At 39.9% G+C, this 72089-nt stretch overlaps 1 pseudogene; it reads left to right on the plus strand.

The window, feature by feature from the left end:
- The first annotated feature begins 24591 nt into the window (after window positions 1–24591).
- LOC105857485 (elongation factor 1-alpha 1-like) lies at window positions 24592–30227 on the plus strand (annotated as a pseudogene).
- Window positions 30228–72089: the final 41862 nt, after the last annotated feature.

Genomic DNA, 72089 nt, shown 5'->3' on the forward strand with positions numbered 1-72089 from the left:
ACCTCTCTCTAATGATTGTTCCTTCATAAACTATGTAATTTTTCTTTGTGAGTTAATTTTCGGTGAGACTTTAGTATGGGAACATTTTGTGACTTAGTCTGAGGATATGTCCTGATTGATAGATTTGTGCTTGCATCTTCCCATAAACAGACTATTAAAATCAAATGATAAAAATGCAACAATTGTGGTAAAGGACTGAGGAAGCCCAGCAGAAAGAAACTAATCAGGTGTGGGGGAGTCAGTGACTTCCTACAATGGCAGGTAGATTTCTAAAAGCCCTTTATTTTATTTGGGCAGCCCTTGGAAGGCTTTTCCTCTGTAGGTGTATATCAATCTTGCATCCATCTATCCCCAACCTTTCAGGCCTAATGTTTCATTCTTTGTCTGCTTACATGCATAAAAGTCAAGACCTTTGTTAATCCTAGGGTCTTTTTATGTTTACTGAGGAGGTTCACAGGATTTGTTTTTGTTTTTTGGTTCCTGAGGATTTTCCTCTCTTGTCGATTCAGCTATGCTTTGAAGGGATGTTTGTTGTGTTTTATGGAGCTGTCTAATGTAGCATACTTATAGCAATACACAGTGAACTGTTTGGCCTTCCATAATCTGTTACCAATTTATCTTCCTGGTTTTATATTACCCATTTAGTTATTTTTACTAGCTTTAAGACTTAGCCAAATTGACAAATTTTTACTTTGATTCTGCTGTTTTCTTCTCTTGGAATTTTTTCCCTTGCTGATTTCTTAAGTCCATATATGACCTATACATTAAGGCCCAGCTTAAAAGGCACTCCTTTTAGGAAGCCTTCTTTTGTCTGCCAGTGGGCAGTGATGCTGTCTCCTGTGGTGTCCATCTGCATCTCTTCTTTAGTGTCTGTGCACTTCCACATCTACTGTGCTTATTTTCAGGCTCTTACTTCTCCCACTCCACCTTCACCCTAGCGTTAGACTGGGAACTTATGGCCCCAGACAAGATCTGTGGTTGATTCATTTCTTTCCCAAGTATAGCCCTATGTCTTTCAGAGTCTGAGAGCTTATTAAATAAAATTGGATTTAAGCAGAGTTTCAAATAGAAGCTGTAATATAAACATACTATGAATGTGATTGGTATATCCAATGAATGCTTAGATTAGATTTCTGTAAACCTATCCCAATTTTAAGACCTAATAAAAATAATAATAGTCTAAATGCTTGAACCTGTTATGTTTCAGACACTTTTCTGGGTGCTTTACTTGTATGATGTCTGATTCTCCCGACAATTCAGAAAAACAGAGGAGGTTCACACAGTTGCTCAAGATCAGAGGTAGTAAAAGGGAGAGGTGAGATTTGGATTTAGATTTATCCAGCTTCCAAAGACAACAAAAGGCAAATGTACACACATAACAAAATAGAAAAGCAATATGCTGTCGTGAAGAGAAAGTATTGTTTATTCCATGTGGATGATCAGGAATGGTAGACCAAAGTAGATGGGGTTGGAATGATGCCACTCCCCGGTTAAGGCACAGTTCCAGTGTCACCTCCTCCAGGAATCACTGACACCCCCACCCCGCAGCCCTGCCTGGATAGTTTCTTCCTGCTGGGTTTCCTCAGTCCTCTCTGTATTTACCACAATTGTTGCATTTGTTCACTGGATTTTAATAGTCTGTTTATGGGGTTGTCTCTCCACTAGACGATGGCCGACTTGAGGATAGGAACTTTGCTTATTGCTTTACTGTTTTGCCATTTTATTCCCATAAAATAGTAATGTGTTTCCATCAACATTTTTATATACCATAGCCTAGTCTTGGAGATTTATAATCCAAATTAATAGATAAAAGTTCTAAGAAGTCTTGCAGAAAAGAGATCTGTTTAGCCTTAGCTAAAGTAGCATTGTCCAGTCCTACCTGACTATATAACTCTTTTTTTTTTTTTCAGAACAGGTATTAATATCTTGTGTGCCCAATGTTCCAGAAAATAAGCCTTGAAAAATAGTCTTCTTACATGGCATTCTAAAATATTTCTTTCCTTCTCATTTTAGTGGTGTTAGGTGAGTAGTGGAGTCCACTAATTTTATAACATAAAAGGAATTTTCCTCATATCCATTGCTAAAAGGAAATATGCTTTACATAATAGCAAGAGGTACATAGAGTTTATTAAAGACAACTGCTCTCTTGGCAAGAAAAGGTACTTGGGATTTCTGTCATTGAGGTAAACACACTTGTTACAGGTGTTGTGGGGGGTGGTGGTGTTGGTAGTGGTAGTGGTGAGGGGGGAGGAATCCCTGAATACAAACTTGCTCTTCACTTTAATTTCTCCATTAGACCGTGCTTTTGTTCCTTCGTAAGCGTGGCCTTCTTTGTCTGCTGCTCCTGTGGAAGCACATAAATCCAAGTGGCAGCTGTAATATTTAGAAGCACAAAATGCAGGGGAAGGTGTTCAACAGTTTTCTCAGCGCTGATGGCAGCCAAGGGCTGGGCCTCGTGTGTCATAAATGGGAAGGCTGTCCAAAGGAAAAATCCTTTGTAGGCAGTTTTATCCCTTTTTAAATTTTTTGGTTTTAAAGAGTGGAATCTTTCAGTAGCAGAAGCAGTTGCAATCAAACCCCACCTGTTTTTTATATCTCACAGCTCCTCCGGGAGCAAAGCAAATGAAGATGACCCAGGGAAGAAGAGGAGGCGCGATGCCAAGTTCTCCGCAGAGCTACTCTCCAGAAGATGGACTGTGCAGGGGTGCATTTCTTTTTATAACCATTTTGGTGTCTCTTACCCCATGAAATGACTCTTGAAAAGTCCCCTTTTTCTGCAGCCATAAATGCCTCTACTGTGATCCTCAGGAAAACACTCGTAAAACACGCTCATGTGAGGAACTCAATGTTATTTGTCTCATGAGTCCCCAGAATACTACATCTATAGGCACAGACCTATATTTAATACCAAGGCATTTGGAGGTAGTGCACCCCAAGATTCTCAGTGCTTGGTATAATTATAAAACGCCTTGCTGAAGAAGATTGACAAAGAAGTTTTTATTTTTTAAGGTTGTTATTTTTGTTTTCTTTACTCTACTTGTTAAATAGATAGATTCCTAAATCAAAAACAAAAGTTAATGCAGGGGTCCTCAAACTTTTTAAACAGGGGGCCAGTTCACTGTCCCTCAGACCGTTCGAGGGCCGGACCATAGTTTAAAAAAAACTATGAACAAATTCCTATGCACACTGCACATATCTTATTTTGCAGTAAAAAACAAATGGGCAAAAACACCCGCATGTGGCCCGCAGGCCGTAGTTTGAGGACACCTGAGTTAATGTAAAAATTTTGCTGGTAACATTTTGATAAGGAAAAAGGACCATTACTAAGGACATACCGTGGGATCAGCATCATTCATTTTACTCTACTAAATTCTCACCATACCCTTATAAGGTAATTTTTATTCCCATTTTACAGATGAGGAAAATAGATCTCAGAGGCTAAGAGGTCACAGAACTATGAAATGCTGGAGTCAACATTTGCAGCCAGATCTGCGACATCTGCAAGGGTATAATAGGAATGCTGGAGGCTGGGGCAATTTTTGGTCAAGTTACCTATGAAATAGCATCTGCATAAAGACGTGAAGGACATGGGCCCAGGGTCAGTGTGGGGAGGCATTACCAAAGGATGTCAGAACAGGGAGGCATGAACGAAATCACACCTGGCAAAACGGTCCATTAATGCAATCTGTCTACCATGCTGGGGCATAGGAAATGAGAGGTAGATGGCACAGAAAGAGATTGGGGGAAGAGGCAGGGTCTAGACAACACAGAGCCTCTTGGGACGTGCTATAGGGGATTAGTTTCATTTTAAGGCCAAGAAGGAAGCCCTGATGGAGACTTGGACTATGTGATCCCAGTGGAAGTGGAGCCCAGGGGACACATGTGAGATATATTGTTCTTGCGGGATGGATAGAGTTAGGTGATGCTTTAAGTGTGGAGCTGAGGGGGAGGCATCACTCGAGGAGGATGGCCTGGTCTCTCTCAAGATGGGGCCATTCTCTGAGATAGAGAAGAATGGGGAATAACAGGGGTTTTGGGGCCAGGAATCAGGAGTTCTGTTTGGGGCATTGAATTAGCTAATGTCCAGTTAAAAAAAAATAGAGACACTACTAGATATTTCTACCAAGGGGAATTTGTAGGAATTTTTATAACTTTCATAGCCCTAGGCATTTTTGCTTTCTTGGGCCCCTTCCTTCATAAAATTTTAAATATTTTATGACCATGTGAGTATAATGACACATATAATTTAAGCTAGATTCATTGTTATATATTCATTGTTTTCCTCTGACTAAAGAAAAATTAAAATGTGTATAGGGCCCATAAAACTATTGTGAGCCCAAGGAACTACACCTGTTGTGCCTGATGGATCAGGGGCCCCCATAAAGGTGTTGAAAGGAGGGGAAAGTGAAAAGGGAATGGGCATTGCACTGAGACCAGGGAGCTGCTGCAAGCCAGGGGCTGGAGCACATGAGCGATACCTGAGGATGGTGCTAGAACCTCCAACTGCTGCCGCTCAGCCCAAGCCTCCACCACTGCCTCGACTGCTGTTGCAGCTTTTATGACTGATGCTGCCTAAAGTGCCCTCGCAGAAACTGCTGGCATCATGGCAGCTGCCACTGAGCAGAGAGCGTCAGGATTGCCATTGCCAGGGGTGCTGCCACACTGCTGAATGGTTTTTAATGTCTTCTCCTTTCTCACCTCCATGCAATACATTTTATTGGCAGGACCTGGCCGGAAGTCAACAGGCTTGGAGGTCTGGGGGGCTGTCATTTGCAGGCTTCCAGTCCTATCAGTTCAGGAGAATGTGAGAAGGCAAATGCAGGGTTGATAATTAACCAACACATATCTGGCACACACATGGTATGTTTGAGGTGTCTGTGAAGCATGTTAATGGAAATGTCAAGTGAGATCACTTTGAAGGGAGTGTAAAGAAAGAAGAGTTGGGCAACGAAGATTGAGAACTAAGATCACCAACATTTCCATCACATAAGAGAAACTGGCAGACAAGAGTGAGACAAAGTCAAAGAGGAAAAGTAGCCAACTGTGGAAGCTAGAAAGTTCTGGCAGCAGAAAGTTTCTGGGAAGGGCAAGTGATCAGCTGTGTTAAGTCTTGCTGAAAGGCTAAAGAAGATGAAAATGTAAAGATGTCATTGGCTTTCATGTCATGGCCATTGCCGGTGACCTTGACAAGGGTAATTTCAATCAAGTGCTATACATGGGAGCCAACAGGGTTTCATGTTTTCTCATTTGCTTTATGAAAACTCCTGTGATATGTGGAACATTACCTCACACAGCCACTGAATGGTGGAATAAAATTCCAAACTCAGATTTCTGACAAGTCCAGTCCCCTTTTTACTATTTCAAAAATTTATAAAATAATCACTGGCCTTCCTTTATAAGCAATAACATTGAAAAATATAAGGTTCCAATCCTTTCTTGCAGAAATTCTGGTCATGTGCAACTCGGACCATATGAAATCTCAAATTAAAACTATTCTTAGGTACAAAATTCCAAGGCCTCTAGCATTTCTCATTGAGAGGCGCTTTGAGTGTGTACAGATGGAAACCAGGAGCAGGTATGGTCTTCCCATTACCACCTCCACCAGCACTTATTTTATCATCCTTCCATTAAAGAGCAGGGAAGATTTGGTGTTCTGATCCCTTTATTTTAAGGCAACAGCAGGGACCTTTAGATCACATCTGTCAGCTAAAAAATCCAGAGGAGCTGTTGCATGCTAGTCAGACTGCAGAAGATGAAAGGTCAAGTAACAACTGGTGAGGTGAGAGGAGCTGCAAACGAGGAAAATGAAAATCTATTGAAAAATGAGGAGTTACCATGGAAGGCAAAGTAGCCATGAAGGGCCCCAGGAGAATGCCCCCAGCTGATTCTAAAAAGTCCGTGGAATTACTAGTGGCACCAGTAGGAAAATTAAGATAGAGAAAGAAATAATTATCTGGGAAAACCAGGTACATTCCTTCTTCCAATTGCTAAGTTTGTCTTCTGCCTAAATCACTGTAATGGCTTCCTCACTGGTGTTCATTCCTTTGGAATAGCCCCCATTATGACTCCATGCACTTAATGACAATATTCCAAAAAGTTTAACCACCTTGTTTAAACTCTGCAGTGCTTCCCATCACTCTCCAGATATAGTGCAAATTCCTTAACATAGCTTTCCTCCCTTACCTTCTCCACCCCTCTCCCAACACACACACACACACACACACACACACACTATAGGCACCCCTAATACTCCCACAATAATAACTACTCCCCCGTATCCTGGATAATGTCTCTCCATCCTGTTCATCTCAGCTTAAATACCACCTCCTGCAGAAAATCTTTCCTGATCTCCAAGACTGAGTTAAGTGCCTTCACTATGTCCTCTACCCCTGTCTTAACATATTTCTCTGTGTAGATTATTTATTTGCATGACTTTCCCACTGGATTATAAACTCTTGAGAGTTGGGACTATGTCTTATTCACTATTAAAACTCCAATGCCTAGCACAATGCATGGTCCATTACATCATAAGAACGCATTGAATGAATAAATGAAAGAGGAAAGAAATATTCAGGATAGGACAGTGCTAGAGGCTGAGTGGAGCTTGCATATGCATCACTCAAGAGATCCCAAGGCAGTGTAGCCAGAAAGGAATCCTTGTTGAAAGACCCAAGGTCAAAATCAGGAAGAGCAGACCATATGTAAGGTCAAAAGAGAAGATATAAACCTAAGAGTGCATTGTCAAATAAATAGCCCATTGAATTTATGGAAATATGGGACAAGGTACAAGGAATGGCTGAAGGAGGGGGAGTTTAGGAGAAAGGTGGGTGTCTTGGTCCATTTAGGCTGCTATAATGAAATACCTTAGATGGGCTGGCTTATAAACAACAGACATTTATTACTTACAATTCTGAACACTGAGAAGTCCAAGATCAAAGCACTGGCAGATTCACTGTCTGGTGAGGACTCACTGTCTGGTTCATAGACGGTGCCTTCTCACTGCGTCCTCACATGGTGAAAAAGGGGCAACTGTCTAGGCCTCTTTTATAAGGACAGTAATCCCATTCATGAGGACTCCACCCTCATGACCTAAACACCTCCCAAAGCCTGACCTCTTAATACTTTGGGGATTAGATTGCAACATATAAATGGGGTGGGGGTGCAGGCACAAATATTCAGACCATAGCGGTGGAGAATCATCAATTTGGGGCCCTTTTATGTGTAATGATCAGACCTTGTGGAAGTGAGAAGAGTTTCAAGGGGCTACTCTAAGCTGACCTACACGTGTACAAGGCAGCAGAGATAGCACAGGCTTCTGGAAGCAGATGGCTTGTGTTTATATCCTGGCTCCACCTCCTACCAGCTGTGTGACTTTGAAGAAGTTACTAATCCTTCCATGTGTCAGTTTTTCTCACTTGAAAACACTGACATTTTCAGTGCCAGCCTCTTAAATTCATTGTGATTTTTAAATGAGCTAATTTGTGTAATGCCTCTAGGACCTGGTACATAATAAGCTCTCAATAAATGTGAGCAATCGGTAAAGGTTAACGATGCCTGGATGGCCAATGATACCATCTGTGTCCAACCTCTCTGTGTTGATGGTCCTTATTAAGAATTTTGGGAAGTTGTCCTTTTCACACTGTGCTTTTCACCATACCTAACAGAGTTACTTCCACATGCAACATGCACTTGGACAGAATCTATTCAGATGTTTAAGATAAGATATTACTTAACAGCATTTTGTAACAGTTGCATGAGATTGCCAAGGTCCCATCCCTTCTCCTCTCAGCCTACAACTATGGTTGGGGACAGGGAGCATTGTTTCCTCCTTGCTCAGTCTTCTGCAGAGTCCCTCTGTGAAGGTGCCGAGGCAGACCCAGCAGGATTTCCGACTCAGTGGCAAAGGCTGTGCTTGGCTGGTATTGGACCCCAACCTGAATGATGCAGTTTCATTTCCTAGAGAAGTTGAATTATGAATTTCACGATACAGGTAAGGATATAGAGGTTTTGTGGGGTTTTTAAAATAAAATTTTCATTATTTAACACTTGGGAGTTTTTATTGTTACAACAACAAAAAGAAAGTGGAGACAGGACCTGTCCCTTCAGGATGCTGGACTAGTGGGGATTGTCCCAGGGAGCCACAGCCCCACACTCTCCACTGGGTGCTGAGTCGCCGTGGCCTGCAGCAAAGGAGCCAGCGGGCGGAGGTGGACAGTGCGGGTGGCCCTGAGAGATGGACAGGGAGCTGGCCCCCTCCTGCTTACAGCACAGCTTGAAGATGTCCAACTCGAAGATGACTAATTGCAGGCAACAGTGAGGGGCATCTTTAGGCTTCCCTGCCCCAGGAGATTGTGGGGCTCACAGAAGCACACCCCACACTCACACCCAGATTCTGCCAACTCTGGCAGACAGATGCAGCCCGAGTGCCAGAACCTCCTCCCAGGGACTTCTCACACCTGCAGGAAAGCGGGTCTCTCTCACCTGGGGAGTGATCTACTTCTGAGAGAGCCAAGGAAGGGACACGGAAGACTTGGCCAAGGGGTCTGTTCCCACAGGGCTGACGGGCAGGTGGACACTCAGCTTCCAATGCAACAGCCCTGGGCACCCCACCTGGCCTGACTTCAAGCAAAGGGACACCCAGTGGCCTGCCTGCAGCGTCTTTTGCAAAGAAATCTCTGCAGGGGGCATCAACGGGCAAACCCAGTGCAATCCAGGGCACTGGCGCCTGTCCTGCTGCTGGGCCCTGGCTCCCTGGGCTGCTGGTTTGGGTTGGGCCAGGGGCCAGTGGCTGTTTCATTCCCCCAGATCATTTGGCCATCCATCTGCTGACACAGCTGGAAGGCATGAGGGACCCAGGAGTGCATCCTGCAGAAAAACTCCAAAGAAGGGGGCACTTGGGGGTCAGACTCTCCAGGAGTAGAGAGAGTATCTTGGGTGGTCCCTGCACCCCAACCTGACAGGGTGGGGTCTCCAGGGAGCAGCCAGGGAGGCGTGGCAGCACACCCCATTGGGAATGGGCATCTGGTGGAGAGAGCCCGGCTGTGCTGAGAGGGGCAGGGCGGGGCTCCCCGGCGGGCCTGGGGTGCAGGTGGGCATGGGCTTCACAGTGTGGTGGTCACAACTTCAGGAGGTGAATCCCAAGGCAGCGGTGCTGGCAACAGAGTGTAGGCCTGCCAGCTGACCTGGCTGGCAGCTCAAGCTGCCTCCTGCTCACCCTCCTGGTGGCCTGGGGACCAGGACAAGTGTGACAGGCTGGGCCTCCTCCCTCTGGCAGCTCCTGCTGAGCCTGCAAGAACTGGGCTCAGGGCAAGGAGCAGGGCCGCTCACACTGCAGTGGTCCACTGGCCACTACGGGGGCACATGCTGCCCCAACAGTTGATGCCACCCTGGCAGAGTGGAGGGCTGACCGTGACCTTGCCCCTCTTTGCCTCCAGGGGTAGATGAGCTCTAAGGAGAACAGCTGGCCACACAGGGAGACCCAGGGAGTGTTTGGGGCGACAGCACAGCTGGGGGGGGCTGGGTGCACAGCATCGGCAGTAGAGATGTAGGGCAGCAGGGCCGTCGGGCCACCAGCCACAGGATGCGCTGGACAGAGAAGGGCATGAGGGGTGTGCAGCTGACCCACAGGTGGATGTGCGAGAGGAAGGAGCCGCGCAGCACCTGTTCCTGCCATGGTTCCTCCTGAGCCCCCCGGGCGCCCCTCAGCCCCTGCAGCAGATGCTGTGCTCAGGGTTCTCCGCCACGCGGTAATACATCTGCCTCTTATTTTCCTTCTTACAATGATTATTTCTTTCTCTTTTGTAATTGCCTTGAGTAATAATATTAGCTTTAAAAATGCAAGCTATAGGCAAAGTGTCTGAGAAATTCAATTGATTTTTTCCTGGGGATTGGGACAGAGCTTTAGTGTAGGCAGCTCCTGCTCTTACCTCTTCCCTGTGCTTTGGCCTCAATCACCTTGCCTTTCTTCTAAGGCTCCTGCTAATTCACACTATTTTATATAAGGCTATCATGGGTATCTTAATTGAGAGTGCCTTTTGATACTTCTAGGGAAATTCATCTAAATTATTTTTTAAGCTTCTCAATCATTTCTTTATATGAAAAGTAACTCCATTTCAGAATAGGAAAACAATTTTCTCATTCATCATAGTGATAGTTGTGATTGATAGCTATTGTGTTTTATCATCAGTCTGAGATTCCTAAACTTTCTCAAGTTCATGGCACTTAGTATCTCAGTAATTTTTTCATGGCATGCCTAGGCTTAAAGAAGTACCAAATATTCTGTTTATTGAGCCATTAAGTTGAAACAACTTAGTAAGTATTTAAATCCTAACAACTTAGTAGACATTTGAAAACACAATGCACACAAACTGAAAACAAATTATATTCTTATATAGTGACACTATATTTGTTTGCTATGGCTGCGTATTAATCAGGGTTCTTCAGAGAAACAGGACCAATTGTGTGTGTGTGTGTGTGTGTGTGTGTATATATATATATATAATATTGTGGACGCTAACAAGACTTGAGATCTGCAGTCAGCCAGCTACAGAGCCAGGAGAGCCAATCATGGAGTTCTAATCCAAATTCAAGAATCAGGAGGGATAATGATATAAATTCTAGTCCAAGTCTGAGTCCGAAGGCAGGAGGAAACCAATATCCCAGCTCCAACGGTCAGGCTGTGAGAGCAATTCTTCTTGCTCAGATCTTGTTCTATTGGGGACTTCAGCTGGTTGGATGAGGCTCACCAACACTGGGAATGCCGATCTGCTTTCCTCAGTCTACCAATTCAGCTGTCACTCTCACCAGAAATACGTCACGGACACACCCTTCTAGAATAATATTTAACCAAATATCTGGGCGCCTGTGACCCAGTCAAGTGGACACATCAATTAACCATCACAAGTTGTGATGTTAATAAAATACCACAGGCAGCAAAAAGTTGTTTTCTCAGAGGTGTGGAGGCTGGAAATCCAAGATCAAGGTGCTGACAGGTTTGATTTCTTCTGAGGCCTCTCTCCCTGGCTTGCAGATGGCCACCTCCTCACGGTGTTCCCATGTGGCCTTTCCTCTGCGCACGAACATCGCTGGTGTCTCTTTGTGTGTCCAAATTTTCTCTTATAAGGACAATAGTCATATTGGATTAGGACCCACCCTAAGGGCCTCATTTTAACTTAATCACCTCCTTAAGGGCCTTATCTCCAAGTACAGTCATATTATGAGGTCCTGGGGGTTACAGTTTCAACAAATGACTGCAGAGATGGGGACACAAATCAATAACACTTACTAATGGGGTCTGTGTGCCTATTTGACATCGTATTATACTTCCTCTCAAACCTTGGGATCATATTTGACACTTACACCCTCACACTGAATCTTGTACAATACAATCTTGACATCAGAGTAACTGCTAAAAACTTTTCAAAAAGAAAAAACAACATCAAAAGGAATGCAGCAAGATCCAATGTTGAGACTAATCTAATGTGAACTACCACAAGCTTACACTTGGCATGGAATCCAATAAATGTCAAGTATCGCTATATTTTTCTTGAAAATTTAAGATCTTCTGAGGTGCCCCTGTGACTTTGCTATGGTGCCCCAGGGCACCTTACCACGTGGTTTGAGAACCATATTTATCATATTTGGTCTTCCCAACGACTCTCAGTTAAGTACTGTCCAGCCTACTATTTATGAGAGAAAGAAACTGAGGCTAGGATGGGGTGGGTAATTTCACTAAGGTAGCACAGTTAGTAAGCAGTAGAATCAGGTCTATCTGCCTCTGAAGCTCAGTTTCCCACTGCATGACTGGGGTGGACAAAGTTGACCAGTGTCCTACATCTAGTCCCACCTCCTCTCAGTGTACCATGCCTTCCTCTTCTGCTAAAGCTATAAGGTGAAAAACCACTTATGCCAGACTAGTTTGCAGTGGGGGTTCAGGAGGCAAATTAGGATTTTTGAATTACATGTACTCATGTGATATTTTAAGGTGGGAGTGCGGTGGAGGTTATTGTCATGCTTGAGACATGGGCATTTTGTTTTGCTGTGGCATCGCAGCACTCAATCCCAGTGTCTCTAGGCTTGAGTGTCAAAATACTTACATCACTGAGCAGATTCACTGTTCATTGCCCGGTCACCAGTTGTGTGGAGGTCAAGAGCAGTTGTGATGACAGCAGTGGAGTCCTGCTAATCTGGCTTGCTGATTCTTGGGCTGCAGCCACTGAGGGATGCTCTTGAACTTAAGAGTTCCAGTAGCCATCCCATAATTCCCCCACATTTTTGACTGTGGCAGATATAACAGCTCTTCAGGATATGTGTGCGGGGACCATGCTTGTGATGTTCTGGGACATCCCTGAAGTCCCAGCTATTTTCTACATGTCAAATCCTTTTAATACTTTAGGAAGCCCTGAATTCTCTGTTCAAAGATCCTTAAAATACCTTGAGTGATACACTGTTTGTACACATAGGTTTGAATGGTATAATTATATTGCATACATATTAATAACTTGTGAGAGGTACAAATAACATTACATTTGTAGTAGAGAAATAGGAAGCGTAATAGAGCACTTTAGCCATGATGATCTGTATGTTTGGAAGGCTCAGATATTAATGGGCTACTTCTCATTTCTGCTTTTAGGCATCATTAAACAGTTTAGGTGGATGGTTTCAAAAAATAGACTTTTCCATATTCTCTCCACTATCTTTATTTCTTGGGCTATATTTCTTGGGAAATACATGCATACACATACATACCCTTAGATGATGTACTGTATATTTGAAACTTTCATCAAGAACATGAAGAAAGAAATAAACTCTATTTTAACACAAATATAAATAGATCAATAAATCAAACTTGGCTGAGTATCAAAAAAGCAAATTACTTTTGATAATCCTAAACTTAGAGAACTCCCTCCAAGCTTCTCTATGGTCCTGAATATGGGAATTTATTTTTCCTAAAGGACTAATCCCAACTAAAAGAACTGGGTTGTGCCTTGGTAACTATTCCCATCAAAGCATGGGACAGCCTCTGTTTAATATCCAGTCTGAATGTCATTGAGACCTAACTCACCTTGTAAACCAGAGAAAGGAAACAGAGATGTTGTCTGCCCTGGGGTTGGTGGAATCAGACCACAGCTTGGCAGGAAAAAAAAAGGCGTACTCCAAGGGATAACTGAAAAGTGTTTAATCAAAGGCCCATTTACAGTTAAGGTCAGGGTTAAGGGAAGAAATATGGATGGAGAAAGACTCAGGTACTAGTGATGGGGGAAGATATTACTGCCTCTAGTGCTGAATGGGGCAGGGGAAGCAGTAACAGGAACATGGTAAGAGCTGTGTTCGGGGGAGAAGGTACACCTAGCAGGAGCTGTAGCCACAGGTGGAGAGAGGCAGCTACTGCTAAATTGGCAGGGCAGCCTATCTGGCAAAGATAAGTAAGAACAAATATTCCCAAAGCCTATTCTGTATGGGTAAAGTGTCAAATTTTGTAGTCAATAAAACCTAGATTCAATATGACATACTAATGGAGTGTTCTTAGGCATATTACTTGAGTGTTCTAAGATTGTCTTCTCAGGTTTTAAATAGGAATAATGGCCAAGGAAGCCATAGGAATCAAAAGAAATAATATATCTAAGAGTGATTTTAAAACTAACAAATACAATGAAGTTCCACTTTTGATTGTTATTGTATTATTTTATCATCATTTTTATCATGTTATTAATATCACCTTTGGAGACACTCGTTGATTTAAAGAAATATTTGAACAGGCCATCTTATGACCAAGATATGATTTTTTTTTTTTTTTTTTTTACATTTCAGAATATTTCATAGCATGGCCACTGCTGGCTACTTATATTTAAATAGCAGGCATACAGGGAATTAAGTACAGTGAAGAAGATTTCAAAGAGTAAATAGAATACTATAGCTTTAAAGGAATTAAAGAAATCACAAGTGACAAGGCTTCTTAGATTTTGTTTTCAGTAACTCCATGTGAAAACTTGGAGAGATGGTCATTCAATTGGTCAATAAGCCAAAGGTATTAGGATGGCAAACTTACTTACACCTCAGGCACCCACCCCCTGCACTCATGGCAAACATTGGAGAGACTAGAAATAATATCAGAAGCCAGATACATTGGAACCCAGAGATAACATTAGAATCTTCCTCAACATAGTATTCCAGGCAGCCACTAGTAATTGATTAATCCTATTTATCATCACTGCACATTTAACTGATAGGCAGTGTATTGAAATTGATTGAACCCCTGGGTATTAGTTTGGGCCTCACAATTTTTTAAAAGAAGTCCAACAAATTAGAGCAAGCCCAGAAAAGAGTTATCAGCTTATTTAAAAGACCTGTTGATATTTAACAGGAAAATGGGAAGACTTAGGAAAGGATAAGAGTAAACTCCTCAAGTATCTGCAAGGCTGTGTGCTACAGAGGGAAGCTGCATTCATTGTGATCTCAGAGGAAAGAGCTAGAGACAATGGATAGAAATGCCAGGGAGGCCTTTATCAGCTGTTTAGCATTCAGAGTTAGCCAATAATGAAAGTGTAACCTTCCAAAATACTAAGTTCGATTGAACCTGGGTGAACCTCTATCACGGGTGTTTTCAAATATTATAAAATGATTCCTGATTTAGGAGGGTAGGTAAGTTAGATGACGACTAATATCCATTCCAGGTGTGCATTTCCATAGTTTTAGGTCTCCGAGTGTTCAGTGCTACACACCAGTTCTCGGAGGGCAGCTGTAAAGGAAAGCCATACTGGTTCACTTGGGAATCTTCAGATGGGTATAGAATTGGCAAAGTCCCATATAATCCATTTTCCAGCTTTATTTTACAAGGTGTGAGCCAGAACTCCCCTGGCCGATATTTTTTGCCCCAGAAAGGAAAGCTCACGATGCAGTAAATTACTAATGATGCTGCCAAAAAGGAATTTCACTCTCGGATCAGATTTGGATTAAATGTAGTAAATCCGGGGCATTAGTTTTTAATAATCAAAAAGTTCTGTCAATGTGCTTTCAAAGAACAAAATTCCCCCCTTTCTAAGGTCTGTTTGATGTAACACTTGAAAGTTGAGATGCAATCAATCATTAACAATCTTTAATATTCTCTACCTTCTAGAAATACAATACAGTCAAGGTGCTGAGGTGTGAAAACTGGCCAAGGCTCAATTCTCATATAAGATGAAACCACTTTTGAAGTATCATTTTCTTACCCACATTCAATTTAGTCATTTCTTCAGTATATCACCTTTATCCATCACTACTTATTTGAATTAAAAGACTTTACCTGATACTTGGGTCTCTAGGTGCATGTAGGGGGAAAGAGAATAGGGTGTCATATCCACAAGAAAAGCAAAGATTAGATTTCCCAACTTCTGTAATAAAATGACAATCAAATAGGACTTAGATATCTCCATATGAAATTACTAAATGTTTATTTAAATCTAACCAAATAGATCTCTGCAATGCTGCTACTCTTTTGGGACAACCTGAGGACGTGGATTCTATCTTATTTATCTCTGTTTTCTCAGCTCTTAGCACAGTGCTCAAAACATAATAGGGATCAATAAGTATAAGGGAAATTGATTAAAACACAAACCATGAAGTCCTCCCTCCTCAGAGTATTCAACATATGAAATTATCCTGTTTTTTGTTGTTGTTGTTTTCTTATATGTCTGTGTCCCACACTAGCCTGTGAGCTCCTGGATCGACCCAAAGAATGATACCTTCCATTTCTGATACCCAGTGTCTAATTCAGTGCCTGGTAGGCATTCATTTAATGCTTCTTGAATGAATGCTTTAGTGCTCTCCTTAGTGAGATCACACCATGCACTCACACAGGCTTTACCTAAGAGCAGCGCTGGTAAATAAGAACAATGGCTTTCAGAGTGGCTGGAGCCCTACTTGAGAGTCCTCAATCAGCCCTTTACTAACTGCACACCCTGTGGGAAGATATTTATCATCTATGATTTTCAATGTCCTCATTTGTATAATAGGAAGAATAGCAGTTTAAATATAGGATGTTCCTTATTTATAAAGCACTTTCCTACATATAGTAATTATATTTAGTGTGAATCTGCCCAGTTATATGCAGAGGTGCTCTGGGCAAAACAGTCACCTAACAATTAAGAGCAAAGGCTTTGGAGCCAGGTGTCCTGGCTTTGTCAGATTTCAGTCTGAAAATGTCAGTTCTTGGTGCGCTCATGGCAGAAGAATGACCAGACATGCCAAAGTTAGGCGAGCATGGAAATGAGGCTTAGACTAAAACCCAACAGTTTGAAACTCAGATTCACGTTCACCAGATACATTTCCTTGGGAATCTCATTCACCATCTCTATGCGAGTTCCTCTTTTATAAAATAGGAATGCTAAAAGTACCTACTTCATAGATTGTTGTGGGAGTCAAACGATGTGTTGCATATAAAATGCATAGAATAGTGTCTGGTACACAGTGCACAGAAAATGCAGTGATAATTATTATTATTGTTTCTGTATTTCTTCTTTTATGTTGCACATAGATATTTTCATGTATTATCTAGGCCAAGATGTAGCAGTTCCACACCAGAAATCTCCTTATTCTATTCTAACTACATTTTCTTAATTACATGGCATTGGCCATTTCATCTTCTTTATTAACTTGCTGAGCTCCACAACTAAGTTTCCAAATCCTCTAGTACTACAGCACTTTTCAAAATCACTGAGTCCCAAAGCTGGTCCTGAAACCTAACCTCTCTTTGGTGAGATCCATCTCAGCTCATGTTGCCTCCACCTTTCCAGTCATTGATTAAATATTTCAAAATCTTCTCTACCTCTTCCTTCTCCCTAACCACTTTTTATCTCAGAATAAAAATAAAAGAATAAAGAATAAGAAAGTCTTTCTCCACCATATTTTCCAAATCCATCCCTTCTGCTCTACTTCTATTATTGGTGCCCCAGTTCGGATTCACGCCATTTTCGTCTGGGCTATTGCGTCAGCTTCCTAAGTGATCTCTCAGCTTGTGGTCCCTGCTTTTCCTTCTTCACACCACAGCCAGGCCAGCCTTTCCAAAGCACCGCTCAAATGTTATGGCTCCTCTCTTCCCCAGCACCGTCCGGGAGAGCTCCAGATTACTACCCGTGCTTGTATCCATAGCTCCCTTCCTCTGTACCCCTTTATCTCTCTAGGATTGGCCTCCAATAATGCATGCAGGGAAAAGTACTAATGTTTATTTTAGAGCCTATTTAAGCTAGGGATGATGTTGCACACTCTTACATTTAAAATGTCATTTAACCCTTTCTGCTCCATTCCAATTCCCATATATCCACCCAGCACACTGCTTCCTATAAATGTGGGAAGTGCTGTGAACCACTTCCCTTTCAGCACAGAAATGACGCCAGACTTCACTCCTCATTACCCTTTTGGGATCTCCTTTCTACTGGTTGCCGTTTTGACCTGTCCTATCTGCCTTCAGACCCTGCCCCCCCTTCCTTACCATGAACCATTGGATCATTGATGGAATTCCAGACTACTAAGAAGGGGCTATCATCTGACATTCCCTTAATTTGTTCCTTCTGTGAACTGCTTCTGGACTCCAAACATAAAAATTACTGGCAAGAGGTGCCTCTTTAAAGCTTCTGCGATGCTGCTAAAGCCAGATATACATTCAGATTTGTAGAAAAGCAGTGTGGGATGGGCATTATTACCCCATTTCTTCCAATGAAGAAACTGAGGTTTGTTCAAGGACACACAGCTAGTAAGAGGCAGGTCCAGAATTAGAACCCAAGTGCTTTGAGATCAAATCCTCTGTTATTTTCTAGGTGCATGCTTCTTGCTCATGTAGCGTACTAGGTTACTCTGTTCTATGCACTTACTATTTTATTACTAAAAACCAAAATATCTCATTAGGTGTGGTGGTGAAACGTATTTTCTGTACCACTCTCTCCATTCCTAAATCCTCCAGATTGCTATGAACTCTCAGACCTCTCAGAATGCAGAAAAATTGTCTTCCTGCACTGTGAAGGCAGCATGACATATAGAAAGTGAAAGGGCTTATGAACCAGACCAGACAAATCACAGTGCTCTAGCTGGATGGCCTTGAGCAAGTTATTAACTCCCTGGAGGCATTTTTTTCTTATGTAGAAAATGAGACTGATGTCTTACTTCACTGGGTGGTAGGGAATGAAAAACATATTTTAGACACCTAGGCAAATCAACAATGTTAACTCACCATCTCTTCCAGTCCCAAATGACTATCTCCTTCTGCTGCCAATAATGAGTATATTTTTAAGAAAGAACTTACTTTGCCCATATAATTCTAAATCTTTCAATTATAGTCTTCCAAAAAAAGACTAGTCCTGCTTTGTTTGGGAGTTAACGCCTTCATATAAAATGACATCTGTTGGGAAGAGTTGTGATCACATCAAAGACCCATCTAATTCCTTTTTGTAGGTTCATTATTCAGGGAAGGGAAGAGCTAACTAGCTGCCAAAACTTTGAGTAGAAGCATAATTCCAAAAGCTAAACTGTCTCACCACATAAAGAGCAATACAATCCTAAACTCAGAGTTATTCAACCTCAGATGAAGAGAAATGAAATAGAAATGTGAATTATATAAGTGAAGAGCCCCAAGCCAGTTCTCAATATTTTCCAGGAATTTCTTTATAGCAGTCATGGAAAAAATATTGAGCTGCTCTTTTGACCTTCACAGTGTGTGTGGCAGAGCACCTCACAAAGTATTTTGATTGGTCTTTATTGTTATTTTATTGTAAAATCTGGGTTTTATCAATTTTTCATAGTCAATTAGATCCAGAAGGGCCCTTAGACATGATGTCAGGCAATGGCACCCTGACGCGGGCATCTCATCCTCAGTTTCCAAGGGCTAAATATCTGCCCTGTGCTTGAGGAAAAGGAAAGAGTGGGAAAAGAGAAAGAAAATGACGAGAGGTACCTATGAAACAGTCCACTACTCAGGCCTATCACTACCATGTTTCCCTGAAAATAAGACCTACCTGTAAAATAAGCCCTAGCAGGATTTCTAAGCATTTGCGCAATATAAGCCCTATCCCCAAAATAAGATCTAGTGATGGGCGTGGCTACGCAGTGCATCTGCACAACCCATGATTTCGTGGAGGAGCAGTAAACAAGATGAGCAGCCCTTCTCATCTGCCCCACGAGAGCTCTATTGCTCGACATGAGACATTGGGGCCAATGGTTCTAAAAGAAATAGAGTCGCAAGAAATTCAGGATGGAATTCGGGGTTTGGTGAGTTATGATGATGTTCCAGAAGAAGACGACTTAACTATATCTGAATAGATGTAGATTGTTTTACTGTACTTAAAAAAGATAACACATCCTCTGAAAATAAGCCCTAGGGTGTCTTCTTGAGGAAGAATAAATATAAGACCATGTCTTATTTTCGGGGAAACACAGTAATGGCAAGTGAGTTTACAATATTCTGTATGCATCTGGGTGTTAGTCTCTTTGAGAAAAATCCATATTGAATTTAGTTCTAACCACAGTTTTACAGGTTACACTCTTTTCTGGGTTCTTTCTTTCTCTGCCTTTCTCTAGGATTTCATCCTGCACTTTATCCTCTGATTCTTCTTAAAAGCTCTCCATATTTACTCTACCAGCTCCCCGTGAGTGATTCTTAAGCCTCTGCCTCCAGTTCAGAACTCTCTCGAGTGCCAGAAGCAATAGAGCCAACTGATTTCTGAACATCTCCACCTGACATTAAACAGAGCTTCAAGCATGAGTCCAACACTGAACTCATCAGATTTACCCCAAAGCTCCTTCTCCTCTTGACAATTAGTCAAATAAAAATATGAATATAAACCAAAAATGTTTATTTATAGATTTTTTTTTAATACACCTAAGTTCTGGAGTCAAACTGGAAATCTAACTCATAATGAAAGAGAATAACAATTCTCAGAAAGTATGTGTCACTACCAAAACAACTGTTAACAGAATCTGATTAATTTTTAACAAACATCATTCTCCATTTTTAAAACATAAACTTTACCAAAGTATAATTTATGTACACATGGCTTCCTTTTCCAGGACATCAGGGAAAAACAGGGAACATATTTATTCTCCTCCATTAAATAGCTTGAAATCCAGAAACAAATATGAAAAAATGACTTTTAGACATTGAACAATAAGCAGCACAAGACTGAGAGAAGGGAAACAAACAAGGTGATTTCTACAATTGCCAAGCTTACTATCTGGAGTTGTAGAGAAGGTAGGAAAAACTCAAATAGATCAAACTTTGGGAAATAAAAGTAGCTATAATTTGAGGCACACAGTACCAGAGTGAAGGGATGTAGAGAGAGAGAGAGAATACCCCAGAAATCTACAGAGGGGTCTTCCAAATGTTTGGCTGAGTATTAAACTATGTATACATGAAAAGAAATAACCAAAATTCAAGAAAGAGCCATTGGAAATTAGTAAACAAAAAAATCTCCAGAGCCTGCAGAGGGCTGAAATTGTGTGGCAACTAGAGTGGAAAGACATTGTAATAGATAGAATCAGGTCAAGTTCTCAGAAAAGTATCAGCATTTTAGTGGGGCTAAACTTGTTCTAGACTTAAAGCTACTCTGCGCATGCATTAACAAAGCTTAAAAGCAAACATTAAAAGTATTTAATAGATTCCAAGTAACTTCATGCTACAACAAAATTTAACACTATATAAAAGAATATAATGAAACCCAGTACCTAACAATGTAAAATCACAATGCCTGACATCCAATATAAAATTAACAGTTATTCAGAGGAGCAGGGTAATACAGACCATAATCAGGAGAAAAATTAATCAATAGAAACAGACCCTGATGTGACAAAGATGATGAAGATATTGAATAAGAATATTAAAACATAGGTTTTATATATTAAAGAAGGTAGTAAAAACATAAACTGCATGTTTAAGAAAAAATACAAGATATAAAAATAAGACTCAAATGAAATTTATAGATATAAAACTGCAATACCTAAAATAGAAAATAGATTAGATCCTGAAGAAAAATTAACTTGAAAACAATGGAAATTTCCCAAAATGAAACACAGAGATGGAAAAAAAAAAATGAATAGAGCATCAGGACAGAATAAAGAAAATATTCTTCAAATGAAAGGATATGGCTTAAAAAATTAGACCAACAAAGAAGTATGGAATTTATTTCCATCATATCTGGACTATAAAATATACTAAAGAAAATTCTTTTGGCAAAAGAAAATTATATATATGTGTGTGTATATATATATATATATCCTACTTTCTCAATTTTTGAATTCTGAGGAATCCAGGATAACCAAAGGATGACAAAATTATCACTATTTTGAGATGATGAATGTCTATCTAGAAAACCAAAAAGATAAAACCATAGCAACAGGAAAGGCAACAATAGTGATGATGACAATAACATCAAATTCTAATAATAAGATTCAGCACATTGCCTTATGATAAAAATAAATACACAAAAATTAATGGCTTTTCTACAGATCTACACAAAGGAATAACCCCCAGAAATAGTAAATATAGAACATTTTTCTCCTTGTTAATCTCTTTAGACCAATTAATTTTATGAGACAAAAATAATATTGAATTATGGAATTTAGAACATAAGAAGAAATAAAATATATGACAATGCTGGAACAAAGTATAAGGGAGGAAATTGAAGTACATTATTTTAAAGTTCTTACACAATACATGAAGTGAAATAATACAACTTGAAGGTGGTGGTAAGTTTAAAAAGTAAATTGTAAGCCCTAAAGCAACCACAAAAAATGTAAAGCAAAGAGATACAGTTATTGAGCCAGTAGTGGAGAAGAATAAAATATTAACAAATACTCAACCTGAAAGGAAGCAGAAAAGAAGATAAAAAGAAATAAATAATAGGAAGTTCAAATAGAAAATAAATAGTAAGATGACCATTTATGCATATATGTTGATAATTACATTAAATTTAAATGGTCTAAATACTCTAATTAAAAGGGGGTGATTTTCAGACTGGGTTAAAAAAGCAAGACCTAACTATGGCTTGCCTACAAGAAACCCACTTGCAATATAAATACACATATAACGTCACATCAGAATGACTAAGAGTGTTTATGCTGCAAGTATCTCAAAAAGAAAGTCAGAGGATCTTTGGGGAAGAAAGACACTGAGTGCAGCTGTTGCAATTGTAGTGTGGGGCCAGATATGATGGAAGGCACTAGAGGATCTTGGGTACAAGGGGTGGACTGTATTAGCCATCTCTTACAGACTACTTCAGATCCCCTGAGCCTTACCTATTTCATATTTCAGCAAACACTATGCTATGTACTCTCAGATTGATTTACTGCTGCTATAATTTTTCAGAGCCTTATTGCAGACCTGCACCGTGTGCTTCTCCTTCCCTGGAACTTACTTCTCAACCTTGAAGCATGGAAAGTTTGGGGACCACACTCAGTATACACATATGCAAAACTCAGAAGTGAGGCACAGTTAACACTGCTTGGAGTAAAACTTTGACAAATGGCAGATGAAAGAAGGCAGATAGATTCTTTTCCTGCTCTCTCCTTATCATAGACAATCCAGAGATGGACTCAGACATCTGGTCACCTCTACCTGTGACCCACTCAATAATACATCCTTTGATTTTCTTTCTCTGCTTTGCTCCCCAGGGTACAAGGACTATTACATGGGGTTGTACTTCCTGCCAAATTACTCATATGTAAACCACTGTCCCAGTTTTTGAATTCTGAGGAATCCAAGCTAATCAAAGAGGTGACAAAATTGTCATTATTTTGAGATGATGTGTGTCTATCTGGAAAATCAAAAAGGCACAACAACAACAACAACAACTGGAATGACAACAACAGCAATGACTACAACAAAAAAACTCTAATAAGAGGATTCAGTACATTGCCTTAAGATAAAAATAAATACACAAAAATTAATAGCTATTCTATATGCTGGTAATAACTTCATTAAAGAATTAATAGGAAACGTACTAAACCTCAGGATGACAAAATGGCTATCCTTTGAGCCATAAAAGACATGAATTTCCATCTTTCCAAGATGGAAAGACTTAGTATTGTAGACATGTTAATTCTACACAAATTAATCTGTAAATTTAATGAAATCCCAATAAAAATTCTAATTCTTTAACCTAATGACTTAATTCCAAAAGATATCTGAGAGAATAAATTCATGAAAATAACCAGGGACATTTTGAAAAAGAGTAATAAGGGATAACTAACCCTGAAGATAGGCAAGTTTGCCATAAAGCTATAATTTTTAAATTGTGCATTACAGATGTAAGTCTAGGAACCTGGCCTGAGTAGAGACAGATGTAATATATGTTAAAAGTGGCATAACAGATCAGTGGGGAATTAGTGGATAGTTTTTTTTATAATAATAGCATAACTGGCTAGTCACTTGGGAAAAAAATATATTCCCCCCCTCACACTCCACAAAATAATAATTTCCAGATGGAATAATAGCATCTTAATTTGGTGTGTGTTCTTCTATAACGTTATTTTGGCATGTGTTGGGTTCCTTTTTTTTTTTTTTTTTGCCATTACAGATTTCTTGCACATAATGTTCTTTAACTTACTTTCTTCACTTAACATTAATTACCTCTGGAGAGTGGGGAATGGACTGAGTTTGAGGGTGATAATACAAGAGGAGTATATAATAAATTAATTAGTTCATTCAACAAACAATTATTGAGTGTCTGACAAGTGCCAGGCACTATTCTTGGTGCTAAGGTATATTAATAGCAGTGAACAAGAACAACATCTCTGCCCTCATGGAGCGTACATTCTAGTAGGGAGAGAGCAGCTATAAACAAAATAAATAAGTAAAATATATCATATACTAAATGGTGAAAAATGCTTCAGAGAAAAATAAAGCAAAAAAAAAAAAGTATAAGGTGGTTATGCTTCGCTAAGAAGGTGACATTTGAGTGAAGACGTGAAAGGCATGAGGAAGAGGCCATGTGCTTACCGGGGGCCTTTCCCAGGCAGAAGAAACAGTGAGTACAAAGACCTGGAGTGAGTGTGAGCCTGGCATATTCCAAAGCCCGGCATATTCCAAAGCCTGGCTTTGGTGATGCTCCTTGGAATTATCTGGAGTGAGGAAGAGAGAGTAGTAGGAAATGAAGTCTGGAAGATAAAGCACAATTGGGACCTGTGGTGTTTCCACCGCATGAGAAACTAAGCTGTTGGAAAGTTAAAGACAGGGAGAATAGGTACCACATACTCACCATCAAACTGGCACTGACTGATCAACACTAAGGTGCTCACACAGCAGTAATATTCTTTGGGGGTAGGGGGTTGGGGGTGGGTAAACTCACAACTAATGGACGGGGTGAGCATTGTAGAGGGGGGAAGGACATGTCTCAAATCATGGTTGGGATGTGGCAAAGTCATAACATGTAACCAAAATGTCTGTACCCCCATAATTTCCTGAAATTAAAAAAAAATTTAAATAGAGAAAAAAAAAAAAGACAGGGGCAGACAGGCTCCAACTTGGCTTTTATTTTTTGTTTTGTTTTAAATGGGATCGCTGTGGTTATCATGCAGAGAATCTACCAAAGGGAAAGCAGATAGGAGGCTGCATAGCACTAGAGACAAGAGATGATGATGGGAGAGACCAGGCTGGTGGCAGTGCAGGTGTGTGAGGTAGTTGGCTTCTGGCTTCTGGCTTCTGGATGTGTTCTGAAGGCCCTGCTGCCAGAATTTGTTGACCAGTTGAATGAAGAAGGTAAGAGAAAGAGAGCTAGGAAGGCTCTGAGAATGTCATTATGAGCAGTCAGAAGGCGGATTTGCCATTAACTGAGATGTGGAGGATGGCAGGAGGGGTAGGCTTTGAAGGGGGTATCTGGGTTTTGTTTGGGATCTGTTAAATTTGAAATGCTTATTTGATATCCAAGTGGAGATATGAAATAGGTGGATACATGAATCTGGAATTCATGGGATAGACTGGGAACAAATATATGAATTTGGAAGTCATCAGATCATCTTCTAGGCCATGAGACTGAATGAGATGATCAAGGAGAAGAGGGCATGTTTCAGTAATTCCCATCATAAATATTTAAATTTTATAATATTTTATGATATTTTTGTTTTATATGTACAATTGAAAATACTTGTAAAGCACTGGAAGAAGAATATGCAAAAATTTATATAATCAACTATAGAGTAAAACATTCTAGGCTTCATACCAAAAACACAGTCATAAAAGAAATTACCAATAGATATGACAACATGATATTTTTAAACATTCTAAATATCGTATATGGTGTGTATAAAAGTAAGAAGTCAATAAATTGCTGAAAAATTAGTGCCAATGTGTGTGACATACAAATTACTAACCTTAATATGTAAAGATTTCTTGCAAATTAGTGAGAATAAGATTAATACCCAAAAGGAAAAAAATAAATACATGTCTGAACACAAAATTCATATCAGAGGAAATAGAAACCATTGCCAAGTATATAGGAGTGTATAAACTAAAATAATAATATTTTCACCTAAATTTGCAAAATTATCTTTATGTGATACCACCTAGTTTGAGCAGAGGTACTAAGAAATGTGTTTTATGTATACTTACATTTTAAATTTATATTAAATTTCTTAAGACTAAAGTGGCAAAGTTAAACAGAGCCTTAAACTGTCCATATTTTTAACCTAGAAATTCCACTTTTTATCATTTATATGTAAGAAATATTTTTGCTATGAGTCATGATTCATTTACAAGGAAGTAAATTGCAATATTTTAACATATTAACTCAAGGGGAAGAAATCTAAATAATTTTAGAGAATTGGCCAAGTAGTGCCACACCACTACATCCACAGGCTAAACAGTCAGAAGCAAGAAAAGTCATGTTGTAGAACTATATTTATCTAAAAAACATTTGTGTGAGAATGTTTTATTGGTTCAATTACAAAGTTAATAGCAAAACAAAGGGTAGAACAACTTTCCCTTTGAAAAAGTTATATACATATAATTTGCATAGAAAAATCCAAAAGAAAATGTTGACATCTGAAAGAAATGTTGAAAATATCAACAATTGTTATTTCTGGGTAGTGAGATCACAAGTGATTTTATTTTCTCCTTTCTACCTAATTAGAGTTTCTCAATCTTGCACACACAAAAAAAATTGTTTTAAACTTTGTATGGTGAAAAATGAAATCAATATAATAAGGAATGAAAGAAGAAGGTCCAATGGTCCTGGTAACCATCCAACATTATATAATCCTGGGGAGTTTCAAAACCACCCAGTTATGTGCTGACAGGTTGTCCAGATGTCTGAGATGAGAATCACAGAACATCTTTGTCCCAGCAAATTAGGTGGCTGGGCACACCAACAACCTGCCCTCTATTTTATTTATCTGCACTTTGACAGGCAATTTTCCCTGTCATCAACATTTTGCTTTTATGTTATGAATTCAAGGCACTTTACTAGGTACTTTATATACTCGATTGCATCCATGCAAATATCTTCTAACTTGAGCATTTCTATTTCATTTTACAAACGAGGAAACTGAGGCTAAAAGACTTTTAGTAACTTACTCAATGTAATTGATAAGTAGGGAATGGGGCTAAAGTTTACATCCTGGTTTCCCTAGCTCCAAAATTTTGGTCTTTCCATTATAATTTTTCTCTTTAGAAAGTGATTGGGATGAAAGATGATTTAAATGGCAGAAACACATGAATCAAATGACAATAAACCTTATCATAAAACAATTTGTTCTTTTCAATTATGTTTTAAACCTGGTTACATCAAGGAAAAATTCTCAGTTTCATAGGAGTCTATCTATCAAACCTGTTTAACATTTGCTGGTCCTCCTTTTTCAATAGTAAGAGAGCAAATTTAATGCTTAGACCTACTTAGAATTTAATAATATTGCTTTGTTTTACTGCATTTAGTTTTATCTTCTATTTAGAGCAAGAAATGGTGATATTTCCATTTACAGTTGTAATATAATTTTTTAAAAAATAGATTCAAACTTTTCATGATTAAGTAGATTTAAAGAAAATATTCATTCAGTAACAGTAAAGTAGCACACCAATATTACAAAAAATCACATAGGACAAATGCAAATGGGAGCCTGGGAAATAACTGAACTACATGTGCTGCCTCTTCCCACCATTTTAGGAGCTTGAGAAAGGGCATAGTTAGAAAGGAATGCTGTTAACTTTTGTTAAATCCTTATTGTGTCTTGGTAGTTTCCCTGTGAAATCCCATTTAATTCTCAAATTTTTTCTGTAAGAATTAATACACTAAGTTTACAAATTTGGAAGTTGAGATATTGCATGATGATGTAGCCTAAATACACCCAACTAGTCCATGCTAAACTTGGGATTCGAACTCAATGTTCTGGATTTGAACTTAATATTATGGATCTCTAAAAGCCTCAGTCAGTTTGAGACCATCCAAGTGGAGATAGCTAACTGATTTGCCTTTTGCAGTTCTATACAGGTGTTAAGTTATGAACGTGCAGTCAATCCAAAAGAAGTTCAATGTAGGGGACTGTTGTAGGCTGGGGCTGACAGTGACAGCTTTGCAAAGAATATGTGGCTGATTTGGACTTTGAAGAACAGCTAGGCCCTGGAAGGGGGTTCAAGTGCATTTCAGACAAAGCAATGGGATGACTTTCATACCATAAGATCAGTTTCTGAAACCCAGTGCGTCATAGCATTTCTGCTTTATCTCTGACTCATCCCCTTTCCTGCAAATACCCAGGAAGAGGCAGCATTTTAAGCTTCTATCAACACTTCACACCTCACTGTGAATTAATCTTTAGCACTTTGCTGAAAGCAGGTTGGAATAATGGAAAGCATTCCAAGATCCAGGAGGTCATCAAAGCACAAACATTACCAAACAGGCAGTGTGGAAGCAACGAAGCCGATTCTCAAGTTGGTGCCCATTTTTGGTAATTGCCAACTCTATTCCTGCAAAGGGCTTTTCACCATAGTTGCCCAAATATCAACAGTATCCTCTGCAAAAGATCGGGATGTTGTCTGGCTCGTATATTCCCCACTACATTCCTTACTGGGACATTATTAGAAAAGAGTAATGACTTGTAGGACCTTACAAAGCACATGGCTGAAACTTCTGGCCACGTTTTCCAGCTTGTATGCATATAAAATTCCGGTCAGGGAAGCAACCACCATCATGGGCTCTGTGTTTATTATTGGGAAGATCACTTACAGCCCCCAGGGAGATCACAGTGTTGACCTGACATGCTTCCCATCATTTCTCCTCTCTAGCTGGTCAGCCACGACATTTAAACCTGACACCTCAGATCCTTTCATCGCAAAAACCAGATGTGCTCTGCGGGAGAGAGGAAAGGCTCCTCTGTGCTCCACAGACTCCAAGCTCTCTGCAGTGAAGAGGGCCACGTCGGCAAGTGGGCCAAGGGTTTGTCTGCTCTGCCCCCTCCCTGGCCTCTGCCTCCTTGCCCTTCCCACATGGGGCATAGCTTTCCACTTGGAAAATGGACCCTGTTTTGTCAAATCCCCATCCTAGTGGTTCACAAGACCCACTTATTTTTATCTCTGAGTTGTTTATTTAATATGTTGCTTTCTCTGAGCCCACTATGACCCTGACCTCATCCAAACTCTCGTCATTACTTCCCTAGATTATGAAATAGTCTCCTGATCTCTAACCTACCTCAAAGACAATTGCTGCATACCAGTAACGATTATCAAAATAGCACTGTCATTGAGGGCTGCTGTCAGGGTGCTTCCTGTGAGCGTTTTACACACGTCATTTCTCCAGGCCTCTCTGTCCCCACTTCACCATAGCTGCCACGAGCTGTTCGTTCCTCTGGACACCTTGCAGTCTACCTCCGTGAGCTCCAGCAGGTTACCGTCCGGCCACACTTCATTGAAAAGACGTGGTGTAACACTGGGGTCCATATAGTTCTGTAGGTGTTCCAGTGGCCTCATGCAGCTGTGCTGTGTGTCCCCCATGACCTTCAAGGTTAGTAACATGCCTTATGCTCTTTTCATATCTACACATAGAATATGCCACAGAAGTAGAAGGAGGCAGAAGGGAAGTGACATTTATACCATCGTGGTTAAGAGAATGGACTCTGCAGTTTGAGAGCTTAGGTTCAGTTCTAATCCTCTAATCCTGGCCCTGCCGTTTGCTAGCTATGTGACCTTTGTTGAGTCACTTAATCTCTATGGCCTCGATTTCCTTGTCGGTATAACAGAAAAAGAATATTAGCTACTCCACAGGTTATTATGAATATTAGATTATGTAATATCAGTAAGTGTTTAAACAGTGCTTAGAACATAGTTAAGTGTTATAGACATATTTGCTGTTTGCTATTTATTAAGAATTTATTCCATTCTAAGAGTTGTGCTAGAAGCATTAGATAATAATAATAAAAATAATAATTGGCTACAACCCTGACACAGTAGCATTTGTGCCAATGTCTGGCTGGAATGGTGACATGTTGGAGCCAAGTGCTAACATGCCTTGGTTCAAGCGATGGAAAGTCACCCTTAAAGATTGCAATGGCAGTGGGACCACACTGCCTGAAGCTCTGGGTTGCATTCTGACACCAACTTGTCCAACTGACAAGCCCTTGCGTCTGCCTCTCCAGGATGTCTACAAAATTGGTGGTATTGGCACCGTCCCTGTGGGCCGAGTCGAGACTGGTATTCTCAAACCCTGCATGGTGGTCACCTTTGCTCCAGTCAATGTTACAACTGAAGTAAAGTCCATTGAAATGCACCATGAAGCTTTGAGTGAAGCTCTTCCAGGGGACAACATGGGCTTCAACGCCAAGAATGTGTCTGTCAAAGATGTTCGTCGTGGCAACGTTGCTGGTGACAGCAAAAATGACCCACCAATGGAAGCAGCAGGCTTCACTGCTCAGGTGATTATCCTGAACCATCCAGGCCAAATTAGCACTGGCTATGCTCCTGTACTGGATTGTCACACTGCTCACATTGCCTGAAAGTTCACTGAACTGAAGGAAAAAAGTGATCGCCGCTCTGGAAAGAAGCTGGAGGATGGTCCTAATTCTTGAAGTCTGGTGATGCTGCCATCGTCGATATGGTTCCAGGCAAGCCCATGTCTGTGGAGAGCTTCTCAGACTATTCTCCTCTGGGTCGTTTTGCTGTTCGTGATATGAGACAGACAGTTGCTGTGGGTGTCATCAAAGCAGTGGACAAGAAGGCTACTGGAGCTGGCAAGATCACCAAATCTACCCCGAAAGATCAGAAGGCTAAATGAATATTATCCCTAATACCTGCCACCTTACTCTCAATCAGGGGTGGAAAAACGATCTCAGAACTGTTTGTTTCAATTGGCCATTTAAGTTTAATAGTAAAAGACTGTTTGTTAATAACAATGCATCATAAAACCTTCAGAAGGAAAGGACAATGTTTTGTGGACCACTTTTGTTTCTTTTTGTGTGGCAGTTTTAAGTTATTAGTTTTTAAAATCAGTACTTTTTAATGGAAACAACTTGACCAAAAATCTGTCGCAGAATTTTGAGACCCATTAAAACAAAGTTTAATGAGAAAATAATAATAATAATAGATACAAATCATTAAGCACTTGCTAGATGCTTTCATTCTTTATATGATTGTCTGCAGTTCCTGCAGCATTGTGTCCCATTTTACAGACAACAAAACTGAGGCTGACAGTGTTCCAATACGGAATTCAAGTATGAGAATTAACACATTTTTGAGGCCAAGACTGGGACCCAGGTCCTTCTGAGACCAAAGCTCATATGTCTATCAGACCTACCACACCATGACTAGCCCACTCATCCAGTAGTTTTCAGGGTTGTTTTTTTGTTTTGTTTTGTTTTCCTGCTGAGACACACATGGAGGATGAAGCTCAGGGTCTGGCACTGCCGAACAGCCCTGCAGATAACATTGTGTGTGGGTTCTGTGGGTTGTACTCAATTCCTTATCCTTCCACCTCACATTCCACAGCTGCAATGACGTTTCTTTTCCTCCCTCTCAAGAAAGCATTCTGTAAGGTAAAGGACAGTAGTATTTTCATAGGGATAACCTTGACTTGACCTTGACACACTGTTATGTAATAATGGTATTCCACCCTTCTTCCTGTTCAAGGGCCACCATCCCTGGGGGCCGTCCTCGCTGCTCCCACACTGCTGGGCCCTGCTCCTGCTGCAGTGGCCCCACCTGAAACTCTGGGACACACTCTGCTGTCACTGAGGTGGGGCTGTCCCCCTCCCCAGGCAGCAGTGGGTGCAGGTGGGCGAGCCACGCTTTCTGGTGCAGTCCCTTACCTCTGTTCTCCACCAACTAACCTCACTAAAGGCTGAGCATAACCAAATTAATTGCAGCATCCAAAGAAAATATGCTTTCTATAATTGTTCATTGTAATGCAAGACAAAATTACAAGCAAGGCAAACCCTTTTGCAGAGGGTCTCTATTAGACACACTCAATTCCTTCCTTTGTGCTACCATCTACAGGTCTCCACCCCTCTTCACGAGAGCCCTTTTTTCAGATCTCTGCAGTGTGAACCCTCATTCTATAGGGAAACATTGTGACCCTAATCATTAATCAAAGGCTTGAGATCCATTTCCATCCATTTCCGCAGGTTATCTCTGAGCACAGTAATCCCTTGGTAATACAATTACCTAGTTATTCACCATGTAAGGCTTTGTGAGGACAGTGCAGGTGGGATTTGGCCCTTCAAGGGTAGAGTTAGTATTGATCTCCGAGCCCAGTCTCCACATAGATCTCACCAGCCACTTCCCAAAATAGCTGAAAATCCTGAGTGATACATACACACTCACACCTCCAAAAGATGGGTTCAACGCTCAGAAACACAGCAGTCTAAGTACATATTGAAGAAGAGAAACACTTCCCTAATGGCAGCAAAATCTACACTGCTGTCTTCTACAGCAAAAGGCAGCACTTCGTGTTGTTACGCAGAGCAGTGTCAGTTCTTCTGTGTTTACTTAGTGCAGCTGTCAGAGAAATTTGATTCAAGTAAGAGAAAACCCAAATCCAGTAACCTCAAACAATGAAGGCTGTTTCTAAACCAAAAACTCAGAAGGCACAGGGGACTTCACTGGTGTCTGATAAAGTGCTTCATCAAGATCACCAAAGAACCAGTGGCCCTGTCTCTACTCACCTCTTTCCTGCTGTATTAGTTTCCTCTTGCGGCTGAAACAAATTGCCACAAACTTAGTGGTTTAAAACCATAGAAATTTATTATCCCACAGTCCTGGAGATCAGAAGTCCCAAAGTCAAGGTCTGGGCAGGGCTGTGTTCCTTCTGGAGGCTCGAGGGAGGACTCTGGTTGCTTACCTTTTTTGGTTCTAGAGGCTTCCATCTTCAAAGCAAGCAGCAAAGCATCTCCTGATCTCTCGATCTCTCAGCTGTGTTTGTCACTTGCCCTTCTCTCTCTTTGATATTCCTCCCTCCTGCATTGTAAGGACCCTGGAGGGTACACTGAGCCCATCCCAATAAACCAAGATAATCCACCTGCCTCAAGATCCTTAATTTAATCACATCTGCAAAATCCCTTTTGCCATGTAAGGTAACATTCACAGGTTCTGAGGATTAGGACATAGACATCTTTTTGTGTGCATGATGGGCAAAGACATTATTCTGTCTACAACATCTGCTTTCCACTGTGCCAATGTCATCTGGAAACTGTAGTTCTTGTGTTCACACGGGACTGTCAACAGCTCCGGGGGATACATGTTTCTTGGTCTCTTTGGCAGAAAGGAGGGAGATTATTCCAGTCTTTCTCAGGACACCAAAGATGCTCCTTGCCCAGAAGCCTCCAGCAAACCCTTTCTCTCATTTTCATAGCCAGAATTTTGTCTCACACTTTCCCTAAGGCAATCACGATGTCCTCAGGGCTGGACTTTGCAGATCAGTGCAAGCCAGAAGCTGAAGCTGAGGGTGGGCTCAGCTCCCATGGGTGTAAATGGGGGAGGAACAATTCCCTGAAGGAAATTCAGAGCTCTGGTGCCAGGAAGCAGGGGAGAATGGACACTTGGCAACAATAGCAGTGAGATCCACAGCAGCCAGCGCTACCATCACAATATGATCTTTAAGAAATAGAACAACTTCACAGTCATCTATCTCGGAATGACCCTGACTTGCTCTTACAAACATCTGGCAGAAGCTTCGCTTTGGGGGCCAAGTCCAAGTTTTGGATGGGACTGCTGGGGAGGTAGAGTGAGGATCTAAAATCCTAACACTTCCATCTAACACTCCAGGCTGGAAGATTGGCAGTTGCTCTTCCAGTAACATCACTTTGAAAAATATTCATATCCTTTGTATTTACACATCAGTAAGGACTCCTCCGAGTGGACTGAATTACACTGGGGTATTGTGACATTTTGCCTGAGATCTGATTTACCAGACATGGGGTAGGGATTCATGCACTGCTTTCTCCTTCAGTTCTTGCTACTTTTTCTATGTTTGCATGAACTTCTAGAAGGCTGAAAATGTTTCCTCTTTTTTCCTCGTCTTTCTCACTTAAGTTTTACTATAGAGCATTTGAAAAGCTGGCTTTTTTGCGTGCGCGTGTACTTTCACATGCTCCCTACAGGGACAATTATATGGGTAGTATGGGATTTTACCTGGACAAGTTTCCTTGGTCACAGGCTCCCTAATATAAGAATTAGAGACCTTTCACTCTTTTGTTTATCTTTGTAACTCTAAGGAATAAATATGATTATCTTTATGCCATCTCTTTGGAGCTAATACTTTGAACACCAGCTAATAGAAAACAATGTCTCACTCAGACTTATCCTAAAACATTTCTAAACAGAGTATTCCCCTCACTGCCATCCTATATAGCGAGCCTCAGGAATCTGTGTGTGAACCTTTCCCTTCTAGGTTGCATGTGCAAAATTGTGGGTGCTTTTGTTCTTATTATTGCTCTCTATAATTAGAGAATCCTTGAGTTTGCAAGAGGCACAAGAGGTGTCTAGTGTAATCTTTATCTAAAACATAAGTGACATTCTCTACTATTTTGGCATTAGTATATTCTATTTGGGGGCTGTACTTAAGACTTTAATAGTTCTTTGTTTATAGTGATAAAAAGACTGCTTTCATAGACCTTCTATCCCTTAATCCTATTTCTGACCTTGAAGTAACATCCTAGAGATATACTTAATCAAACTGTAGTAGTTTATTTCCAAAAGTATAAGAGATTGCTTTTATTTGTCTCAATAGAATAACTTACACCTAGAGAGTGACTTACAGTTATACAGAGATATCAGATACATTAACTCATTTAATTTTCAAAGGTTTATGGGGTAAGTATGGCTGTTCCTACCTTATGGGCACATGAGATGAGTAAATACATTCAGATAAGTTCATTCATTCATACTGAATGTGTGTCAATGTTAAGGCACTGTGACAGACACAGGGTATAAGTGGCATATGAACAAACGTGGTCTCCTACCTACATGAAGCTTGCAATGTAGTCAGAATTCAAAGGAATATATGTCTACATTCACAGACAAGTGCTAGGCAAAACAAATAAATGAATATAAAAAAGAGGAAGGTTCTCTAAGAAAATCTCTAGGGTTGGGGGGATATGGCTACAGACTGAGTGCTCAGGGAAAGTCCTCTGTGAAATCAAATGTAAGGGAACATGGGAGGCATGGGCAGAGTGAGTTGGGACTTCCCTGAAGAGATGGGCCAGCAAGTAGGAAGCGTTTGGCATGGTGAAGGAACTTCAGGAAGAACAAAGTGCCAGAGCTCAGGGAACAAAGGGGAGAGTGAGACAGGAAGAGATTGGAGAGGTAGGCGTGCAGGATGTCATAGGGTATAGAAAGGAAGTTATTTTGCTTTAAGACTAATGGAAAGCAGTCGAGGCAGCAATTCAGGAAAGAGAGAATGGCGGGTTGAACCAGAGTGGCCGTGGAGATGGAGAAAAGTTGATAAGTTAAAGAGATATTTGGAATATAAATGCTATAGATTTTGATAATTAATTGGAGAAGAGTCAATGAGGAGTCAAAGGTGAATCCTACATTTCTGGCCTGAGCAACTTCAGTAGTTCAGTAGTTGAGTCACTTACTATATTGTAGGAATACTGGAGAAGGGACAAGAGTTAAGGAAAAAGAAGACCCAAAGTTTGATTTTTCAAAGCTGCATAGCTCTTAAGGGCAATCCATTCTTCTTAAAGCCCACAGATGCATTCACTTTGACAAATATTTTTGAGCATTTACTTTTTTCCAAACACTGTAGTAGCCAGTGGAAACACAGAGGATGTAAGACATGATCCCTGTACGCAAGAAGCTCACAATCTATTTTGGAGAAAAGACAGGTATGCATGTCAGTGATGAGAGTACAGTGTGTAACTGCAATGGTAAAGATAACATAGAAGATGCTGTGGGCATTGAGAAGATGAGTCATTCTGTCAGACATGGAAATATGTATTTGTCACCATTGTGACAACTCAGCTCGGGGCCATCATGAATGACTACCCAGGTGAGGCCTTGAAAGGTGAATAAGAGCTTGCCAGAAAGAAAGAGGATGTAGGAGGATTCCAGAAGAAAACACACATACACGAAGGCACAAAGGGCTTGCTTAAAGAACTATAATAGGTTCAGTATGCTGGAACGTAGGCTACAATAGAGAGCATGGAAGAAGAGAAAAGTAGAATGGGATTAGATCCTGCAGGACTTTGTGAGATATGTTGGGAAGTTTGGATATTATCCCTTAGGCAATGGCGAGCCATGAAAGAATTTTAAGTAGGGAAGAGACCTGGTTCATTTTTTAATTTTTTTTTTTTTTTTTTTTTGAGACAGAGTCTCACTTTGTTGCCCAGGCTAGAGTGAGTGCCGTGGCGTCAGCCTAGCTCACAGCAACCTCAATCTCCTGGGCTCAAGCGATCCTTCTGTCTCAGCCTCCCAAGTAGCTGGGACTACAGGTATGCACCACCATACCCGGCTAATTTTTTCTATATATATTAGTTGGCCAATTAGTTTCTTTCTATTTATAGTAGAGACGGGGTCTCGCTCTTGCTCAGGCTGGTTTCGAACTCCCGACCTCGAGCAATCCGCCCGCCTCGGCCTCCCAGAGAGCTAGGATTACAGGCGTGAGCCACCGCGCCCGGCCCATTTTTTAATTTTAAAATGATTGAACTCAGTGTCTATGGAAAAGGATAAGTATAGGGGAACATTAGAGGCTGTGGCAAACCCCAGAGGAGGAAATGATGAAAAATAAGCTAGGAAGCAGTGGCAGTAAAAATGGAGAAGAGAGAATTAAGCTAGATTTTCAATTCTAAGACATTTGTTAATTACCAAGATTTAAGGATTCCAAGGATAATGAAAAAGGTGTGTGCTGCTTGTAGCCTGAAAGGATGCTGGCTGGACCCCCTCCAGGTGGGCCCAATAGCTCTTCAGACATCTTTTCATAAAAGGATTTCTCAGTTATATAAATATCTTGCCTGTCTGGAGATATCCATGACACTGTGAGCACCATGAGGACCCAAGCTATATCATCGTCTTCTTTTCTTTGTTCTATTTCTTTGTGTTCATTAGATGAAAAGTTAATGAACTGAGGTATTCTCAGTAGATACTTTGATTACCTACAGATTTGCTTGAATTCAAACTAGCAAAGACAACTGAATTCTGAATTTCTACATTAAAGCAGATTCCATCCCCAAAATGGTAATTTGCTCTTTTAAAATGATTGTTCTGGTATTGTAGATGAGCACCAATAAAACATATTTGATAGTAACCATTTAAGCCATTTTTGGCCATACATTATCAAAATTTACTGTGATTGGAGGATATCACAAGAGATTTGGAGCAGATGACCAGAACTGTCAGTTACTAGTTATGGCATCTGGGATAAGACACATTATCACCTGAGCCCTAATTTTGTCATCCGTAGAGGAGATAGGACTATTATGTTGCTGCCCATAGAGTTTTGCCAGATCCTAAAAATGAGCATCAAAATCACCATCATGTCTTCTTCATGCAGTTATCTTATGGATCCATAAAATTTTAAATATAATATTAGTAGCATATGGCTATTTTCATTGACCTTATACACAGTCACACGTAAGTAGGTAGAGAAGGCTTGGGGTTTTGTTAAAAGACCTAAGGTATTAGATGCAGGCTGGTTTTAAGTCCTGATTTCAGCATCTTTTAGCCTTGTGTCTTCAGACAAGCGGAGGTTGTATTAACGTCTTGAGACATTAGAGGTTGTGGCAGACCCAACTAGACTCATCTCCACCACAGGTATAAAAATACTTGAATTATGAAGTTTAAAAAGTACAGTCAATATTTTAATTCAATATAAGACCTGGTTTCCTTCTAACCTTCTTTCCTGATCAACTTCTCCTTCTGATCAATAATCTCTTTTTGAGTCTAATAAAGAGATCTAGGGAGTATGTTTTCAGCAATTTTTATGAAAGACATTTATTAGGCTATAAAAAAACAATGTTAACATTTTTACCCACTTGTTGGGACATGAAGTTCTACGATTTCTTTTTATGGGTATGCTTGTTTTTCTTCATTTTTTTTTCCCTCCTCTCCTGCACTCAGAGTCAGCCCAAATATGGTAACAGTAAATCATTCAGACAGGGTTAATACATATCGTTATAGGTTTAGATACCTCTCTGTCCTTGCTCATCTCTGAGAGGGAATTAGCCAGACCATCATTAGAATCATTGCTTTGCACATTAAACCCTAGAGGACAGTGTAATGTGATCTCTATTTTCCTTACCTTTCAAATCTCTGGCTCCAAAGAAACCACAGCTCTGCTGGTTTTTGTGGAACAGACCACAAAGATGTTTTTTTTTTAACTTTGCTTAACTTTCCTTCCATCTGTTCTTTCCTCAAAAATGCACTTGTTGCTTTTCCTTTTCTCTTCATTGAACACCAAGTTCTGTAGCTTTGTTTCTTCCTGTCTTCAGTCTGGCCTGACTGCCTCCGCCGCTTGTAGCTTTGCCCTGGTTTTGTGGACTGACTTATCTTGGTGGACTCAGGATCTCTGAGCTTTTATTATTTCAGTTATGGCCGTGCGGTGGCCTCCCAAATGATGAAAGCTTACTATTTAACATCAGCTTTGAAAATATTCCTTCTTCAGGTAAAATGCAATGAGAACTGAGATGCCATCCTGTCTCCTTTACCCTTGCACAGCCAGTGCCGTCCCCAAAGCATGAGGGCCGCATTGGATCCTATTCAGACTACTTTCCTCCTTTACCATAAACAACTTTAACCACTCCCTGCTTTCTGGGTATCATGATGTTGAATACAAATATTGGTTGGATCAATATCTAGAGAATTCCAAAATGTATATCCTCAATTAATATAAGTAGCATGATAAAGTTTGGGTCTTCCAATCATTCAAGTGCCCTATATGGTTTGTTCCCTGTCTTCTCCCAAAGCAGTACGACACACCAATTCCCTCCTTTCTTTGCCATTCATCCTCTACACACACTATTCCTTCTTCCTGGGAAGCTTTATGTTCTTCCCTCCCTTTGTCCTAGTTCCCTTCTAGCTTCTAGCCATCCTTAAGAACACAGATTAGTGGCTTCCTCCTCTGTATATTCTTCCCTGACCCTTGTCCAGAACCTTTGGTTAGGACAAGTTTCTTGGTTATACATTTCCTTCCCTTCATAGCATCTATCTGTGGTTAAACTTTATGAGACAATAGTAGATGTGAGAACGATCATGCCTGATACTGCTCAGCCTTTTGTCCCCAGTCCCTAACACGGTGGCTAACACATAGTAAGCACTCAGTAAATATTTGTTGAATGAATTAGTAAATAAACCAGTTGTCCCCCACTACATCAGATTTTTGTCTATTTGTTGTTCTAATTTTTAAAAAATTTATTGTAGAAAATGCATATAATATTTACCATTGGTGACGTTTAGCACATTCAAAATTTTGTGCAACTGTCACCATTATCTAGTTCCAGAAGATTTTCATCACCCCAAAAGGAAAACCCATACCATTAGGCAATCACTCCCTGTTCCCCACTACCCTCGGTCTCTGGCAACCACTATTCTGCTTTCTGTCTCTGTGGATTTTCTGACTCTGGACATTTCATGTAAATGGAATCATTACCACACTGTTTTGCAGCTGCCAATGGGAGTGTCTGTCTCCCAATCTAGACTTACTTTATCATTTCTTAACACATCTCTAAGCACAGTGCCTGGCATGTAGAATGTATAGAATAAATGCTTATATAGAAATGAAAGAATTTTTTTTCTTTTTAACTTATTGTACATATCAAATACATTCATAAAATGCATTTTAGCTCTGAATGCAAAATGGTGCTATATTTTTTCTAGTAGGAAATTAAACTGAAGAAATGCAGTACACCTAATCTATTAATTTTTATTATTTTATTTATAACCAGCTTATTTCAAAAACTAACTGAAACTAAAAGGCAATATGATTCTAGAAAATATAATAAGGTATTAAAACAGAAATAGAATATTGAAAGCCATAAAGGAAAAGGAGAAACAAATATATTAATCACTTAAGCTAATAGATAATTATCTATTAAAGAAAATTAAAGATATCTCTGAGCTTCCTGCAAACCAAAGTAAGGGGGAAAGTATTGTTATTGTTATATTATCGTGTAAAGAATCACTTCTGTTTTAAAGAGTCATAATTTTTCTTTATTTATTCTAAAAGAAATTTGTAATTTATTTATTTATTCCTAAATATTTATAAGTAATGAACTTGTGCTAGAATCTATTCTGCAGTGTGGATATAAAGATGAATAGCATTTAATGCTACTTTCCAGGGACTAAAGCTATTATGTTTAGCATAAGGATCTTCACTAAAATGTATCTACTAGTGCTTAAAAGTTATTGCCAAGTTTAAAAGTATATGCATGAACATAGTGGAGCTATTTACTCAAATATCAAATCCCTATTCCATGAAGATTGTCAGTCAAGCCAAAATTCAAAGTAATTCAAGAGCAGCAGATTTGTTGAGCTAAGCAATTCTGACAAAACTCACCTTCAATCACAGCAGTGGGTGTAGTTTGGAAATGGGTTTCTATGAAGGCTGGACTGAACCACAGGTCAAGCAGGGTGACCTGTGAACCTTTACATATAGCCACTATGATTATTTGTCATTATTTCACACCACCTGGCAAAGATTGAGTCCAAAATAACCCACCTGTTAGGCATTATATTTTGATCAAAAATCAGATCACATAGACTAGTGTGTGATTGGAAAATTTACCCATGAGTCTGCAAAAATGGAATATAGTTAAAGTTATTTTCTGTATTCTCAAAACATGGATCTTCCTTTTCTGTAGCTTGGCAGAATGCAAGCTTAAGGAAAGATTCTCATGGGAAACTTTCAGATTTGTTAAGCATTTGATTTTAGCTAAAAACACTCTGAGTCCATTGAGAAGAGCTCAAACTCTACCCAAATTAGAGTTTCTGGTATACTTAGGAACAATTGGAAGGTTATTTTGGGGGAAGTTGGTCTGCACAGTTTGCTTTTTTCTTCTTTTTTTTCTTTTTCTCGTCAGCACTTCACTCCAGCCCCAGGGTTGGATTAATTAAAGCCTCTGTGCACATTCCCCGTTCTATCCTGAGAATGATGGTAAAGGTCATAGCTACTAAAACCACAAAGGCCTCAATGACATCCTATTTTAGTGTTAAGATTCCAAGAAGGCTTTTGTTAAAATAAACACCAAGAGATTTTAAATAAACTACACTGATTATTAGCTGGCGTGCTGTTTTCCCCTCAAATGTGATCCATTGAAACCCAATTCATACGCATCCATTTACTCAACAAGTATTTGCTGCGCACCTACTAAGTGGCAGGCACTATATTTGGGACTGGGAATTCAATGATGAAGTCTGATATAGGCACTTAAGGAGTTCACATTCTAGAGTAGTCATGCATTCACTTATTCATTCAAAACATATTTACTGAGTACCTAGTATGTTCCAGGCACTGCCCAGACAATTGGAATATATCAATGAACAAAATAAACCAACTCCTCATAAAGCTTGCATTCTAGCAGGGAAAGTCAGACCATAAATAATAATCATAATGGGTAATTAAGCTATATAGTATGTTAGAAGATGGTATGGATCAAGAAAAAAATGGCAATCAGGGAACAATATTAAATAAGGTAGTCAAAATTGGGTTTATTGAGAGAATGCCATTGAGCAAGGACTTCAAGGAGGTGGGGAGAGGGCCATCTGACAATGAGCAAGAGCATGGGAGGCAGCAGAGGCTGCCAATGCACAGGCCTTGCTATGGAAGCATGTCTGGTATATCTTGAAACAGCAGGTGGTCAGTGTGGCTGGAGTAGAGTGAGCAAGAGGGAAAGTGATTGGAAATGGGATTAGAAAGTAAGAGGCACTGGGTGGGAGACTAAACGGGGGGAGGGGGTGGTGGAGTGGTTCATATAAAGCCTGGAAGCCACTGAAAGGCTCAAGCTGTTGTTCTGCATCATATGAACTAGAGGTGGGTTTTGGTTATGATCTAATTTCTATTTTTAAGAGCTACATCTAGCTTCCATGTTGGGAATAGGTAGATTTTAGAGGCAAACAAGGATCAAAGCACAGAGAACCATTAGCAAGCTACTAGAGAAATCTTGGCTAGGGGACAAGATAGCTTGAACCAAGATGGTAACAATAATGATGGTGAAAGATAATTAGGTCTGGAAATATTTTGAAGGTAGAGCCAATAGATTTGCCAGTGGATTAGATGAGCAATGGGAAATAAACACACAAACCATCATTCATTCGACCATTCTTTCATTCCTTGACTCATTCCTTCACTTACCTATTAATCTACTCAACAAAGAGCAACTGAACCCTTTTGTGCCAAGCATCATATTAGACGGTGATGTCGTGGAGGTGATGCAGAACTCTCTCAAGGAGCTCATACTTTAATGGAGAATACAGGCTTGTGACAAGAAGTGCTATAATAGAAATATGGAAACAAAGAGAGACTGACCATTTCTGCTTTGGAGAACCAGTGATGTAGCCACAGAGAAAGACTTAAGTTTTAAGGAGGAAGGGGCATTTGTCAGTTGGTTAGACCTGCAGTGGGCATCCCAGGCAGAAGAAAAAGTGGACAAAGGGGCAGGAGACAGTTTTAAAAGTCTGATGAACCAAAAGTAGTTTGGAGTGGCTGGGACACAGAGTGCAAAGGTGGGAGTGCGAGCAAAAAGGCTGGAGAGGGATATGGAGTCTGACTTCAGGTGAGCTTAGAACTCAGGCTAAACATGGCAGCCATCCTCCTTTGAGTGAGGAGAAGTCACAGAAGAGGTTTAACTAGTGGAGAGACATGGCCAGATTTGTGTTTTAGGAAGATGATTAATTCAGTAGGACAAGTGCATTGGGAATATTTGCATAGAAATAGATAATAGAAAGTTATTGACAGCATAAAAGGGAATAGTAATTATGTGAGACCCAGTTTGGAGAAAATGCACAATCATAAAACCTTTTAACTTCGTCACTAAGGTAAATATCAATCAGCAATAAAAGTGAAACTATTTCATCCCTGAGAGATAAACTTAACTTCTTTCAAAAAGTTGGGAATCCCTATTTTAATCCCAGCAATGAGTCAAACTTTCTTTTTTAACCTTTGTAATATGCAAGGCCCTGTTGTCTGTGACTTTGTAAGATACAACAGTAAGTAACGTGTTCCTCCCCTCCAAGGGCAGGCAAGTCTAGAAACAGGTTCAGGAAGCTGACAGGTCTGGGTGCAAGTCCCAGATCTCTCGCTCCTGAGCAGTGCTCCTCCGAGTATGGCTCCCGATCACCTTGGTGATTCAACAAAATGCACATACAAATCCCAGTTGAAACTTATTAGGTAAGAATCTCTAATCACAGGACCCTGGAAACTATTTATCAAGCACTCCAGTTTATGGTTATGCACAGTAAAATAGCTGCACAACCATGGGCAGTTTACTTTTCTGAGCCTCGGTTTCCTCATCCACGCAATGGGCGTGACAATAGTGAATGTTTCATAGGTTGTAGGAAGGATCAAATAAAGCAACTTTTGGTAAGATTTAGAACAGAGCCTGGAACTTACTGGGTACTCAATAAATAATAACAATAATGAAGTAACTAAAATAAAAAGCTGAGTGTGGTTGGTACTGTAACAGTGTAAGAGCCATGACAAAAAATTTAATTGTAGGACTTAGGAGACAGAATTTAGTTCTGAAATGAGAGGAGATGGAAGAGATGTCAGAAAAGGTTCCAATCTCTGTTCATGTTCCTCATGCCTGTGGCGACATCCCTTCCCACCTTCTGTACTATGGATAACTTCTGATCTGACAGCAAGCCGCAGTACTTCCTGCCAGCAACACCGTCGCCCAGGCTGAGCAAGGCACGCCCCATCCAAGCCAGCACAGCACCTTGCCATGCATGGCCTCACCCTGAGCTACTGGGGCCAGAGTGGCGCTGCTCCACCTCGTGGACATGCCTGCCCATGCCTCTCCAGCTAGGCTGAGCTCCTCTGGGCAGCTGCCTATCTTATCCCTTCATCTTTATACCCCCAGGGCCCACTGTACTGTTTGATGCAAGCCCGCGCACTCCTTAAATACCTGTTGACCTGAACTGAGATCAAACTTCATCACAGGCCTGTTGATTCCTTAGGAATCTGAAATGAAGAGATGGGCAATATCTTGGGACATTCCATGCAGGTTACAGCAATGGCTGGGGAATGAGAGGGCTATGTAGAGGAAGTAGTGCAGAAAGATGATGTCTAATAGTGTGTGGCCGGGTACTGGACATGTAAGGGGTGGGCTATGAGGTAAGGGTGGGTGGAGATGATGGTCTAGAAGTTAAACTCTATAGACAATGATCATCCTTTCATGGGCTGGACAAAGGGGTGGTGTGATCAGAGCCATGTTTTGAGGAGAATCTGGAGGATGAAGTGAGAATAGAAATAGGGAGATGAGTTGTAGACAAACCACTGAAGCAGAAATAAGAAACACCTGTTAAAGTTTGTCAACAGCCATCAAATCTGGCACAAATTAGCTCGCCCTTATTCAGAGGCTGTTACAAAAGCAGTAAATAAAGACCGAGAGTGTTTCCTGGAGTCTCATTCATTTTGTTCCATCAAGTTTCACAATTGTCACTGTTTCTTGTCCTCGTCTAAAATCAACCAGTGCAGGGTAATGAAACCACTGGCTTTTTCTCATTCTGTTAAATAATTGTTTGCCATGTAATTTGAGACTACATCTGAGAGCCTAGAAATTACCCAGGTGCTCTTTCCCCTTTTTATTAAAAAAAAAAAAAAAAGACATTGTTTTTATTCATCAGAGAAAGCCCTGATGCTATTCATCTGTGTGAACAATTTATTGAAGGTTGGAATTCAGCACTCAGGGAATTGTTTAAATTATCTTGGGGCATCACATCTTCCCTGGTGTCTTGCCAAAGGAAAAAATTCGAGAAATATTTGTTAAAAAAATAAGTGAATAATTCATTGCAACATTCATTGCAGTTGGCTCTGCCTGGAATTTGGCTTCAGAGTCCTGTTTTTCATAGCTCTGGTCCCAAGTGTTGGGATTTGCCATCTGGACCCTCTGACTTCTGGTCCGGTACTGACCTTGAACCTGTGTCTTTCAGCCTTCTGTGCTGAGGTGAAAGAGGGCAGCTGGGCCACACTACTCAGGACTATGCACGCAGGTTGCACACAGGAACTGGGAATGGCTGGCAGGGCTGGCAGGGCTGCTCTGTGGCTGGCAGTAGGAGGCGCCATTCACATTGGAGACTGCGTGTGCACAGGAATGATTGTTGGGTTACAGTTATAAGTGGGTACTATATCAGGTTAGACCTATAAGCCCAAGCTATTATTCATTCATGATTAATGATCATCCAAGACTTTTCTTGAAGGCTTGTGGGGATCACAACAGCACAATCCCCCCAACAAGTTAATTTCAGTATTGGGCACCTATTACAAAGGTTATTATTATTATTATTATTATTATTATTATTATTATTTGAGATAGAGTCTTATTCTCTTGTCCGGGCTAGAGTGCCGTGGCGTCAGCCTAGCTCACAGCAACCTCAAACTCCTGGGCTCAAGCGATCCTCTGCCTCAGCTTCCCGAGTAGCTGGGACTACAGGCTTGTGCCACTATTCCCAACTAATTTTTTCTATATATTCTTAGTTGGCCAATTAATTTCTGTCTATTTTTAGTAGAGACGGGGTCTCGCTCTTGCTCAGGCTGGTTTCGAACTCCTGACCTTGAGCAATCCACCCGTCTTGGCCTCCCCAAGTGCTAGGATTACAGGCGTGAGCCACTGCGCCCAGCCTATGAAGGTTATTTTTGCTGCTCTTTTACATTAGGCTTAATTCTTCCACTCTGCAGTTTCCATCAATGGTGCTTGCTCTGTCCAGGAAGCCTCACCACAGAAGCCTAGGCCCTCACTCACTCACAGCACTCTGGAGCCGAGCTGGGGCTCTGCCTAGTTTGCAGTGGCTCCTTTCAATGGACATGTCTTGCTCACACATAAAGCACAAGAAGCACAAAAACAATCCAGTTACAAACACTTGTTGCTCATATTCTTGATAATAATAGTTGATAATTATAGATGAAAGTGGCAAATTCACCAACTTAGTGAAAGATTTAAACATACACTATTAGTATTTGACAGCTCAAGCTAGCAAAAATTAATAAGAATAGGGAAGATGTGAACAAAATTAACAAGCTGGTTTTTATACATTTACATATCTAGATAAGTGTTTTAAAAATTCACATTTTTTCCATAAAAAGCATCAAGAAAATATAGCAACCAAAAGTCATAAACCAATTCACAAGAAATGTCAAGAAATAAATATTTGTGCCGCCTACAATGTTTTCTGGCTGTAATATAATTATATTAGAAATTAATACAGAAAAAATGAAGGTAAATTGACATACATTTTAATGTTTTTTATTTCACCATAGACACTAAATATTTTATTTTAAAAAATCTCCATAGTTGTCAACAATGAATACTTTATAGTATACAAATAATTATCTAATTTTTTTAAACATTTAAAAATTTTAAACATTTGAAAAGTAATCATAGGAATGCTAATTAGTATCGTAGTGAGATTCCATCACATACCCATGTGTATGACTAAAACAAGAAGAATGATAACATTAAATGTTGCCAAGTAACATTTGTGAAGTTGTGAAGTAACTGGAACTCTCATGTGCTGCCTTTGGTTCTACAAGTTGATAAAACTATTTGAAGAGCTGTCACTACCTATCCTATTCAAATTCAACATAAACATATCTTATGATCCATCAATTCCATTCCAAATCATATGTAAATCTGAAAGGCATGGGTGTATCAAAAATATGTGTAAGAATATTTACAGAAACATTATTCATAATTGTCCCAAACTGAAAACAGCCTAGTGCCCATAAATGGTATAATGGATTGATAAATCGTGGTGTATTTATATACTGAATTATTTTACACAGTCATATGGGATACCAGCATTGTGGTTATTCTTAGAAAGGAGGCATGAGTTGTCATTGGAGAGGGCATGAAGGGACTTCTGGGGCAGAGGCAATGTTATATTTCTTGACCTGGGTTGTACTAACACGGGTATGTTCAGTCGATGATAATTAATTGGGTGGTATACTCGTGTGTGTGTTCTTTCTGCATGCATATTTTATATGCTCGTATAGAATGCAGATCAGCATCAATATCTTTTCTTTCTTTCTATTTTGCTTTTAATGATTATTTTAATTTTTAGATTTCAATAGGTATATGTAGTTGAGTCCTGTTGACTGCCCATCTCTGTTTTTCTAGCCCATTTCATAAACCACAAAAGTAATTCTCTTCAGAAAAGCTCTTATATATATATTGGTTTCTGACAGTATGTTAGTCTGGTTATCTAGAACATCCCTCAAATTAAAAACAACTCAGAAAGGTGAATTAAATATCAATAAATATTCTTTAAATGCATTCTTGATACTTCTACATCTGTGTAGAATCAAATTACTGGTAGCAGTATGCTTTCACTAAGAAAATTATAAAAGCTAAGGAAATGCAAAAATTATCTCTTAAAAAGCCATCAGAAAAACACTGAAGAAATGAGAACTTGTGAGATCAAAATTATGGTTTTTATATCTACAGTTTGTTATACACAATGTCTGGCATTCAGTGAAAACTTACTAGACATGCTGATAAATAGGTCTGTTTGATTGAAAAACAAGAAATAGAGAAAAAACAATCAAAACCAGCACATGGATGATTCAGATATTGAAGTTAATCAGGAGAGAACATTAACTATGATCAACATCTCCAAAAATTACAGAAAAAGATAGATAAAATAGATGATGTTATGGAGAATTTTGCCAAGAATCAGGCTCTATAAATGGATATCTGAGCTGTCAAAAAAGGAAGGAATTTAAAGAGTCCAACCATGAAGGGAAAGAAGAAACTGTGGGATATAGTTTACACTGAACATAACTGTCATCATGAATAAAAGGCTTCTGCAACATTCTGGTGACTTTAAGTTTCCATTTTGATAGTTGTTCAATGTATAGGAATCAGGAGATTGAAGTCTAGGTTCTGCTAAGGAGTGAATTGTCTGCCCCCGCAATTCATATGTTGAAGCCCTAACCCTGGTGTGAGTATATTTGAAGATAGTGCTTTTAGAAAGTAATTAAGATTAAATGAGGTCATACGGGTAGATTCCTAATCCAACAGGATTGGAGTGCTTATAAGAAGAGAAAGACTTCTCTCCCTCTCCCCCTCTCTTTCCCTCCCTCTCCCTCTGCCATGTGAGGACACACTCAAAAGGCAGCCATCTGCAGGCCAGAAAGAGTCGCAACCACAAACTGACCATGCCACACCCTGACTTCAGACTTCAGCCTGCAAAACTGCGGGAAATTAAATTTCTGTTGTTTAAGCCACTCAGTCTACGATATTTTGTTATGGCAGCCAAGGGGACTGTATCAGGGTATAGGCAAATTTAGAAATTTAATAGTAGATCCACAACTAAAGCTAGACCTTGAAGTATACCCTCAGTGGAAGGATAAATGAAGAATAAATAAAATTTTTAGTAGAGAAGAGCAAGAGAACATTTTTTGTATTGACTTGATTTACAAACTGAAGGAAAGAAAGAAAATCTTTCCAGAGAATGTTAGTTAACACGAACCAATTTGCACATGGAATTTTAAGTCTAATGATTGCTACTTTGTAGTACAAAATACTTAATAAAAAGTAATTTAGTTTCAAGTGGTCCTGAGTCATAGTGAACTAAAGCAGTTATCAGAATCGAATGCAAACCCTCTCAGAAAACTTGATCCATGCTGCTAAGTACTCCCACAGATAAAGTTCCAAGGAAAATATGCTCAAAGTAAAAGATGACAAAAACAAAAAGGAAACAAAGTACAGAGAATGAAAATCAGCATAAAAAGTGGAGAGAAGGCCGGGCGCTGTGGCTCACGCCTGTAATCCTAGCTCTTGGGAGGCCGAGGCGGGCGGATTGCTCAAGGTCAGGAGTTCAAAACCAGCCTGAGCAAGAGCGAGACCCCGTCTCTACTATAAATAGAAAGAAATTAATTGGCCAACTGATATATATATAAAAAAAAAAAAATTAGCCGGGCATGGTGGCGCATGCCTATAGTCCCAGCTACTCGGGAGGCTGAGCCAGGAGGATCGCTTGAGCCCAGGAGTTTGAGGTTGCTGTGAGCTAGGCTGACGCCACGGCACTCACTCTAGCCTGGACAACAAAGTGAGACTCTGTCTCAAAAAAAAAAAAAAAAAAAAAAAAAAAAAAAAAAAAGTGGAGAGAAGAATCAGAACTACGAAGACTTTTTATGTTGAAAAATCCAATATTTATATAACATAATGTTTTAATATTTTTGAAGTAATTAAAAGAGGCTTAAATTTGAGCAAAGGATAAGAAACTTGGGGGGGGGCAAGAGATAAGCATATTCAAAAGAGTACCAATAATAACTTGTAGAAATAAAAAATATAATTGCTAAAATTAAACCCTCAACAAATAATTAAAAGTCACATTATATGAAACTAAGGAGATGATGAGATGATTGATGGAGTAGAAAAGAGAGACAGATATATTGCCCAAAGTGTAACCCAGAGAGGGAAAAAAGTATAAAAGAGAAATTAAGATGCATAGAAGATATAATGTAAAAGTCTAAGATATGAATAATCAGAGTGCCAGACATACAATAGAAAGAAAAGAAGCAATATTCATTAATATAATGGCTGAGCAATGTTTAGAACTGTAGAAGAACAAACATTACATTGCTGATAGGAGTATAAAATTTGGCATACATTTTGGCATAACCTAATAAAGTTAAATGTGGTTATTACTTACAAGTTATAAATTTTACTTGATATACCTTAAATATATCAAGTAAAATTGAATATGCCTTAGACAAATTCTCACACATGTACATTAGGAAACATGTATAATACTGTTCATGTGAGTGCTGCTCATAATAGTGTATGTGACATATGCATACAATGGAATGGCATACAACAATAAAAATAAATGCAGCAACATTGATAACCTTAAAAATATAAAAAAGCAAGTTAAAAGAATGCATGCCATATGGTTTCATAAAATGCAAAACAATGATCTTCATAGAGATCTCTGTATAAGATGGCAGAGACAGATGCAGAGAGCACCACTATTAAATTATTAGTGCATGTTCATTTGACTTTGTTCTTTGTTCCATAAACATGCACACACTTATTACATACCACACACTTCACACCCACACCCCACAAAATTTTTTTTTATTTCATATTATGGGGGTACAAATGTTCTTAAGGTTACATATATTGCCCTTGCCTCCCCTCCCCACTCAAGTCAGAGCGTCAAGCGTGTCCATCCCCCAGGTGGTGTCCATCACACTCATTATGTATGTACCCATCCCCTCCCCCCACACCTGCCCGACACCCGTTGAATGTTTTTTCCCACAAAATTTTTAAAAGCTTGAGATCATACCACATATATTGTTTTATAACTTGCTATTTCACATAGAATAAATTATAAAGTTTCTCATGTCAAAAAAAAACTATAAATGATTTTATTGGCCACAGAGGGCTATCATATGGATGTATTATACATAACCAGTCCTCTACTATTGAACATTTAATTGATTCAAATGTTTTTCATAATAAATAGCATTGCAATAATGTACATCCTTACACATAAATCTTTATATCACTGTTTATTTCAATAAAATAAACTCCTCTCAGTAGAATGGCTTGAGTTGAAGTGTCATTACCATATGCACTGCCATCAGCAACATGAGAGTGACCATGTCCTTATTAGTCTTTTGAGATATTAATGTTCTATTTAACTTTTATCAATTTGATAGGTGAAAAGTGACATCAGTTTGTTTTAACATACTCTCCTTTTATTTCTAATGAGGTTGAAACTTTTCATATATGTATAGGTATTTCTATTTCTTTTTTAATAGATAACTTGCACATTTATTCTGCCTATTTGTATGTATAACTTCTACATTTATCTTGACAATCTTTCTCCTGGGTAGACTATTTTCCAAAAATAATTTATGAAATGTGTGTGTGTATGTGTGTGTGTTTGCTGAATTTATTGTGCAAAAGTGTCTTTTTCCAGCATTTGACTAGGGTTCCATGCCAGGCAAACCATATGTCACTTATCTTATTCTTGGTGTTGCTGCATGCCATTCCCTTCTCAGTGCTTCTAGAGTTATTCCATATGCCCTGGGGCCAATAAACTGACCTTCTTTCTAATTCTCTAGGTTGGGGGTTGGCAAACTACCACAAGTGGGGCCAAATCTTGTCTGTCACCCATTTTCGTATGACCTGCAAACTAAAAGAACATTTTGAATGGTTGGAACAAAAATCAAAGGAAGAATAACATTTTATGACAAATGAAAATTATATGAAATTCAAATCTCAGTATTCATAAAGTGTTACTGGAACACAGCCATGCTCATTCATTTATATCATCTAAGGCTGCTTTCAGGCTAAAATGGCTGAGGTGAATTGCTGCAACAGAGACCACATGGTCAGCAAAGCCCAAAATATGTGCTATCTGGCCCTTTACAGAAAATGTTTGCTGATCCTTGCTGTCAATTCAAAAGAGATAACAAATAACACATTCTATCTCTAACATGTCTCTTTTCACCTTTAGCTCTCATCTATTAGGGCTGTTAGTGGGATTTTACCAGAATCTCTTTTACTTACTGTTACAATGCTGGGCATCTTTATCAGAAAGGACAGATTTGAGCCATACCTTCTTTCAATCCAACTCCAGAAATGCCTTGAGGTATCCAGAATATGAATGGCATCCCTCTTTCATTTGGCTTTAAGTTATACATTTTTACCCATTTTAAATTCCTTTGGCAGCTTTTTTTCCCCCAAGACATTACAGGGGTATAAATGTTTTTGGTTACATATATCAAATTTGTTATGCTTGAGTCAGGGTTTTAAGTGTGCCCATCATCTAGATAGTGTTCATTGTAGGTAGGTTTTCACCCATGCCCTCCTCCCTCCTCCTTCCTGTTTGATTTCCTGAGTTTTACTTCCCTCTGTGCCCATCAGTTAGTTCCAATTTAATAGTGAGTAGATGTGGTGTTTGTTTTTCCATTCTTTAGATACTTCACTTGATAATTGTCTCCAGTCCAACCAAATTGTTGCAAAAGGCCTTGATTCATCCTTCTTCATGTTGGAGTAGTATTCCATATTATACGTATATCCCATTTTGTTAATTCACTCATGAATTGATGGGCACTTGGGTTGATTCCATATCTTTGCAATTGTGAATTGTGCTGCAAGAAACATTCAAGTGCAGATGTCTTTTTGATAAAAATGACTTCTTTTTCTGTGGATAAATATAGTCATCCAGTGGAATTGCCGGATCGAATGGTAGGTCTACTTTTAGTGTTTTGAGGAATCTCCATATTGTTTTCCATAGAGGTCATACTAATTTGCAGTCCCACCAACAGTGTTTAAGCGTTCCTTTCTCTCTGCATTCATGCCAGCATCTATTGTTTTTGGACTTTTTAATAACAGTCATTCTAACTGGGGTAAGGTGATATTTCATTGTGGTTTTAATTTGCATTTCCCTGATGATTAGTGATGTTGAGCATTTTTTTTCATATGTTTGTTTGAATGATAGTTTGCAAGTAAGGAGAAATAGATCTTTATTCAAGTTACCTTCTTAATCCAACTCATAGCTATTTATGTTGCAACTCAAATGAGGGTTTTAACTAGAGTTCACACCTTCAAGGATTGACACGGATCACTTCCCATCCCATGATAATCACTACTGTCTGATAGTATATTTATAAATGGAAAACAATTTAGGAAGCAATGATCTAAAGTTTAAGTGAAAGAGAAATATAGTTGATACTTGATTCTTTCCCCAAGTTTATCTCACTGATATTTTGCAAGGGAGACACAATAATTTCTGGATTACCAGCTAGTAACATTATTATTTCATTGGCAAAGCCAATGTTTAATTGGGATAATGAATAATGCATTCTATCTTCAATATGTCTCTTCTCACCTTTAGCTCTAGTAAAGAGGCTAGATAAGAAAGAAAGACTGTGCCCTTAGTCCATGACATGACTTGCCTACTGTTTAGTAAGGTGTAGGTCCCATGGATGTGATAATTGGTATAGGCAGAACCAGTTCAAGCAGCACACCAGACTAATGGACATGAATCACCAATCTATAAGGAACACAGAATAAGAAATTTCTTTTTTCAATAATAAAAAAAAATGAGTTTGAGAAAATGTTACCTACAAGAGTTTATCTCAAGGAAAGTATTAAATGAACCTGAAAGGAATACTTTGATGAGTCACTTGGGTCATTATTGAGAAACAAAACATGATTACTAAACTTCCTTCTAAGAATAGGGTCCAGTTTGCAGAAGGGTGTTATTATTTTGCTAAAAGAGTTATGTGACTGCATAGCTATCATCCTCCTCCTCATCCTGCTCTTGTGTGGATGTAAAGAGATATTCGACAAAGCAGACAAAAACATACACTGGGGAAAATAATCCTTATTCAATGAATGGTGCTGGGAAAACTGGATAGCCACATGTAGAAGACAGAAACAAGACCCATACCTTTCACCTCTCACAAAAATCAACTCACGCTGGGTAACAGACTTGAACCTTAGGTGTGAAACTATTAGAATTCTAGAGGAAAATGTTGGAAATACTCTTCTGGACATTGGCCTAGGCAAGGAATTTATGAAGAAGACCCCAAAGGCAATCACAGCAGCAACAAAAGTAAACAAATGGGACCTGATCAAATTATAAAGCTTCTGCACAGCCAAAGAAACTGTCGAGAGAAAACAGACAACCCATGTAATGGGAGAACATTTTTGCAAGCTACACATCCGTTAAAGGGCTGATAACTAGAATCTATTTAGAACTCAGAAAAATAAGCCAGAAAATCAAACAACCCTATCAAAAAATGGGCAAAGGACATGAACAGAAACTTTTCAAAAGAAGACAGACTAGTGGCCAACAAACATATGAAAAAATGCTCAACATCTCTAATCATCAGGGAAATGCAAATCAAAACCACAATGAGATATCACTTAACTCCAGTGAGAATGGCCTTTATCAAAAAGTCCCCAAACAACCAATGCTGGTGTGGATGCAGAGAGGGAGGAACACTCCTACACTGCTGGTGGGACTGCAAACTAGTTCAACCTCTGTGGAAAGCAATATGGAGATACCTCAAAGCGATACGAGTAGATCTACCATTTGATCCAGCAATTCCACTACTGGGCATCTACCCAAAAGATCAAAAGTCACTTTATGAAAAAGACATCTACACTAGAATGTTTATGGCAGCACAATTCACAATTGCAAAGCTGTGGAAACAACCCAAGTGCCCATCAATTCATGAGTGGATTAATAAAATGTAGTATATGTATACCATGGAGTACTACTCAGCTTTAAGAAACAATGATGATATAGCACCTCTTGTATATTCCTGGATAGAGCTGGAACCCATTCTGCTAAGTGAAGTATCTCAAGAATGGAAAAACAAGCACCACATGTACTCACCAGCAAATTGGTATTAACTGATCAACACCTAAGTGGACATATAGGAATAACATTTATCAGGTGTCGGGCAAGCGGGAGGGGGGAGGAGGGGATGGGTATACACAAACACAACAAGTAAGATATGCAACGTTCGGGGGATGGACATGCTTGAAGCTCTTACTCGAGGGGGGAGGGAGGGCATGGGCAATATATGTAACCTTAACACTTGTACCCCTATAATACGCTAAAATAAAAAACAACAAAAATATAAAGAGATATCCCTGAAATAGATATTCATATTATAAGTTTGAATGGGTACCAACTTTTCAGCCTTCAAGTCATCCACATATCATTCCAGTACAGGGAAGGGAATTCCCACACAAGCCTACTGAAATACCCATCCTGGGATTTTAACAAATTGGGGAAAAGTGCTTAATGTTCTATTGTGCCCCATAGGAGCATAGTACAAAATAGTTAAAAACGTAACATTGGCCCCAGGGGATAATTAACACCATTACATGAGAAAAATCATGACATGGCCCAATGGAGAATCAATTTTCATTTTCATTCCTTTCTGCAAAATCAATATCTTTAATAGTAAGAAGCTCATTGGAAGGAAAGAAGAGTGAATCAGACAGCAATACATTCAAAGAGACAGACAAAAAATCGATTCCTGGCATTAATATGTAAACCAGGCAGCCAGCATTTTGCAGAGCATGTTGATGTGAAATTAAAGACCATGCTTAAAGTCAATCAAGTACTGACATATGGAGTAAACTGTCATATGTGTGTGTGTGTATAGACAGCGAGATAGATAGATGACAGGTAGATCTAAATATTCCATCACAAACTGAAGTCCAACAAGACCTTATGGGATACAGAGAAGAGGACTAGGACCACATAAACTAGAAAGCTACAAAAAAGAGGGTCCATACTGGACCAGAATAAGGACTATACATTCTTTTAGTCATACTAGTTAACAGTAATCACCTGAACATGAGGAAAGATCAGAAATTGATTTAGAATTTTACCTAAAAGAGACAAATCTAGAGAAAAAAAGATAGATTTAGATTTAGAGAGAGAGGTACATTTAGATTGGGTTAATTGGTAGCATATTTATACAAGTTTCATTCAAATTTGCTCAGTTATTTTTGAGAAATATTTTTATCATCCTCATTAAGTCCCAAGTTAAAAGATTCTATAGAAAACAACTTAAATGTCAATTAAAAGGTATTCGTTAAACAAAATTTGGTATATCCAGAGTCTATATTCTAGAGTTTAGGTATCGTAATACTAGATCCTTTTTAATATGCTGTCTTCATGTGATCTCTGACTGGCTATGCTATGTATTTTATTAGGACACTACTGAGATTTAATGTCATATTTCAAGATAATCACTATATACTTAAGGAAAAAGACATTTTTTTTCTTTTCTTTCCCTTATGACTTGCACATTGGCTTATTTAATTTTCTATATCTTCTTTCACCTACCTCTGCCTTTCACCTCTAACTCAGGTTCCAATTTTCCATAGGTACTAATATGCTAGTACCCATGTAAACATTTTACATTTCCACATAAACCAATTGGACTATGAAAATCTGCTTTCTCCTGATTGCATAAGTGTCTAGGTCTTATTTTATACCTGTAAAATTTTCTGACTTACTGATATTGAGATAGCTTATCATGACAGATCATGAAAACCAAACACAATGAAGATGCTAGACTCTGATATTTATAGATCGTAGAACCTTGGGAAACTTACTTTATATCATGAACTGCAGTTTCCCCATCTGCATAATGCCTAGATTATTGTCAGGATTAAACGAGATCTTATGTATGTATGTATGTGTTATCTACCACACTGCCTGCCTAGTAGCTAATCCCCTTTTGCTAACTCATTCCCTTAAAAAAGACTGCTTCCTCAAATCCCAGAAACTCAGATCCTGACATAAAGGAATAGAATACCTTCTTGGAAGACACAGTTAAGTTCCTTCTAACTCTTAGGATCACCTGTTTCCTGGAATCCCATTGGAATCCCACATGGAGCCCTGAGAACTTGCTCAAATGAAAAAATGTCATTTACCATGGAGAAGTAGGAGAATAAAGTTGATCATGCACATTTTTCTCTCTATTAGACTGTGATGTCCAGAATAAAGGCTGTATCTGTTCCTCTCTATCTCCCTAGAAAGTGTCTACTGCATGAGTAAATATTTACTCTATAAATACATACCATTTTCACTTTATTAATGAAAGTTTCATAGCTATTGATGCCTATTGGAACTAAACATGCATTCATGCCTCTCTGAATGGTGAACATGAAATTTCTGACCATATTCTCAAAAATAAGCCCTAGAGCCAAATCACTTTTCCAAAATTCACTCAATCTCTTCCATAGCCAGTTCTGTCTTCTTTTCTCTTCTTATGGATCCCATATTGCTAAGGTTCTGGTATATCTTTAAACTGAGTTTATTTTAATGGCATCTCTCTTATAATTGTCACCATCTCCAACCATGTAACAATGGTATTTCTGTTTACACTGAATCCCAATATTAAATAGAAAGTTATATGATCTTACTACTGGGACCTCATTTAAAGCAGTTTTCCAATAAGTAGTTATTGGATTTTGATATCCTTGGTGAACCTTCCCAGAGACATTATTTCCCCAGCAGTCATCAATAGATTAGCTCTGAACTTAGGATTGATTTAGGGGGATTTAGGCCATATGTGGGTAGATGGGAAGGAAGGAGGGTTTTAAGGAAAATTTCACAAGCAAAAGAGGCATATTTGCACACAAATGTGCATATTTGCACATTAAAACACAAGATGTTTTAAAAAATGAAAAAGAAAATAGCCTTTTGAGGTCAAATAAAACACTGGGCTAAACGAAAATGCATTCTTACAGGATATTTCAAATCCTTTATCATGTTATGAATTGTGAAATACACAAGGTTTCCTAACATGATTTGGCCATGAAAAACTTTTTTTTTTCCAGGAGAATCTAAGGGGATTAGTGGAAAATGCTTCTCCATATATACATCCTGCTTGAGATGGCTTCCCTTTGTCCGCTGGGGAACAGTCTTAGAAAGTTCAATGAGTTCCTTCTGAAAGAAATCTTCTAATATCTCCTTTGAATCCTCTCAATTCATCAAGAAGTCTTTGTAGCTAATTAAACCTTAACTAAAGCCACTGCTCTCATAGTTTACCTTCTTATTATTTGGGTCAAATCCCTATCCCAGATTCAAGGTCTAATAGATGGGAACAAATAATATTATTAAAAACAACACAATAGCCACTATTCCCCTACTTCATAAATGTGCTTCTTAATCTTTGCTTAATCTAGTCTTCCAACTTTAACCACAACAGAACAAGAAACTTCTCACATTTTATCTGAAGAACCCTAAGATATTTTCTTTTTCCCTATTCATTCACTTAGCCAGTATTTATTGAGGGCCTACTATATACCAAATGTTATTTTAGGTTTTTGAGATACATCAGCAAAAAAGACTGGTTTTGTAGAGTCTACACTCCAACCGCAGAAGGAAGATAGACAATAAAAATAAACCAAGTAAATAAATAACTAAATATGTCAGAAAGTAAATGTGCTTGGGTTGATTCCACATCTTTGCAATTGTGAACTATGCTGCAATAAACATTCAAGTGCAGAGTCTTTTTGATAAAATGACTTCTTTTCCTGTGGGTAAATACCCAGTAGTGGGATGGCTAGATTGAATGGTAGATCTACTTTAGTTCTTAGAAGAATTTCCAAACTGTTTTCCATAGAGGTCATACTCATTTGCAGTCCCACCAACAGTGTTTAAGCATTCCTTTCTCTCTGCATCCATGCCAGCATCTATTGTTTTTGGACTTTTTAATAAAAACTATTCTAACTGGGATAAGGTGATATTTCATTGTGGTTTTAATTTGTATTTCCCCAATGATTAGTGATGTTGAACATTTTTTCATGTGTTTATTGGCCATTTGTCTATCTTCTTTTGAGGAGCTTCTGGTCTTGTCCTTTTCCCACTTTTTAATGGGGTTGTTTGTTTTTTTCTTGCTGATTTGCTTGAGTTCTTTGTAGATCTGGTTATTAGCCCTTTATTGGATGTATAGCTTGCAAATATTTTCTCCCATTCTGTAAGTTGTCTATTTGCTTTGTTGATTATTTCCTTAGCTGTGCCGAAGCTTTTTAATTTAATTGAGTCCCATTTATTTATTTTTGTTGTTGCTATGATTGCCATTGGGGTCCTTTTCATAAATTCTTTGCCCAGGCCATTATCTAGAAGAGTTTTACCTATATTTTCTTCTAGAATTCTATGGTTTCATGCCTTACATTTAAGTCTTTTATCCATCTTGAATTAATTATTGTGAATGGTGAGAGATTTGGATCCTATTTCACTCTTCTGCATGTGGCTATTTAATTTTCCCACCACCATTTATTGAATAGGGCTTCTTTTCCCCAGTGTATATTGTTGTCTGGTTTGTCAAAAATCAGTTGGCTGTATGTGGATGGTTTTATATCTGGGTTCTCTGTTCTGTTCCATTGCTCTATATCTCTATTTCTGTGCCACTGCTATGCTGTTTGGTTACTATAGACTTATAGTATAGTTTAAAGTCTGGTAATGTGATGCTTCCAGATTTGTTCTTTTTGCTTAAGATTGCTTTGGCTACTCAGGCTCTTTTCTGATTTTAAACAAAACAGAATTATTTTTTCTAGATCTGTGAAATATGACATTTGTATTTTGATGGGGATTACATTGAATCTGTAAATCACTTTGGGTAGTGTGGACATTTTAACAATGTTGATTTTACCAATCCATGAGCATGATATGTTTTTCCATTTGTTTGTGTCACTAGTGAGTAACTAAAGAATGGAAAAAGAAACACTACATGTATTCACTATTAAATTAGAACTAACCGATGAACACACATATACACAGAGGGAAGTAAATCTCAGTGGAAATCAAGCAGGGGGAAGAAGAGAGGAAGGGGTGGGGAGAAATCTACCTAACAAGTATAATACAATGAACACTATCTGGGTGATGGGCACACTTATAACCCGGACTCAAGCATTACAAAAGCTATCCATGTAAACAAAAACATTTGTATCCCCATAATATTTTGAAATTAAAAAAAAGATATGAAAGAAAAAAAAAGAAAGTAAATGTGCTATGAAAAAAAAAAACAAACAGAAAGTAAGGGGTAGAGGATAGTTTGAAATGTTAAATAAGGTGTTTTCATTGGGAAGGTGGCATTTGAGCAAAATCTCTAAGGAATTGAGAAGTACAAACCTGAATGAGGCACAGGTATTCTTTCTCAACTGGAGAAAAAAAGCACATTTTTAATATGTGTTGGCAAGTGACAAAGTGGGAACACAGACCAGAGGAGAATTCTCCAATCTGGGAATTCAGGGAAGGCTTTTTAGAAGAGATCATTTTTGGTATAAGTTTTAAGAGTAGATACACACTACTATGAAGCTTACTTTCTCTATTCCTGATAAAATGCCACCTAAATGGTGAATTGAAAACTAGATGAGGAGCTCAGTTTTATACATAACTATTTGAAATGTGACACCTTTCACTCAGCCATGTGAGAAAAACCTAATCATTTACCACCTTAGAGCTTTAATTTTTTTCCATCTAATAACTGGGATAAATAAAACTAAAGAATTCAACAGTGCCTACAAATCATAATAAATAGAGGAGTCACAGAAGCCTAGTTCTTGTAGGTTGGTTCCTAAGGTGATTGGCAAGCAATGTTTTAATTTGTGGACCTGGTGTTTTTGCAAGCTGTCCTCTCCTTGCAATTGAGAAAAAAAAAACTGCATGGTTATAGGAAAGGGATAAGAACCCAGAAATGGAACTTCAGGCAGGCGCCTCTGCAAAAGGAGGGCAAGGGAGGAAGCAGGGCTCATAGTTTTCCACGTAGGTGGCCAACTGCTTGGCCTCAGATTGTCACCAGTCATGAGGCTGAAGCTAAATGCTTTGTCAGTGTCTGCCCCTCTCCAGAGAACTGCCATGGTAACCACAGCGCCCACAGGCTTTGCTGAGAGCTTTTTCAGTTTCCATGGAAAGAAAGGGCTGTGTCAAACAAAGTTGAGCCCAGCAGATGCCCGTCTTGCTCCTCCAAGTGCGGCATCTATCCAAACCTGGGAGCTCCATTTTTGCAGACTGGAGGCTCCTTTTGTCCTGAAAGCCTAACCTTCAATTTAAAAATGTTCTCAAAGCTTTCCTCAAAATGAAAATATTTGTTCAAATCCTCAGAATGCAGTAAGAAAATATCCTTCTAGCAAAAGCAATGACTTAGCATTTTGGGGTTGGCACAAAAGTAGGAAAACATAGCAAAAGGAATCACAGCCTGTCTGGCTATTGGCTGGGTCTTGCTGCTAAGGATTAAATCGCCTTATGAACTTGGCTTACCTTCTCTCTTGATGGTTCTTGGATAGTATTTCCAAGACCTCATATTTGTATGTGTCCTAATTTACTTGGAGAATTTCAAAGAGATACACAATATCATACCACAGAGAATAACTTCCCCAACCCACTTATTTTTCAGATGGGGAAACTGAGGCCTGGAAAGGTTTTACGATTTTTTTTTTTATATATAAGGCCACACAGTTAGTTAGTCCCAGAGCTGGGAATAAAGCCTGGTCTCCTGTCTCTTTCAACTACCCCTTATTACCTCCTCCTTCCAGAAATTGATTTTCTCACATTGTCCTTTTTATTCCTAGGTCACATGATGAAGTTTACATTAATGTTAGTAATGTTCTTGGAGCTAGCTCCTTGGAGAGTATTCTCAAGTGTGTACCCTTTAGGGAAATACAATACATGAATGAGAAACTAGGTGGTCTGGAAGAGGAATTGTAAATAATGACATTTATTCCAAGTTCGCAGCCTTACATAGCAATAAGAGCCAGCTTGCTTAATATCTGTTTCCATATTTGGAAAATAAGGATTATCTGTTTCCATTTTGTGGCTACTCTGTGATGTATTTTAAATCAATAATAGTGGGGAGCAGCACTGGGGAGCTGGGAGAAAAAGAAGAGTGTCCCCCCTCTGTTTTGCTAATTAGTAGCTATAATTGTGCTATACTCTGGCAGATTCTTCCCCACTTTGAAACTCCACTTCCTTTCCTTCCCTGTTAGTCCCACTCCTGCTTATATAGCCTAAGAACATGCATAAAAATCCATTCTAATGTAGTTACTAAACAAGTCCCTGGGTTTTGCAATATTTTGTTTACTTAATTCAACAAATGTTTGCATATTGGAATTTTGTGTTAGAGTGCTTAGGTCACAAATGGTTTCTTATTCAACATTGTTTCAACAATTACTGCATTTAGTCAGTGTCTACTATATAACAGGTCCTGTGCTGAATGCTGAGAATAATTTGTAGTTAAGATAGAAACTTGACCTTGGGAAACATATGTCTAGTGGGAGATACAAGGAGGAATAAATAATATGTAAACCTCATTTATGTTTATCATTACCTTATCATGGCTTTTTCCTAGCAAAAGTTATGTAAATGTTATTCAATGTTTCTGCTAAATATATGAGCATGAAAAGCTGCCATATTTCCAAAATAAAGATAAGGATGTTATCATAATGCCTGCATGGTTTTGCAGTAATTCTCTTTCTATAACTTGTATAATACTGTAAAACATTCATGGACCTCGTTTCTACTTTTGCAAATGCAAGTGAGGAACCACTGCTTTTATCCAGCTGCTGCCAGGACTCCAGCCCAACCTCTAACCCTAGAGTCCTCCCAGCATCTGCAACTCTGTGATGCCATCTGCCAGCCTGCACTTTTGAATAATCCCTAGGTGGATTCCCAGTATCTGGATTGCTGGTTTATCAACTTTTGTGACCTATGAAACATCCCAGCAGCATGAATGGACATATTAGCTATGACCATATCTTACAGGTACTATGTTTCATGTGCCAGGTAGGGTCCCTTTTAACTTCACCCATGCTCTTTGCAGTTAATGAGGTTATGTATGTAGCACTGGATTCTAGGATACGATGTAGACTCCGAAGAGACGTGGCCATAAGGGATGGTATCATGACTGTACTTCAGGAATGTCCACTGACAATTCCCTTTAAGATTCAGAAGTTTTTCTTCCCCATGGAAACGCTGAGCTGAGCAATAATAGGAAAAAAAGAATATGAAAGAAGATATGGGTGAGTACATCTGGTGCTGTGCATTTCATAATTGTACATTAAGAAATTTCTAATCCTACAGACTTGATTTTAATAGAAACCAGATACTTTGGGGATTTTATCTCCCATGATGTCTTCCAGCATCATCTGAAAATCCCCTACACATATAACAAGAGAAAGTGAAGTATTAGAGCAGGAGCCATGGACTGGTGTTAGCAACAACAAAATGGCTTTAAGGATTAGGAGGCTGGATTTTTCAAAACCAAGTGGGGGTATTTATGAAGGCATTAGTGGCATAAGAAGAGGAGAGCAGGCGAGAGCATTCCGAATGAATGTGAAGACATGTCTCCAAAGCCAGATTGTGCAATCAAGAAGAGCCAGAGTTTGCATGGTGAAAAGCACCTAGCCCACACTGTTGTGTCTTGGTAAAGAACCTAGCCCACATAGTTTTGCAAATTGGGTAAAAAATTACAGAACAGCTACATTGTTGTTTTTGTTTTCCAGCTATGCAAATTAAACCCTAGGACCAAAGCAATTGGCCTACCCTGAGTTAAGTTTAGACATGTCCTCATAGAACAAGTGTCAAACACAAAACCATGACACTTACTCTTAGTTTTGGCTCTCCCAGAAGCAGACTCTGAGATAAAGATTTGAGTACAGGCCAGGCTCGGTGGCTCATGCCTGTAATCCTAGCACTCTGGGAGGCTGAGGCAGGAGGATCACTTGAGCTCAGGAATTTGGCACCAGCATGAGCAAGAGTGAGACCCTGTCTCTGCAAGAAATACAAAAATTAGCCAGTAGTGGTAGTGCGCACCTATAGTCCCAGCTACTTGGGAGGCTGAGGCAGGAGGATTGCTAGAGCCCAGGAGTTTGAGGTTGCAGTGAGCTATGATGACACCATCAGAAGATTCGAGTACGAATGGATTATTTGGGTCATGGGTCATGCAGACAACAGTAGATAAGTAGAAGAGAAACAGAGGGGGAAAGACAGTCAATGAAGCTTGTGTTATTAAGTCAGCTACCTCAACAGGGAGCTGCAGCTTATTCCCTTGGTCCTTCCTCCCCGGCACACTAAACATTGTCATCTTTTGTGGTTCCAGAAAAGAAAAGATGTAGAAGTGGCAGCTGGGAGTCTGCTGACCAAAAGGTACAAGGTGTGTGGGAAGGGCGCAGAGAGAATCTGCTGTACTTCCAGCCTAGCGGTCTAGAGGACGGCAGCTCTGTGCCCGCAGTAGAAGGAGGGTCTTCTCTCGTATCAAAATCGTCAGTTCCAGTGGTGAAACCCACAGCATCCAGAAAAGCCCCAGGTTCCATTCTGAGACAGATTCAGGTCCTTAAGTGAATGAACTGTTCCTTTTAGACAAAACAACATCATCAGCAGCAACAACAATAATTAGAAACATGCATTAGGGAAACCAGTATGTTAGGACTATCTAGAGTTCTCTAGAATGCTTAGGAAATTCCGCCTGATGGTGGAGTGATTTGGTAACCCACGGTATAGTGCAGCATGGTGTAAAGAGAACGGGCTTTTGAATCAGACAACCCCGAATTGCAATTTCGGCTCTGACGCTGATCACACACGTGATTCTGGTTCTCTGAGTCTCCCTTTCCTCACCTGTCAGGTAGGGATCGGTCTGATCAGTTACATAGCAGGGTTCCGGGTGGAATTCTGAGAGTCTGCATCTGTGAAGGGCCTACTATGGCTTGTGGGAATGCCACACGTGTAAATCAAAGAACGCCAGCACCTTCAGAGCTCTTTGGAATCTCCCAGGTGCTGAGCCATGCCCTGTTTGGGTCTTCTCATACAAACTTGCTTGTACAAACCGCCTTATGTACACCTTGCTGGCCCGGGCTGGTCTGAGCTGGTGCCCGGTCTAGAATGCTCTACTGTCATGAAGGGAGCTTCTTTGATGGCCTCAGGCAGAGCCCATAGGAAATTGCCTCACATGCAATATCCTGTAGGGAAAAAAGCATAGCAGCTTTGGACCCAGACAGACCTAGCTTTGCTACTTTCTGTTCTGCTATTCAACAAATGTTTATCCAGTGCCTATTTTATCCAGTTCTTAATTCTTAGTTCTTTAGGTTCTGTATGACTTTGGGGAAATCCAGGAATTCTGTCAGAGTCAGGGCGTTAGGGACAGAGGAGAGAACACAAGCATTAGTCTCCGTTTGGAATATCTCACAATCTCTAAGCCAAACCCAGCCATTCAAAGGGGGACCAAAAAATCTCCCCAAAGTGGTGTTCAAGAGTTGGAAAAGGCTGCCTGGGGGCCTCACTGAATCACAGCCCACTGAGACTCCGAACAGCAGAAATACTAATTCTACATCCTCTAGGTGAGTGGCGAAGGCAGTTGGCACATCCACTTGCCTCCCTCCCACTGACTCCTGGAGAATGTCTCCCAACTTTCCAAAGGCAGCTAAACAGTAATTACTGAGAGTTGGGGTGGGAATAGGATGGCATCAGGGAATAACAGTTTTCTACTCACCTCAATCAAGGTAGCATGGATGGCTAAAGAGTACAGTTGAGGGACAGGCGGGCTATTCTTCACTTGGCCCCGCAGACCCACGCTCCTTTCTTTCCTGCTCTAGCTGAATAGGCAACGTGAGCAAGAATCCTTATTCCTGATTCCTGCCAATGGGAGGCATCCGCGGGGTTTGGGGTGAGTGTATTTACTCCCCAAATCCCTGCCTGCTGGTTTCCACGGAAAGGTTATGCCCCTCACCAAAGCCCAGCTCCTGTGTGTTTCCCTTGCACTCCTGTCCTCTGGGCAGCCAGATATCGGCAGGGGGCTGGGGGGAGAAGGAGAGAACACATTGTCCCTGCGTATGTGACTGTCCCAGGAAAGGTTGCCGCTCCTCTTGGCTGGACTCTGGTGCTTCTCTAACACTGGCCGGCCGCTGGTCCCCTCTTGATGGGCCAAAAACACTTCTAAGTTGTGGCTTTTTCATGGGGGTGTTTTCCTTGGTTCTTCAAAGGGCTCTTCTGGTGCCTTCTCCGTAAGCGTCCCGACTGGAAATTACTGGTTTGTATCTGACCACTTCTCTTCCCATCAGGGCTCCGCCAACGGCATCCCAGCCACAGTCCTTTGCCTCTGGGGCAGGGGTGGCCTGCTTCGGGGTGCAACAAGAGCTCAAGCCCCGCCACTCTCTGATGCGCGGAAGGTCACATGTCCTTGCTGGTTGCCCTTCTGCTCCACTTTCTGTCTCCTACCTTTCTCCACACCCTGGCGACACCGGGCACCCTGCTGACTCGGTGCGCCAGCACCTCTGAAAGGGGTGCTCCCTCGCTTAGTGGAGGGGCGCAGACTGCGTGCCTCCAGTTTTTATAAGCACTTTTCTTCCTCCTTTCTCTCTGTCCTTCGGGAAGCAGAAACACCGAGGCAAGGTGAACAGAGAGGCTAGTCCTTCCCTGAAGTGTGACACCCCTTTTTTTCTCCCAGAAAATCCTCCACTATGAAATCGGGAAAGAGGTGATAGTGTTCCCAACATTCCCTCTTAAGAGGAGGTTGGCTCCCAAATTTGGCACTTCTCTACCTTCAGATGTGAATGTGGAATACCTGAAACCACTTGGTCCTCGTCTCTATGTCTCAGTAGTAATCAAGAGAAGTCTCAGTCGGTACCTAATCCTCTCTTGTAACATCACGTTTCAACGTGCTTCCCACTTTTATTACTTCATTTGGCTCTCAAAATAACTAAATTTTTAGGACTAATGTAAGCCCCATTTTACAGAGGGGGAAACTGAGGTCTGGGGAAGATAAGTGACTTGCACAAAACATTAATGCTGGAAAGTGGATTTGAAAATAGAAACCTGCTCTCGTGAATGACTCTCTGCCCTGTGCTTTTGTGGAAATCAGATAAGACTGGGCTCCTTGAGGGCCAAGACTATATCTCTTTTGTTTCCTTATCCTCATATACCTGGCAAGAATAGCACATGTTCTAACATTGACTAAATGGAAGAGAAAAGAGAGCAACTTAATTCTAGACTTTCCAATGAATCCCAGAATCTCAGAATTGAAAGGGACGTTCAAAGCCATGCAATCTGACTCTCCATCTGGAGTTGAACCCCATCTGCAAGTCTGTGTTCTCTCCCCGTGTAACTCTTTAGCCTTTTCAAGCCTCTGATCACCAGCCCTGCACATTTGCTTCTCTCAGCCGAGTACCTGCAGTTACTGCGATGATTCCACAAGGGACAAGGTCTTGAATCCTTTGCAGCCCAAAGCCCAGTCACCCTCAGCAGCAGCACTTCTTGCCAGACACCCTAACACCTGTGTGTAAATTCCTTTACTCACATTCTCTTACTTAATCCTTACAAGAAACCTATGGGGAGTGTGCTGGGATTATTATCTCTATTTTAAGATGATGAAACTGAGGTTTAGATTAAATCACTTTTCCAGAGTTACACAGCTAGAAAACAATCCTGTCATATATTGAACTCACGACTGTCTGATTCTAGAGCCTGAGGTTTTACACACGATGGCTCTCAGACATGATTCCTAGTTTGCGGTCTGAACAGGACAGTGTACACTGGAGAAGACATCGATCCCCTTATTCGAGTGTACTACACTTAAATCTGCCTACACCATCTAGGAAAACATTCTCGTCTGTAATGAAAAACAGACTCTTGCTTCTCTGTCCTGAAAATATAGCTTTGTGGCATTTTCCATTTTCATGCCTGTTTTTCTCCCAGGCACTCTCTTCCTGTTCCATGAAGCTGTCGGTTTTAAGAAACCAACATACATATCTTTCACCATTAAGATCCAACGAGGAGAGCGCAGTGTGAGTACATCAAGGCAGCTGGCATGTCACTGCTGTTGGTGAGGAAAGCTACTGGCTGAAAAGATGACTCATGTTGTCCCGACTGAAGCCGAAATGGGAGAGTTCTCTGTGCCTTTCCTGTCCCTCACAATCATGTGCCCACAAGATATTTCTCCAGAGCATTACTGTGGCATTGAGAGCCACTGCGGGACCTGTAGACATCTGACTGTAGCGTCAGTGACTCACTGAATCACCCAGACAGATTCCCTTGCCATATAGAAAAAGACTCAGAGACACAGAGAGGGGTGGTCACTCCCCCAGGGCTACACAGCAACTTGCTGCTTGCTAAGCATTGCTCTAGTCTTCTGATCCTCAGGCTTGAAATCTTATCATTCAAAAACACTGGCACAACCAATGATTTGACAGGTAAGACTGACTAGGCAGAGGACAGGTGAGAAATCTCATTTATTGAGCCCCTTCTCCTTGACAGTCATTGTACATTTAATCCTCATTGAGCATCACCACTAAATTGAAAGCTGATATTATCTTCATTTCATAGATGAAGGAATTAAGGCTCTGAAATTTTAAGTCATTTGTTGATATGCATATAGCTGGGAAGTGACAGAACCTACATTTAAAACCAAGTCTTTGCAATTCCTTCTCCCCTCCCTTCCCCTCTCATCTCCCTTCCCCCTCCTCTCTCCCTCCCTTCCTCCCTCCCTCCCTCCCTCTCTCTCTCTCTCTCTCTCTCTCTCTCTCTCTCTCTCTCTCTCTCTCTCTCTCTCTCTCTGCAGTGGCCCTTTCCCAGTAAACAGAACCACCATCTATGCAGTGGCACAAACCTGAAACTGGCAGTCTTTCCTGCCTTTCAACCCCACTATTTGATCAAGATCCAAGTTCTATGCATCCTACCACTTAAAAATCTACCTAGTTCTTTTCCTCCCCATTTCCACTATTCTCGACAATGACTTAACCAGTTGCTACTGGGACCCCCTTAAGAGCCTTCTAGTTTACTTCCCTATATCCACTCTCAGCACTGGAGCTAGAGTGACCTTTTAATCTATCAGTACCACTTCTTTACTTAGAACTCATTGATGACATTGATGACTTCCCATTACCTTTGGGACAAATCCAAAAGTCAGTGTTCATGACTGTCTTAGTCTATTTTCTGTTGCTATAACTGAATACCACAGTCTGGGTAATTTATTAATAGAGGTTTATGTAGCTCAGTTTCTGGAGGCTGAGAAGTCCAAGAGCATGGCACCCACATCTGGCAAGGGCCTTTTTCTCTGTCTTAACATGATGGTGGCATCATATGGTGAGAGGGCAAGAGTGTGTCAGTTTGAGTTTCTCCTCCTGTTCCTATAAAACCACCAGTCCCATCATGGAGTCCCCCCCTGATGACCCTATTTAATCCTAGTTACCTCCCAAAGGCCCCACCTCCAAATACCATCAACATATGAATTTAGGGATTAAGTTCCTAACACATGAAATTTGGGGGACACATTAAACCATAGCAATAAAACATTCTGAAAGCTGGTATCTCTGGTTCCCTTTCAGGGCCCACTTTCCCCCTTGCTGTCTAGGTTGCCTCCCAGCCTTTTCATGTGCTTAAAGACATATTTGCCTGGCTAACACTCAGAATTCAGGTTTCAGTCTGAAGTTCAATTGTGCAAGTTCACCTTTAGGAACCTTCTAAATCAGTTGAACTCCCCCTTTAGTACAGTTGTCTGACACCCTTTACTTAACTTTTGTCTCACTCAACAACCTTGCAACACATCTTCCATATCTGTCTTTCCCTGTCGACCGTATGATCCATGCAAAGTGGGGTTGTGACTTTCATATGTACTCTGGTGTCCCTAGCACCTTGTCCAATGCCTGGCACATAGTGGGCATGAAGTTAATACATAGCGAATGAATAAATGAATTAAGAGATCAACTCTCCAACTGAGAGATAAGAAGTATGTGGAAGTTGAGCACTTCTGCTACAGGTAGCCACTAATCTACCTCTTTACAGGCCGCTACATTTGGGAAATGTGGAATCTGGGTATCAAGTATAATTTGTTTTGTGCTCTTTAATACTTCTTTGCCTTCTTAAAATAAATGGTACCTTTGTAAACAAAAGATGATGAGAAGTGGGTTTTGGATTCATTAGCATTGGTTAGCATGACGAATTTAATCATTGCGTGCAACATATTGGCCACATTTTTTTTCCTTTCTGTTACCAAATATTAAATGTGTGCTGGCTTAACTTCCCACTAATGGTCCTCTTTCAATGATAAATAACCACTGGGCCAGCACATGTGTCTGAGTGTTGGCAGCAATATTTATATATAAATACAATGTGCCTAGATGTAGCAATGTAGAACAGCAGAGTGCTTGCAAGGACTCTGGGAATCATTAAACACAAGCCTCTTACTCCACAGATGTGAGCTCTAGACTTCCAGGTCAAGAGGGTAGATTAAGAACATGCTAAAATTACTCCCTCCACAGTCCAAACTCATAGAAATTCTGGATAAAACATTTAAAAAATACATAACTACAAAACAAGGAAGGGAAGTCCCCTATGCCAGAAACTTAGAGGGAACCCCAGTGGTAAGTGGACGCTAAATCTGAATTGCTCTTGAGAGGGTTAGGCCCAACACAAGCTCCAGGAACGAAAGTGTCAATGCTCATACTGGGGAGGGATTGGATCCTGAGACTCAGATCACTACAGGGAGCTGAAGCCAATAGCTCTGCAGGAACCTAGAAGTTGGAATAAGCTTTCCACCTTTGCAGGAGCATCTGAAAATCTCCAACAGGCAGCACCAGGATGTCACCAAAAGTAAGCTTACCCACCCTGGCTGAGGGTGGAAACATAGTATGAAGTGAAAATTCTAAATCTGTGCCTTACCAGACACACTTATCAACGTGGAAAATCAAAAATCTAGAAACTAACATGGAAATTAATTTAGAGAGGATGAACTTCTATGGTGGCTGGTCAAGAACAACCGTTAAAGCACCTTGTAGACTTTGAACAGGAAACTAGATGCTACTTTGGGAAATTAAGACTTCTACACAGCCTTCGGAAGAACTTGGGGAACAAGATCGGAACCACCACTGCTGGTTTCCAGGAGCTCTGGAGTGCAGAGACAGCTCTCAGACTGCCACCAGCTGCCTGAAGTGTGAAGCAGGTGAGACTGGCGCCAGTATCAGCAAGCTACATCCTGTGGGCCCACATCTGTTACTGTACTGCTGGACACCTAGGAATTTTTTTAATACTTATACAGGGGAGTAAAAAAGAAGAAGATGAATATGTAACAGAGACCTCATATCGCCTAGAAAGACTAAAATATTTATTATCCAATCCTTACAGGAAATGTTTGCTTGACCACTGCTCAGAGGCTACTGGGAAGGCACTGGAAAGACCCCACCTTTTCTGTCTATGGATGCTCTTGCGTCTTCCCGCAGCAGTTATGGCTGGAGAGTCACAGCTTCTTCTTCTTTTCCACTTTCCAAGTCTCTTGTGAGTGCTTCCTGTTGCCAAAACTACTCAAAGGATCCTAGGAAATGCAATGTTCAGGCTTCACTCCCAGATTGCAGAAGGGGCAGGGATGATACTGAGGGGACAATCCAGATAGGAAGTCCACACTCCAGCAGGGACATGGGAGAAAAAACCTACAGAAGATGACTTACACTGAAGGTGAGCTTGTAGAGAAAAATTCCAAAACATAGGTACAAGTCAATGCATGTAAGAAGGATTGCAAATCCTCCAAAATGGGAAAATTTACATATGAGGAACTTGAGTGAATATAGTGATCAGAAAAGAATTTTAATGCAGACATGCTTCATGTGTTCAAATAATTCAAGGAAAGAATGACAATTTAAAAAAGGAGATTTTTTAAAAGAGCAGATACATAAAAAGAACCGACTGATCGCCAAGATAGCACTTCACACCCACTTTACTAGGTGGATCTTTGCTGAAAGAAAAAAGGCAAATTTTAGATAGGAGTAGATGAAAAAATTAAGTATGAGAAAAATAAAAATTGGCAAACTGGTAAATCTAAATAAGTATTAAATATAATATAAAGACAAGAATCACAATATTTATATGAGTCTTTTAGACTATAAAATTAGACAATAGCATGGTGATGAGGGAGGAGCATTGGCAGAGAGATGTTAAAACATGCTCATGCCCACATCTCTTTTGAGGGTAAGATGCAGACACTGAGTAACTTTAGACTTTATTAGAAAACTTGAAATTTGGCACCTATGTTAAAACCTTAAGGATAATCATGAAAAGAATAGTTTTCTAAAATTTCTAAACACAGTATCATAAATATGAGGGTTAAAGGCAAAGCATAATTCCAATATAAGGCAAGAAAGGAGAACTCGAAAAGGACCCAGGGACTCAAAGAGGAGTCCTGGTGGAGCCAAGGTCATGCAGCTAGTTCGTGACTGGTGTCGGACCAAGCCTGGGGCACTTGACTCCCAGCTTATTGCTGTGTTATTTATACCAAGTTGTTTCTCTCCATACACCTTTGTTGATTTTTAAAGAGGAATCATGTGAATCCCATTGCCAAGTTTTGTGCTCCCATAAAAAATTAAGGTACATTTTAATGGTATAGTGGGAGAGAAAAAAATGTTCTTTGTATTTAAATACACATGGTTTAAAATTCCAGCTATGCCATCCACTAGCTGTCTCATTGGATAAAGTGTTTAGCCTGTCAACTTCAAGTTCATCATTTGTTGAATCAAAGTAGTAATAGCTATCTCACAAAGTTAATGTAAACATCAAATTATTTAATATAGATTCAATATACCTAAAGCATCTAGTTTAATTCTCGATGCTTAGTGCAAGTGCAGTAAATGTAGCTGGAGTTAATGGGAGAAGGAATTTCCAAAACAGGAGGAAAGATGTTGACTATCAAGAGGCAGTGTTGAACAATAATGAGCTCTAAAACATGAAGTAAAGCCTTTAACACCAATCAATCACCAATCAATGATGGTGAGGTGAGGAATGAAGATCAGGAATAGGTTATCTGCAGTTTTTTCACCTATAAGTTAGAAATAATAGTACCTACATCACAAGGAAATTGTGACATTTAAATGAAATTATGTGATATACTCATAAAAAATACGGGAGTGCAGTTAAAGGGACGTGCTATGAAATCAGTTTTCAGTCGGAGCCCCTGTTCTGCCCTTTATTAATCTCTCTAAATCATAGTTTCTTCATGTGAAAAATGAGCATAATAATATCTGCATGATAGTGTTGT

Source organism: Microcebus murinus, chromosome 2 (assembly GCF_040939455.1).
Source record: "Microcebus murinus isolate Inina chromosome 2, M.murinus_Inina_mat1.0, whole genome shotgun sequence".
NCBI classification, from domain to species: domain Eukaryota; kingdom Metazoa; phylum Chordata; class Mammalia; order Primates; family Cheirogaleidae; genus Microcebus; species Microcebus murinus.